The following is a 71,288-nucleotide window of genomic DNA, read 5'->3' on the forward strand; positions in this document are numbered from 1 at the left end:
TCTATTAAGTGTACTTTAAATACTTTTCTCTGCTAGAGATGACTTTTTAAGGGTTACACAAGGCTTGCTTTTGGCTAAGTATTCTTTGAAAGAATAGGAGATTTACTTAGGGAAGGACATGGCAAACAGTTTTAAAGGATGTTTTGAATGATAAGTCTATGTGAGCTATTATTACCTACTTTTCTTTGATCCTTCATTTCTTTTTTCTTCCTTCCTTCCTTTCTTTTCCAAAAGAAGTAAAAATGAGATAGATAAGAAGAAGTAGCAGGTGAATCACAGAAGAAAGAACTCTGGAAGTTGTAGGATAACAAATAAGGAGATGCTAGAAGAATGAAATGTAGGTCCATGAGGTGGTAAATGGTAAAATTCAATATTATTTTACAGAAGATGAAAGATTGACTAAAATGCTGTTTTCTACCGTTCTTGTTTCCTCAAAGAGAGTCCTCTGGAAAGACATCAGTAGGAACAAAGTTTGGTTTTTTATTTTTCCCTGGTACTTAGTGGCTCAGATGCGTCTACAATCCCTGCTCTCCCTTCCTTTGTGACCAGAGTGTCAGAGCTCCAGGCTTCCTCTTGCCCTAAACTCAATACCAGCACCTTCTCTTTAAATCACTATATGCTGCACCCTTTATCCCCTCTCAGTTTCCCATTTCTGTACTGAATAAGGTGCTATCTGGATTTAAAAGGAAAGCAATTAGGTTACACGGATTGATTCCAGACATATAAAGAGCTAGTAATCTACATCTGCCTTCATATACTTTAAAAATACCTTTTGCATTTTAAATAAATATTTTAACCATACTACGCATTCAGTTGGTGACAATTCTTTCACCAAGAGAAAGTATAAAAGAAATAAAATCATCAAGCACTGTGATTTGTAAAAACTTCTCAGGTACACAATGTTGGTTATGTAAACTCATAATTTGTTTTTTTTCTTTTTTTCAAATTTTTATTATCAAATTGATGTACAGAGAGGTTACAGTTTCATACGTTAGGCATTGGATACATTTCTTGTACTATTTGTTACCTCCTCCCTCATTCCCCCTTCCTCCCTCCCCCTTTCCTTTTCCCCCCATGAGTTGTTCAGTTCATTTACACCAAACAGTTTTGCAAGTATTGCTTTTGTAGTTGTTTGTATTTTTTACCCTATATACAACTGTTTACCAGTATACGTGGTTTCCAATATACTCAGACAATATAGAGAGATAGTGTAGGTACAACCACAGGAAGGGGATACAAGAGGATCATCAATAATAGAAGCTACAGTTACACATAGCACATTGAAAGTAGTTACAACAGTGATATAATAATCATTTCCATAACATGGAGTTCATTTCACTCAGCATCATCTTATGTGTTCATAAGGGTATAGCTATTGGTCGCTTGTGATTCTCTGTTGTGACTTGCCTAAACCTGTGCTAGTTATTCCCTCTAAGGGAGACCATAGAGTCCATGTTTCTTTGGGTCTGGCTCACTTCACTTAGTATAATTTTTTCCAAGTCCTTCCATTTCCTTACAAATGGTGCAATGTCATTCTTTCTGATAGAGGCATAAAATAAAATAAAAAGAAAGGTTGGACAAATGGGACTGCATCAAACTGCAGAGCTTCTGCAGTGCAAAGGACATAGTTCGCAAGATAAACAGAAAGCCCACAGATTGGGAAAAGTTCTTCACCGGCCATACAATGGACAAAGGCCTCATATCTAAAATATATGCAGAATTAAAAAAATTACATTCCTCCAAAACAAAGACTCAAAGAACCAATAGCACCCTCATCAAGTGGACTGAAGACTTAAAAAGAGACTTCTCTGAGGAGGAAATTAGAATGGCCAAGAGACAAATGAAAAAGTGCTCTACATCACTGGCCATAAAAGAAATGCAAATCAATACAACATTGAGATTCCATCTCACCCCAGTAAGAATTTCCTATATCAAGAAAACCAACAATAACAATCATTAGAAGGGATATGGCCAAAAGGGAACCCTTCTTCATTGTTGGTGGGAATGTAAACTGGTTCAGCCACTCTGTCAAGCGGTATGGAGATTCCTCAGAAGGCTAAACATAGAGCTCTCCTATGACCCAGCAGCCCCAAGACCATAAACAAAATTACACTAAAACCACCAGCACAACAATGTTCATCGCAGCACAATTTGTCATAGCTAAAATCTGGAACCAACCCAGATGCCCCTCAGTAGATAAATGGATCAGGAAAATGTGGTACATAAACTCATACTTTGTTTAATGGCAAGCATAGGTTCTAGGAAGTGAATCTTTGATCATTTCATCACTTTGTTACCATCACAGAGTGTGCTTACATAAAAGATAACAACTGTGACAACACTAGTTTTTATCATCTTATGGTATCCCTATCTTACATGTAGTACCTTATTGACTATAAAACATTTTTATCTAATGAGTTTCTGTACTTTGTTTCTAGCTCTTCTTTCTTCCTCTCTTCCTCTTTCTTTCTCTCTTTCTTTCTTTCCTTCTTTTTTTCTTTCTTTCTTTCTTTCTTTCTTTCTTTCTTTCTTTCTTTCTTTCTTTCTTTCTTTCTTTCTTTCTTTCTTTCTTTCTTTCTTTATTTAGCCTGTAGTATGCTTGTACTCAGGGTCTTGTGCTTATTTGATAACTAGAGCTGTACAAGATGAGTCATACTTCCAGTTCTGATTTGTATTGATTAATTGCAGGAGTCTCAAGTATTATTCTACTGGAGCTGGCTTTCAACTCTTATGCTCAGATCTCAGCCTCCTGAATAGCAAGGATTGCAGAAATGAGCTTACAACAATTACTTTTCCAACTCTTATTCTTGAATACTAGAATTTACTTGTTACTACCACTTAAATGGTGTCCATGATGATGTTCAGTTTTATGTATTAATTAATGTAATAATTTAGGCACATGATGCATGTTGGTTACTGACTTGAGGAAAGCTTTAATGCTTATTTGAAAGACAAATTATGAGTATAGTCTAGCCATGCTCTAGTTTCTTTCCAGAGGCAAACAATTGTGCCTGTTCATTAGAATAATGAGTGTTTGATTTTGGTTGAAAATTTTATTTTGTATGTACAAATTATCAATATCATCAGGAAGGCACATTAAAAATTCTGTTCAGCTACAAGGAAGAGAGGAAAAATTGATAGTGCAAACATTTCCAACCACTCTGGGAACAAAAAATACTCTCCTATTATTCTGAAATGTCAAATCTTTCCAGTGATAAGGTTCTTATTATCTTTTTTTTATAAAAGCATTTCTCAGGTAGTTCATCTCTGCTAATCTTATCTGTACATTTTCTCTGTGTTTTAGTCTTTGAATGTGTATTTCAGAAGATTGTGACTCCACACCTTTGGTTCTAGTCAGATTACATCAATCAAAACCCATTGTTCCTCCTCACTTTCCATAGTTACATAACACCTATTGATAGAAAAAAATGCCATAATTTTTCCTGTGAAAAGTATTGTATGCTGTTAAAAAAATGAGCATCAAAGCCTGTTATCTTCATTAATGATGAATTAAGGCGAGCAATATCTAGAGTAAATATATATATGTATGTATGTATATATATATATATCAAGCTGTTTGAAATGATAAGATGTTTTACTGTGTATTTGGCAGATTATTCACTTTGAAAAAATTGGCCCAATTTTCCTGTCACTTGCTTTAATTTTATTGTGGGAGTAGGAAGGTCATATATAGTATTAAATTTTAAAAAACCTGATATTGCTTTCTTAGAGGACAAGTTTTCTATAAAATAATTGTCATCTACAGCTAAAAGTAAGATTGTCTTTGTGTCCTTTTCCTTAAGAAATTGATGCATAACATGGTTAGATGCATGAATATACTGCTTCATTTATGGGTCCATACATAGCCAAATATTCCTATTTTTTGCTCGGAAATTAGAAAAATAGGAAATTTCTGACAAAGAATTTTCAGAGTTACATAGTTTGAGTTATCAGTGCAGATTGTAAAATTGGTGTGTCCTGAGTATAAAATCAATCTATCAATCTATCAATCTATGAAGAATTCTAAGTGGTTTCTTTAATCTGTTTTCCTCCAAGGGGAAAAAAGTAGAATTCTTTCTCCAGGTGTTCTATGCTAGAAGATTAACATAAATATGTTATATGTAGCCTCTATCAAATGAATGACATTGCCCCATTCGTAAGGAAATGGAAGCACTTGGAAAAAATCATAGTAAGTGAAGTGACCCAGACCCAAAGAAACATAAACCCTATGTTGTCCCTCATAGGGAATAGCTAGTACATGAATAGGCTAGTCATGGTAGAGGACCAAAATACCCCCATAGCTACACCCATATGATCACATAAGAAGATGCCAAGTGAAATGAATTCCATGTTATGGAAACAAGAGTTATACCACTGTTGTAATTATTCTCAACGTGCCATGTGAACTCGTACTACTTTTTTTCCCCCTTTTTCCTTGTCTGTTTGTTTGACAGGGTGGTGTGTTTAGTTTTGTTTCTCTTGTATTCCCTTCCTATGGCTGTACCCTTGCTACCACTGTATTACATAGGAGTACCCTGGATACTGTTTATACGGGTAACAGAACTGGGGAAGGGAGAGGGAATACCAAAATCGAGAGACAAAGAACAAAAAGACAAACCATTCAAAAAGCAACACTTAGAAACCATCTGGTATAAACTAACTGCACAACTCTTGGGGGGGAGAGGGGTGGGGGAAATGAGGGAGGAGGCAACAAGTAGAACGAGAAATGTACTCACTGCCTTTCATATGAATCTGTAACCCTTCCGTATCATACTTCGGCAATAAAGAAAAAAATTAAAAAATATGTTATATGTAGAGATAGATATTTCTAAAGACACAGAATGACATGAATACTACAAAACTAAGTGTTTGAAAATGGAAATGGGATTTAGAGAACTTATACTGTATAAAATACAAGTACTTTATTTTAAAGAAAAAAGTTATCTGTTTAATTTTACTTTAAAATGTTATTGGTATATAATTCACACAGCATGTGACTAATAAATTTAAAGTTGACAGGTCAGTGTGTTTGAGTATATTCATGATTTTCAACCATCATAACAATCTTTGTGTTTATTTCCCCTGAAAGAAATCTTGTATTTAAAAGAAGTCAAGTGGTATAACTATGGATAATTATCCTAGAACCAAGTGTGGATGTCACTCTCCATTCTATTTCCACATTTCTTGTATTTGGAAACATAACATAAGACATGTATCTTTCGTAATTGGCTTCTTCATTGTCATAACCTTCGCAAGGTTCTCTGTGTTTTCCATATACTGTTCCCTTTTTTTAATTCTTAAATAATACTCCATTGACTATACCATGTTTTATTTATTCATTCATCTGTTAATGAGAATTTTATTATTTCAATATCTGGTCTCATGAATAATGTGTCTATAAATACTTATGCAAATGTTTTGTGTGTACATATGTTCATTCTGTCTGGGGGATATATAAATAGGAATTTCCCAGATATGTATTTCTTGAGGAAATGCCAGTCTATTATCTATGCTATCTACATCATTTTATTTTGTTCCTAATACAACATGTCTAGGTTTTTTTGTGCCTATATGTGATTACTATTCAAATAAGTAGAACATTTAGTAAATCATATTGCCCTTCTTGGTTGGATATGCACATCCAATTGGCTGAAGGCCTTAGGATGACATCCCATTTGAAGTCACATAAATGGTAAAAAACAAACAAACAAACAAAAATAAACAACCCCCAAATACCTTTAGGTTATAAAATGGAAGCTCTAAATAAGCATTCAACATTAGGATTCAATATTACATGACATCCTACTGGTTTGCTCTGTAGATTTCACATATGTCATATTCACAATCATATGAACCATTTCCTTAAAATACGAGTGTGTGTGTGTGTGTGTGTGTGTGTGTGTGTGTGTGTGTGTGTGGCTTTGTTCTGGAGTCTTATTTGATATAGCTCATGATCATGTATCTATTTCATGCAGAAATTTGGCCCTACTCTTAGAGTATATGCAATACTTACACTGTGGAAAAATTGCTAATATTTTCATCTAATATCACTTTTTCCCCAAAATGTTCTGTTGCAGTATAACCCTCTGTATTCATGCATAAAAGTAAAACAAGAATATTTAACAGATGGAGGATAACTCCCAAGGGTTTTTATCTCTTTCTTCCTCCCATAAACATTAGTCATATATTGATATCTATATCTATCTATCTATATATCAATTAACTTTTTGGAATATGTGGGAGAAATTAGACATACATTACTGAAGTAATATGTTTAATATGTTAAGTAATTACTATATATGTCTATTTTATGCTTTGAAAGCATCAACATTTCATATGGATTACCCAGAGTTGGCAATCAGGATTGGAAAGTAAAGAGAAATATAGAAAAAAAATGGCTATCCATAGAAGTCAAGAGCTTCCCCACTAACAATATTGCAACTGAAAAACATACATATAATTTGTTCTGGTACATATCCCCATCAAATTTTAGGATTTGAATTTCTTATATCCATGTAAATTTGAATGTAACTAACGAAACATTTTGTGAACTTTATATTTTGGAAACAGGAATCTCTGTAAACCATGTTGACTTTCCTCATTGATGTAAACATCTTAGTGGACAGAGAAGATATTGTTTCCTTTAAAATGCTTAAAGGCTGAAAGTATAGCTTGAGTGGTAGAGTTCTTCTCTATAAGAGTGAGGCCCTGAGTTCAAACTCTAGTACTACATGGGAGACAAAAACAACCCTCTTTACTACGTAGTAAAACATTAACATTACTTGGTATTAAACAGAAAGCAGTTCAATAGTAAGCCCTAAGACAGGGAGAATAAAGATGGCTTCATTATCTGCTTCTGCTGTCTTTTATTCTTTGATCTCTTCTGTTGTTAGAGAAAGAAGACAAACATGATAACTCCAACTTCTATTTAACACGTTATCTTGTAGAGTTCCTGTGCTCTCAGGCACATTTTCCATATGACAAAAGAATGGGTTATTATGGAAAAGTTTAAATTTTCTTAGTAAGTACAAAACTATAAATCTTACATGCAAGATTTAAAATTTGGGAAGCAGAATTGTTGCTACAATAGTTAGAAAAAAAATAGTAAATGTCATAGTCTGAATTGATGGGAAGCCTTAATGCAAGGTACAGACATGTTTGAGGCTGCTACAGTAAAGAGTAACAGGAAAAAAATAGAGGTTATTCAAGGTGGAAAGAATTGCATAAAAATGAAGACAGCCTAAGTAATAGTATATTTAATATAATATTTAGTAGTATAATGAAGAATAAATGAGTAGACCAGACTGACTATACTTAATACCATGTGTTAAGAATGTGTTAGAGCCCATATTACAGAAGGTCTTATGTTTTAGTATAAGGGATTTGTGTTTATACTATGGACACAGCTGTACAGAGCCTGAATTGAATCATATGAAGCCAAATTCTAGCTTACTTTTAACTATCTTTGCAGCTTTGATAAACTACCGTCATTGTCTAGGTGTAAGTGTCCTCAATAATAAAATACTCTAGGATTACTAGCATGTGCTACCAGCACCCTGCTCTGTTAATGTTTCTAAAAGAAGTTATTAGCATGTAAGAAATTGAGTTAGCTATCAGTTTCCAGTAGCTCATGCTTATATTCCTAGCTACTCATGTGAGACAAGGTGGGTCATAGTTTGAAGCCATCCTAGGGCATAAAATTCACAAAGACTCCATCTCTTAAGTAACCAGAAAGAAGCTGGGTTGAAGGAGTGTCCCATGTAGAGTGGTAGCTTTAAGCAGACAATGGATGGAGGACTCCAGTCCTATTGCCAGAAAAACAGAAGGGAAAACAAATGTACTGAGATATAAAGGCGAAACATAGTCCACTGCTGAAATCACTTCAAATGTAGAGGAAGAGACCTCAAAAATTCAAGTGGGAGATTATTTGTTGTTTGGGAATTATGTGATAAGAACCCTAACTAGAATGGTACCTATGGATATATAGACATAAATGGGATAAAACAGAAACACTTGGGGAGGGAGGGGTGGATTTCAGATGCTTGGTGAACCAGATGCAGAGAAGAAGGTAAAATAAACCAAGGTCAATCCTGGAGTGTGAGCTTGAATAATTCACAAAATGTTAAAAAAAATATTGAGCCAGAAGCCAGTAGCCAGTGGCTCACACATGTAATTCTAACTACTCAGGAGGCTGAGGTCTGAGGATTGCCAGCCCGAGCAGGAAAGTCCATGAGACTCATTTCCAATTATCCACCAGGAACATGGAAGTGACATTGTGGCTCAAGTGGTAGAGCGCTAGCCTTGAGCTGAAGACCTCTGGGACAGTAGGCCACTCATGGAATGTGATTGGGAATTGTAGATTTTAGACTCAGTTGTAGAGGGGCAGGGTGGGTGATAAGAAGAAAATAAACAATGCAAAACACCAAAGAAAGAGACAAGATCCAGGTTTAAAGGCATGTTTATATTTAAGCAGTAGAGTGAAGGTGAACTTTCAGAGTTGGGGATAAAGAACTGTGCTTTGAAACTGAAGAAATCACAACCAAACATGGCTTATTTAGATAAAAAACAGGTGTAAGTATTTATTGTAGCCAAAATATAGATGTAATGTTGGTGCCTTTGGTCAAAATAATTTGGGGAGAAAGAGAGGAGTAGACCATATGAAAATAGTAAGAGATACGAAGCTGGCCAGGGCAGATTAATATAGGTTATTTTCCACGTGCTGGTGGCTCACACCTATAATCAGGAGGCTCAGATCTGAGGATTGAAGCTTGAAGCCAGCTTGGGCTGGAAAGTCTGTTAGAATTATTTTCATTTAACCACTGAAAATCTGCAACTGGAGCCATTGCTCAAATGGTATGAAAGTAAAGAAGACTTTTTCAAAGACACATGTAAAGTGAGAGAAGTTACTTTTAGGCAGGAAAGCTTAAGTATTTCTAATTCCTAAATTTATGTCCTCAGGAATAGCAAAGCAGTGCAATAGACTCACATAGACAATGGCTTTCTTCTCCAGTAGAGAGCAGCACACACCATCATATGTAACCATTTACTCTACCATACATGGAGTGTGAAGAAAGATCTAGGAAGCTCCCCTACATAAAAAGTGATCACAAAGAACTCCTAATACTCATAATCCAGAAAAGATTTAGTGACATAAACAGACTGCAGTTTGGCTACTTATTGTATATTATTCTTTAGTAAATAGAGTTCTGCTATCCTGAGTATGCCATAAATTAAACCAAGCATAGGTTAATTTGAAAAATCAACTCTTTCATTGTAAAATACAATTCTTAAAAATCACAGTAACACAGTATGATGAATTTTGCATAATCAATATTAGAAAGTGATACATTAAAAGTTTTCTACCACCTAAACATTTGAAATATGGACAAGAGAGTAATATTTTCATTGTCTATGAAAAGAATGTGGTGTCATTGCCACAAGTAATTTTTAAATATTTAATAGACCCCTGAACTATGCCAGATATTGTTATGGCTATGACACACTTATGTTTCCTGTTTTGTAAATTTGCTTCCTATTATTGTTATTATATTAAATACACTGTTAATTTCTCTTAGTTTGATCAGCAATACTGAAACACAGAGGTATGTTTGTAATTTAGGGCATGGACTAGAAAATTGTAAATGAAAGAGGAAGCCAAACCATAACTTAAAACATCGTCTCAGTGGATCAGGAAAGAAAATGCACTTTCTTGGCATATCTTTAATCAAACTATGTATCTCTTAGCTCTTAGTCAGAGTTAAGTGTAGAATTTCTAAGGCCCATATAAAGACATCAAGCTGAATTTTCTTTTGGCAGTATTGCTTGAGAGTTGTTAGAATTTGAAGAAACACATTAAATTAACGTAAAATATTCATTATTTGAAAGATTTATTTATAGAATTTGATTTTCTCTCATATTTTTTTCTAGTTTATATCTGTCTAATTGTCTATAAAGTCATAAGCATTATTTTTGTTATTTGTTCAAAATGAAATGATTACTTTTCTTGTTATTATGCAAAGTACTTGATTGGAGATTTTTGGCATTGTCTGTTTACGTATCTGCTTCCAGCCAGCTAATGAATTCTGTGACCTTTGTTTGTTCTCATTAATAGCAATCACCTACTTCTCACATATTAGTAATTGGAAAGTTTGTTTCTCTTCTTGCTTCAATAATTATATTCAAATACTAATTTTTCAAGCTGATAATATTGTGCATATTCCATGATTCTCACATTTCTGTATGACTTATTGGGCTCCTCACCCCAATATCACCCTCCACATTGGCATGCACTCCATATATTCGGTCTCTATATTTTTGTTTCATTCCAGATGTTTTGTAATTGTTCTCATTTTTCTCTCTTACAAAAGAAACTATTAAGAGGAATCTTCTTCCTAAATCAGCTAGACAAACATATGGCAAATAAAAACCTCTTAGTAATGGGAACAGAATTTTCCTCCAAACTTATAGAAAGCAGAAAGCAGATTATATTGGGAAAATTGTGATCTATACACACGTTTCCTGAATGAAGACATGTTAGAAAGTTGACTAAATGTAGAGGGAGCATAAATAACTCTATAAACTTTATAACAAATAAGGATATATAATTATTTTGAATATGGAATGCATTTTAAGTTGATTGCATCATTTATTTCTGTGAAAACTTACTGTCACAAGACTGTAATTACGAATATAATTTTAAGTTTTTAACTTCCTGTAATCAATTCAAACAAAAGAAAAAGTATTTTAAATTTGTTTTTTAGGCTTACTATTATTGAATCAAAATTGAAAGGTATAATGTCTTATTTTTACACAGAATTCAAAAGGTAGTTTCTAATATTAGTAGAATTCTACCCATAAGTAATTGAAGAAAATACACACAATGTAAGCCAAGACCAAAAAGTCATATGAGAGTATACGGAGAGTTTATGGAACAATTGAATAAATAAGAAAGAAAATATATTCCCAGGAAGGGTTAAAAACATTTCTATCTTGGTGATTGTACACTGACTGTAAATGGAGAAGAAATTCCACATAAAATACTCTTTTGATATCATCCCATGCATATATATTCTTTAATTCCAAATCCCAATGTGTAATTCTCAACCTGAATAGGTTTAGCTGTGTAAGTACGTACCCACAAGGATTTCATAGACTAGGTAGGCCTCAAGGGCCTAAACCAATTTTTGTCGTTCTCCCCACTGAATAAGAAGTAACATTGGGTGCTTCTGTTTTACAGACTTTATTTCAAAAAGTAGCATGAAAGTAGGATATCCACAGCAGTGTCTCCCAAAAAAACAACTACAGAAGCATCTTTCAGGCACATCAGAGATTTATGTGTTTTCCAACTCTAAAACTATATACCACCCCTAAATGTACTAGTGTTTAATGTATACAAATAAAAATAAACAGTAACTTGAACACGAATAACTGACAGTTTCTGAAAGTTTCTATGGGTCGAGGGGTCAAGTATTTGTGGGATAACTTTTCTACTCAGTATCTAATCAGGCTGAATTCAATTTGTAAGCCAATGAAGTATTCTTATTTGAAACCTAAAGTTCTCCTTAAATTACTCATGGTTATTGAGATAATTCAGTTTCAACCAGTTATGTGACTGAAATCTCTTCTGACTCAAGTTTACCTCCACATCATTGCTTTTATCTTAGAAATGTTCTCACTTTATGCCCCAAAATATATGATAGTGTACTTAAGTGCTAGTGGCTCAATTTCTAGTACTAAACACTCTAGAGGCTGAGTTCTGAGAGCTCTAGTTAGATGCAAGCCCAGCAGGGAAATTCAGTGAGACTCTTATATCCAGTTAACTAGAAAAAAACCCTAGAAGTATAGAGCTGTGGCTCCAGTGATAAACTTGTCAGCCTTGAGCAAAAAGTCAAGTGAGATCAGGAGCCCCTAAATTCAAGATGTAGAAATGTAGAAATACATAAATGTAGAAATACATTAAAAATGTATTTCTATATGTGAGAGAACAGGGGACATTTTTTCACTTTTGTTCAAATTGATCACTCCTTCTATTTGAGTCCTGTTTACAATTTCAAAGATCTATGTCTCAAAGAAAAAACAAACTGTAAACGTTTCTATACTCATCTATAATCTTCCACCCTTTGTTCTTTCATGATGTTTACCTATATTACCATATATATGTCACATATACATTTCTATATATACACTACATATAATTAGCATGTACAGGGGAGTAAGGGTAATTTATCTCCTTTCTTCGTTAGAAGTATTAAAATTTTATTGAAAAACAACCTGGAAAAGGAAAGTAGTACACTTTAGTTTTTATGTGTGCTTCAGAATTTATTGTAAAAGCTCTCTTAAAAAACAAAAAAAACAACCCTACAACTTAAACTAGCAGGTCATTTTATAGTCAATCTCTGTTTTTCCGTAAGTAATGATCAGAAGGTTATTAAACATATTGAACAAATCTGCTTCCCCTAGCTTTGATTAAAATAGCAGGTCTTATCTTTTTATGGTGACATTATGGTGTGATTATAAAGCTTATATTATGGTATCTTTTTGACTTCTATCTAATATGAATTTCGGTTGAAATTTTGGTTTTCTTGCTAGGATTTTCAATCATTCTTACTAACTTTTACTTGCGGTTACTAAGTGGAAACTCTGTAAAACACGTGATGCTAAAATGAGTCACAGTCAAATTCTACTGGTAATCACTGTGAACAACAATGTTCAGATATTCTAATGAACCCTTTTGGTTCCCCCCCACACCCCCATACACACATTTTACTTCTATGAAAATCCACAAAGCAAGCAATATTCTTGTCTTTTAATTGAATAAACTCTGTTTAACAAAAGATTATTTGTTTGAGGTTAAATTGTATCTTGGTCTGTTTTCAGACATTGTGGCTGAACAACACAAACTGGATACTGTAGCCATATTTATTTCTTATCCCCCTGAAGACAAGATAGTCCATGGTGGAAGGTTCAGGATGACAAATGGCCTGGAACAAGTGCTTCACTTCATATCTATACATCTATTTGATTAAGCCTGTAGATTTTTGGATTGGACATCTACCCTTTTGCCCTCATTTAATATAAATTGACCCCCAAAGTCAGACTCCAAATGTCACAGCTCAATTTCTTCCACACTCTTAGAATCATTCAATTGGAATTATGTGTCAACATGATTTTTGGTGGTGGCATTCAAACCATTGCAAGTTGTTTACTAAATAAGTGGTAGAATTAATGTGGAGCTTTTGGTGATCATGTGCGTATCTGTGTAAAGATAAAAACTACTATAGGGATAGAGACTTCTTTCAACATGATTTAGACAGGGATAAGGCCACTGAAGCTTTCAAACAAGAACTAGGAAAGCTCATGGTGTATTTGTCAGAAAATGAAATCATAAAAGAAAGAAATCTTAAAAGGTTTTAATTATAGAATGTATTTGAAACACCAGTATTTCAAATGAATGCCACTTGATCTTTTTTCTCCAAAAACAAAAACAAAAACAAAACAAAACAAAACAAAACTGTACTCACTGACACTATTATTCTCTTATTTCTTTAATTCACGAATGTCATTTGGCTATCATCTTTTTGCTGATACTTTAGTAATAAAATTTAACCATTAGCTCCAGAATCTCCAGATCTCACTTTTGTAAAACTTTTTCCTTACTTAATGCTATTGGCTGCTTTTCTTGGAATTTGCAAAAATTTCCCCATGCCTTATCATTTCATACTTTGTTCTCTCCTGCTTTAAATCTCCCTCCCTCTGTCTCTCCCTCTAACCCTCTCTGGCTTCTCCCTCTCCTTCTCCCTTTCATCTCCCTCTCCCTTCCCTCTTTCCTTTCTCTCTCTTTCTTCTCCCTCTCTTTCCCTCCCCCCTCCTCCCCTAGTTCATCATTATTTCATACTCAGTACTCTCTGCTCAGAATCTGCCTCGCTCTCTCCTTCTTTTCCTTTCTCCCTTTCTACCTGTCCTCTGTTCTCCCTCCTCCTTTTCTCCTGGGTTGCAGGAATTGAACTCTGTTTGGGCGCTATTCCTGAACTTCTCTACTCAAGGTTAGTGCTCTACCACTTTGAGCCACACACTCTACTTCCTGTTCCTGGTGATTAATTTGAGTTTCAGAAACTTTCTTACCCAGGCTGGCTTCAAATCATGATTCTCAGTTCTCAGCCTCCTCAATGGCTAGCCTTACAGGCCTCAGTCACTAATGCCCAATTCAAGCTCTTTTTTTCTTCCTAATGTAGATACTCAGACAGTGTTCTCATCACCCCATTGCCAACATAATGTGTCCTTGATGATTCACAAATGACTATCACCAGTCCAGAAGGGTCTAAATTCCAGACCAGAATTTTCATCTGTCTATGCAGCTCAAACCAATTGCTAATGTTCAAAGTCACTGTCCAGTGCTCATTTTATCTCCGAGATGGTTCTCCTTTACCAAGTATCGAGTAGGCTGAAAATTCTTTATCCTGATAGCACTGAGTCTTCTACCATCATTTATGGCATGATGCTATGATAAATATGTGTTTGGTTGTTCTCTAGAATGCATTATACTTCTTCCCTGAATGGTCTAGCTTGAGTTACTCTTAGCTTTCTTTCCAGACTATCTTGAATGCTTTCCCCTCTTCTAGACAACTACTTTTTCTTTCTTTAGTCACACTTTTTCCACATCACAGCCAAAGTGGTCTTTATAAATTACAAATCTCAACATGCTAACTTATTACTACTTGCTTATAAAATAAGGTAAAAATATAAACACAGAGAATATATTTTAAAACATCCTTCATAGCCTGGTCATCAACCTCATAACATCCTCCTCCCCTTTCTTATTGAGCTCCAGTGGCCTTGGTTACAATTTCAATGGTTTTTCTTATCTTGGGGCTTTGAACATGTACTTTTCATGGCCTGGAATAGATTCCTGATTCCTTTAGTCTCATTATTGCCTTGTGATCCTCAGTCCAACTTCCACTGTATGAAATTCTGTTACTCCCTCTGACCACTTCTTACTCTCTATGTTTTTATGGAAATATTTTCATTGCTTTCATAGCACATATTATATTTTATACTTACTGTGACATTAATTTATGGTATAGACTAGGGGCTCATGAAGGTAGCACATGCATTTGGTCCAGCTCACCATTGATCCTAATCATTAGGCACAGTGCCTGTTGCAGAGTAGAAGAGTAACATACGCTGAGTAGAAGAATAATTTTATGACTTAAAGTGATTGGGGTTGAATGATACTCGTATCATTCAAATGATTTCACTAGAGATATATAGTTTACATTCCTTACACAATGGCCTGCACTGATTTGAAAAGAGACACTAATCCTACCCAATCATATTTTTCTCAAATAGACAACCTCATATATGCTAATTGTGTCATATTTAGACTGAAAAAATATAAGTAGAACTAAAATTTAATACAAATCAGGAAATAATTTAGAACACACACACACACACACACACACACACACACACACAATCGGCCTAAATTAAAATCAAGTTTATTTGTAATAGTCTTAAACAACTTGTCTTATTCCCCTGATTCATATCTGCATTTGAATTTCAACTGACTCTTATTTTACTATGGTAGAAAAGGTCTTAACTCTTGCATGATAAAGAAATTGTTACTTATGCCTTGAGGTAAGAGATAAATTGGTTATGTTTGAAAGTTGATCATGTGCTTGGATCTAATAATGTGATCATATATTTTGCTGCATGGTCTTTTGGGAAATCTCTAAATGCTAACATTTTCTATGTTAAAATCTGTGGGTTAAGTTGTCTGGAAAATAGCTAGTTTGGGGATACCACGTTAAAATTATTATAGCATCATGTGAATGAAAAATTAGAGCATCAAAGAAGCATTTTTTCCCAGATGAATAATAGAAGTGATAGGTCCATTCTTAGAGAACTAGAGACAACTTTGCCTTTTGTTCAGTACTACATCAGATTAATAATGTTCTAATGGTTTCAATTTTGGTACATGGAAGATTCCTGTTATGATAGGGCTTGGGTGTAAGTATTAAACCTTTGTGACGTAAGTCTATTTATCTTTGTGTTTCAGGATTTAAGATAGCCTCTTTATTTCTTGTTCACCTCACCATGGAGAGTCAGGAGAAAGTCAAGTCTGGAGAAAATTCAAGTGACTTCTTTTTACCCACTTATTTTAGTTTCTCTTTTCTTCTCCTTTTTATGTGTTTTGATGGAAAATGACTTCTTTTTATTGTAGGCAAACTCAACCCAGTTTTGGCTACAACCCTTACAATTGTAACTTTTTAGCTATCTCTGTGAACTGTCAATCTCTATACATACCCCAAACTGTGAACTGTCAATCTTTATACATACCCTACACTCTTGTAAGTACTGATCATTATTACCTTACTTATGCTGCTAATCTAAGAAACAACTGCTGTTGTTTTGCTCATTTTATACAAGTAGATTTTAAGGAGTTAAGGATGCCTTTCCCAAGTCTCATGGTTTATAAATGAGAGTCAAGAGGAATAGGCCAACGATACCCAGAAATACCATTTCCTGGCACCACTCTCCTCTATTTAAATCTCTCCACAGAAAGGAAGGGACTTTGTACTTCTTTTCCTTTGTTTGTCTAGAGGTAGAGTGGTTTTCCCTGGTAACTCACCATATCTCATTATATATTTAAATCCCTAGCGCAATTGATAAAATGGTAACTGTCTGCCTACATTGAACCTCTAAATATCATTATATTACAGTACAGCAATAATTTTTCATCATCATGATTATGAGATATCCAGTGCCTAATGTATGAAACTGTAACCTCTCTGTAATTCAGTTTAATAATTATATATATATATATATATATATATAAAAGAAAAGGATAATTTATATTGACATTATTCTGTGTCAGAAAACAATGGGACTATTTTTTTAGGGTTTAAGATAATGGGTTTTGGGCTGGGAATATGGCCTAGTGGCAAGAGTGCTTGCCTCCTACACATGAAGCTCTCGGTTCAATTCCCCAGCACCACATATATGGAAAACGGCCAGAAGGGGCGCTGTGGCTCAGGTGGCAGAGTGCTAGCCTTGAGCGGGAAGAAGCCAGGGACAGTGCTCAGGCCCTGAGTCCAAGGCCCAGGACTGGCCAAAAGAAAAAAAAAAAAAAAAAAAAAAAGATAATGGGTTTTAAAGGATCAAAGTTTGTTCTAGACTGAAACCTTCTTTTAAATTAGACTTCCTCCTCATATAGCCAGATGGCAAAAAATAATGTCCTTTGGGTTCTAGACAAGGCAACTTTATCATATTCTATCCACATAGGTGTATATCAAAACAAGTGTTTTTCCTTAGTTTCTTTGTTTATCAATTACCCTTTGTTGACTCAGTGAGAAAATATGGCCCTATATGATTAACTTGATGGAGAAATTTAAAACTCCAACATGTTTCCAAAACAGCTCTCACATTTTTCATCAGCTGACAGTTGGAGATTAATGCCATGAATAGTATGTGGGTATTTAATTTGCCATCCTCCTCAGTGCGGCCCACTGGTGAGGGGCTGTGAGCTAAGTTCTGTTCTTATCCTTCACCATGATAATCTAAGTAGACATCTGCAGGGCCTCTGTGGAGATAGATTTTGAAGACAGGCCTCCCATGGAATAAGAGATCAGTGTGAAAACAGAACATAATAGAAAGACATTCAAAGTGAACATATTGTTTTCAGCAGCTAGATATCCTATTGAATTTTACAACCTATTATATAACTGTCAGAAAATGGAATTGTGTATATGGCCATGAAAACATTGTGTGGGTTAATAGATCACAAATGGGCTGTAATCTGGTCTGGTCATAATGCAGGGAGACAATTTGCCTTTAAACTCCCTTTAAAGATAGAAATGATATTACTTGTGCTTGTGGAAGATAAACAAACCTGAGAGACACATTAAGTATAGGAGTTGTTTTTATTGAATTTCTTATTAAAGAAACCCTGTTAATTGTGTACAAACTTTACAACATAACAAGTATGAATTAAATTTATGAGTTTAAGAAGGACTAAGGGCAATAGTTTAAAAAACACACCATATATTCAGCAGGAGTGTTTTCAACATTTATGATGCATTAGAGAATGCCATTAATTATACTCCATAACTTAATATTTTTTCAGTTAGTAAACAAAATCTTTAAGGGATTGCTATATTGGAACAGTTTGTATGTTTAAGGATGTATGATAGGAGAAACTTAAAAAAAACACTAAATGATATCCTTAAGTTAAAAGAATATATGTGCATAGGAGTACACCCACAAACATATACACATATATATTTTTATGGTCAAATAAAAGAATTCTTATTCTTTTGAAAGCTAATTAAATATTTTCACTTTCAGCACAAAAGCATGGATACTCTATATTTTATAGAGAAATTTAGTATTATAGGACATAATTCATAGACTTTTTTTTATTCTATTGATTGTCTGGGTTAATGGTATTTATGTCAGTGGTAGGCTAGCTGCTGAGCAAGTGTAATTTGCTGGGTTCAATTTACAGCCTGCCTCGCCCATGCACATCTATGCTTAGATGGTGTATTGTTGATTTTGTGTATTCTCCATCAGGCTTTGAAAGATTTACCTGTTTTCATGAAACTATGGGCATTGAAGCAGGAAAGGCAGATGGTCAGAGAGCACCTGGGTGGGTGGGGAATGAAAACCTTGAAGCCAATGACCTCTAAGGAGAGAATTTCCAAACAAACAAAAACAAACTAAAACTTACAGGATGGGATAATCAGGTCATGAGCAAGGAAAAGTTGAGATGTTTTCCAGGGGATTTTGGTTTAAGAAAATTAAAGGTTCATCTCAGGAGGTGGAATGATACAAGATGGAGAAAATCTGTAGCACCTGAAAATTATTCTGCATCTTCATCATACATGTGGCTAATGATGTGAAGGGTTTAACTTAGTATTTGTGGACTCACTGTGGACAGACTCCCATATCCTAAGGGAAGTGGAACTCTTTCATTGCTACTAAGTTATTTTTCATTACTTGCATTTTATGTGAATGTGCTCTACAATATCCATATTTTTTAGTGGAATGATGTATTCAGATTTTTAGTTAAATAAGATCATTGTAGCATAGAAGACCTTTTGTTCTCTGGCATGTTGGATAGTGTTCCTTGCATGGTAAATTTCCTTAAAACAACAGGTAACATAGTCCAAGGACTCTTTAGTACACGAAGATACAAATAACCTCCATCAGTTTTGATGGTTTAATGACACTTAATATTTAACCCCATTTTTTCTCTTTGTCAAGAGAAAAACTCTCAACAATATACATCGAAAGAAAAAAGTCAATTATATAGGTATGCTTGGTCTTAGCATAATCTAAACACTTTAGAAAATATAAGAGGCAAGCAGATTTTTTTTTTCCCAGTCCTGGGCCTTGGACTCAGGGCCTGAGCACTGTCCCTGGCTCTCTCTCTCTCTCTCTCTCTCTCTCTCTCTCTCTCTCTCTCTCTCTATATATATATATATATATATATATATTATATATATATAAAATATATATATAAAATCAAACTGAATTACAGAGAGGTTACAGTTTCATACATTAGGCATTGGATACATTTCTTGTACTGTTTGTTACCTCGTCCCTCATCCCCCCTCCCCCCTCTCCTTTTCCCTCCCCCGCCCCATGAGTTGTTCAGTTCATTTACACCAAACAGTTTTGCAAGTATTGCTTTTGTAGTTGTTTGTCTTTTTTACCCTGTGTCTCTCGATTTTGGTATTTGTTTCCAATTTCCTAGTTCTAATACCAGTATACCCGGTTTCCAGTATACTCAGATAAGATACAGAGAAAGTGTAGGTGCAACCACAGGAATCTTCTTGTGTTCCTGGCTTCTTTTGCTCACAGCAGTACATCTGGCCGTTTTCTATATATGTGGTGCTGGGGAATTGAACCCATGGCTTCATGTATATGAGGCGAGCACTCTTGCCATTAGGCCATATTCCCAGCCCCACTTTAGAAAATATAAATATCCTTCAAACAAAACAACAGATTTGCTGTGCATTTCATATATTATCTCCCATCTAAAAATATTAATATTCATGGTGTCATTACTCCCATATGTAAATGAGGTTTTTTTTTTTTCCTTTTCTGTGACTATTATTTAGTGTGATGAAGGACACTGCTGTTTCTAATGAAAGTGTGCTGGCAGCACACATTAGAGATGGTGGAAAATACCATATTCCTCATTATTGGGTGCAGCATTGGTTGAACAATCTTGTAATAAGCAAAGTGATGCAGTGGTTTGTATTTTAGCAGAATGAAGCTTTACTTTGATTTAGCGAAAGGACATACATTAATAAGCAGTCAATTGATTATAACACTTAAAGCAAAAGCATAGTCAGATATCCAATGATGTCTTCTCCTTCTTGTAAGAACTAAGCTTAGTTCATAATAGATAAGTTGAAAAAAATGCAGATGAATGGAAAGACATGCTTTGTAAAATTAATGGTGACTCGGATTTGAACAAGTTTTAAATGGCGGGAAAACAAGAGCATAAGAAGAAGGTATTATATATAATACTACAAATTTGGAGCTGTTTTCAGTAGCCTTGTTAGTCATCAATTTGACTAAAACAGTGTGCAATATAATTATCAGAACTTCACATACACTACTGAGCTAGAAGTACAAAATGAACTGAGTCTTAATGTGACTTTCTTATCTGTTTCATTAAGGTGATTGGTAATTTAAATTTGTGTCTGCAACATTTGGATTGAAAAACACATGATGTAAGTGTGCCCCCATGTGGCTACAGAATAATTTGTAAGAGGATCGGAAAATTAATGGAAGAGACCTTCATTTGGTTATATTTTTAAGGTCAGAATTACTCCACCCAAAGCATAGAGCTGTCTTTTTCTTTTTAAATTAGTCTTCTGTACATAATTTATACTTGCATAACTTACAGATATCTTGTATCTGTAAGATATAAAATTGAGCTCTGATGGTGAAGTGGTAAGTAAATAGAAATCAAAAGCATTTTGTTCTTCATGTTTTTAGTGTCTGGTGAAGTTAGGCCTCATCTTTCTCTACAGGTATTTTAAAGGACATGTTGTGGTTAAACAGAATGATCTGACAGGGAAGAGAATGTAAACTTAGATAGGTCTATTGTTGAAGTAGCTTGTTTTCCCATTCAGTGTGATGTATGTGAAGACTGATTTGCTTACAGTGTGTGTGGATTGCTAGGATCTTAAATTACTTATAGTAAGTATTGGGAGTTGTCTAGAATGGAAATAACTTTTCCATAAAGCTTTTGTATAGAGCTCATAACTTTTATGATTTGTTGACATGGTAGTGTTATTGACCAATTAGTTATCAATTTATCATGTGTTTGTTCTTACTTCCTACTCATATTCACAATACATAAAATGCACTGGTACTAAAATAGTTATTTTTTTCTTTCATAGTCTGTTATTTCTAGCTCAGAATATTTGTGGTCATGAGTTGGAATGATATTCCATGCCACTGTGGGATAAGATGCAGAGAATCGGTACTCCACTGGTATAGTACATTATAAAACATGTTTTGGCATATTACTTATCAAACATATTCCCTCTCTATTATTAGGATGATGCAAAAGGATAAATTACTGGTGTGCAGGTTTAAGAGGAAATTTGATTTTAATGATTTTTAAATTAAACAAAAGCAACTGACAATATCTATAAGTCCAGGATATTTTCATTCTTAGTAAGAGTGGTAAACCCAATGGAAATGATTTAGATGACTCTATTTTATTTTTATAATAGTTTTTATAGTATTTTATGATAGTTTATGATCAAAAATAGGCCACTTACAGAAGTTTACTTCCAAGAAACTTACATACTGTTTCATTTACCCAAAGATATTCAATTTTAGACTAAAGGTCCCAGAATTCCATACCTTCTATCCCAAAGAAGTTACCTGGATACAGCAGGCAATATATGAATATTTTTGTGTGAAAATTCTAGACCTACTAATACTAGTTATCTCTCTAGAGAAGTGAATAGCTATTCAAACTAATCAAAACATGCCTTTTCTTTAATACCTTGAAATGCATACACAACGAAGTGTGGAAAAGGAAAGTACTGACTAGAAAAGCCCACAGTCCTTAAGATTCTCTTTGATTATTATATCTGTAACTGCATCAAACACAAACTTGACATTTTGGGTATCAGTAGCACAGGTCATGTGGGAATAAATTTCCTTATCTTCTTTTTTTAAATTCAGGTCTAGAAACTGGTTCTTGATGTAGTTCCCGGCATCTTCAAAAGTATTTGGCCCTTAAAAATAAACAACATGAAATAAATAAATATTAATTATATGCAGCAAGGAATACAAGTATAAATTATTTAGGAAATTATTTATGAAATTACTCCGAGTGTTGTTATTTGATGGGTTAAGCATTGTAAAATCATTGGTAAGTATTGATAGATAAACAGTGAGAATTTGTAGCATCTCCTTGGTGATGGATCTATGCCTTCCTCACTGGGGCTTTCTGAGGCCTAAAATGTAACCTCTGTATCAAAAAGTTCACAATTAAAATGCCAACTTGTTTCCACAACAGACTGAGTAATACAATCTAATGTTAACATGAAATGTTATGGGCTTGTGGGTCTATGGGCATACATGTGTTTTAATAGAATCTGCATGAGAGAAGTGGAACCTTAAGATATAGTTTAGGAGACATTAAAATGAATATGAAGCAAAATAAAAATGGGCACGTAGGTCTAGGCTTTAGGTCGGGCTGGCAAATAAAGCAACAATAAATCTAAAGATTTGATCAAATGGAAAGGAATGATATTGGTAAAGAAACAGGAGAATCAAGTTGGCTAGATTGTCAGACTATAGGTTAGGTTACCAAATAAACAGAAGAAATGAACTGAGATGGGAAAGTTGTAGAGGAGTTTTGGACTCCTGCTTTAGTGTAGCAATAATGTGATGAAAGCTAGGTAACAAGACACAAACTGGGTTAATTGGGGAAAAGGAAATATACATGATGGAGGATAAAAGTATAGTTAGCTAAAGATGACATATGATTGGCTTTCTAGCAGAATATACCTTGTAGGACTCATCAGAAGAAGAGCTATCATGTTTCCTAATAAGGTAAGTCTCCCTCACTCACTTTATTGTTACTAAGAGGAAAATTCTCTGAGGAATCATTGTCAAAACCACATACCATGGCAGGGGTGGGAACGTGGCTCAGTGGTAGAGCACCTACTTGCCTTATATGTGTGAGGCCCTTGGTTCAAGCCTACCCATTAAAAATAGTTTAATTAAAAATAAAAATAAAATGATACAACTTGGCTAAAACCCAAAAACTCCAATGCAATTAAATGTTCATAAGCGAGTACATTCATTGATTAGAACAGAGATACAGGTTTAGTTTGGAAGGAAGCTTGTTATTTCTTACAATGCTGTGCAGTCTTATCACAATGCAGCAGTTACACTACTAGGTATTTACTTAAAAACTGAGGTCCACAAGAACTCCTGCACATGGGTAGTCATCACAGTTTTTCATAATTGCCAAATATCGGAGGCAACCAATATGTTCTTCAATAGGTGAAAGGATAAACAAACTGTGGTTTGCACATGGAATGGACTGTTATTCAGAATAAAAGGAAATGAGCTTATCACATCCACAAAAAAAAAGACAAGGAAAATTTTAAAAAGGTATAATTCCAGCTATTTGATATGCAATGATTTGTAGGAATCACAGATAGGGAGGGTAGAAAGAGGTAGAATGTGTGCCAATTTGGGGACATGGGAATTGTTTTATAAAACTCCAAAAAGCACTCTAATTTGGAACTTAAATGTCCCCCATAAGCCTATGTGTTGCTCAGCCTAACTTGGCACTATTAAGAAATGATGGAAACTAAGAGAGAACAAGTAGGGGCTCCTCTGGTCACTGAGAATGTGCTCTTCAGGGGATTGTGAGCTCTTCCTCTCTTTCTAGTTTGCATCCTGGATGCACCCTCTGTCACATGCTCTTGCCATAGATCCAAAAACCACAGAACCAATGGCCACAAATTAAAACCTCTAAAAAAGCCAAAATAAATCCCTTTTCCCCTAAAAATGATTTTTTTCCTCAGGAATTTTATTAGTCACCAAAGGTCAGTTAATGTACTAGATTGATGACATTAATTTGGCAAAACACAATTCCACAGTGTAAAGTACCAGATTGTTATTTTAACTATAAATTTTAGTTAACAATATGTCAACGTAAGTCATAGGGAAGCTCTATGTCTTTTGTGGAACCTCCATCTTGCTTGCCAGAATGGTTGAACAAGTTTACATTTCTACCAGCAGTATGATAGGTTCCTTTTGGTCATATTCCTTCTAGCATTTGTAATTGTTAGATTTCTTGATAATGGCCATTCTAATTTGAGTGAGGTGGATCAGAACTCTGTATTTTTAACAATACAATGTTAAATTTTTAAAGTTTTTGTACTTATTAATAGTTTGAAATTTTAAAAAATTACATTGTAATTTTAAAAACAGAAAAGTAAAAATTGTTAATAGACACATGAAAAATGCTGACACAAGGATACAAACTAGGATACAGTAAAGCCACCAGCATAACCATGATCATTGCAGCACTATTCACCATAACCAACATATGGAATCAGACCAGGTGTCTATCAAAGGAAAAATGGATCAAGAAAATATTGTATACATATACAATTAAATTATACTTATCCATTAGAAAGAATTATATTGCACCATTTGTAAAGCAATGGAAAACAAGAAAAAAATAGGGTAAGTGAAATAAATCTGGCCAGGAAGACAAGGGTTGTTTGTTTCCCTTCATATGTGCAAGCTGGCATTAGTTTATAAACATATAAGTAAATATGTTAGGTGGTATCCAAGAGTACACAAATGTATTAACTGAAATAGGATAAATTCAAGGGAAAATTTAATGTATTTCTATTAAAAGACAAAGTGAAAGTTCTGCAAAACAAATGCCAAGAACTAGGTACTTGTAAGGGGTATGGTATGTTACAGGGTGGGGGAGTAGATAAAAAGCAAGGGAAAGAGTTGATTGGTATGGGTAAGTGAAAATGTTAAAAAGGTCACACTGATCAAGTGACAGTGTATACATAAACTGATTTGTTAAATGGAGCTCCTTTGTACTACTACTTGAAAATAGTAAAATACTATTTAAAAGTGCCTGAAAAAGCAATTGAAAAAATAATTCATTTCTCTCTAAACTCAAAATAGTTCTAAGAAATCAATGGTACTGTTTGGTAGATATGTAGATCCTCTTTATTTAGTTTGAAATAGTAAGTATAGAGTCATTTAGCAAACATGTAGAGCCTCAATAGTTTAAAATAGTAAGTATACAATCATGCTTTGATTTGTTATAAAAGAATAAACTTACAAGTAGTGTTATAAAATGCCATAGACCCTAGTTATGCATTAGCTAGCATAAATATCTGTTTCTTCCTAGCATAATATCTGCTTTTTTATGTAGCATAAATATCTCTGCCATTCTCTTAATATATTTGGGCTAACACATGTATTTGAAGGGTGAAACTGAAACGTTGCTTATTAATAATGTGTCATCCAAATATTTACAGACAGTTTCCTCTGAAGTTAAAACAACCCTTGGTGGAACTTGACCCTACTAGACATTCACTAATGACTGACACTGAAATTCTGGGAAACCAGAAAAAGAAATATGCCACTTTTTTCCCTCAATTCATTCAAGCTATCCATCTGAAAATCTTCAAATACTGAAGAGCCATTGAGATTTTATATAGCATGACAAGTTTTCGATAGGATGTACAAAATATACCTACTTAGGTAAAACCATAGAGAAGAACAACAAAAGAAAAAGGCATAATTTTACATAGTATGTTGAAAATAACAACAACAATGATAAACCACTTATTTCCATAACTTGGAGTTCATTTTGCTTAGCATCATCTTATATGATCATATGTATATAGATTTTTTTGTTTTGTTTTGTTTTTTTTTGGCCAGTCCTGGGGCTTGGACTCAGGGCCTGAGCACTGTCCCTGGCTTCTTTTTGCTCAAGGCTAGCACTCTGCCACTTGAGCCACAGCGCCACTTCTGGCCATTTTCTGTATATGTGGTGCTGGGGAATCGAACCCAGGGCCTCATGTATATGAGGCAAGCACTCTTGCCACTAGGCCATATCCCCAGCCCTGTATATAGCTTTTGAGCTATTGTAATCATCTGCTAGGACTATACTAGACATATAGTAATTATTACCAATGAGGAAAACCATATTGTCTGTGAGTCAGGCTTGCTTCAATTAGCATGTTTGTTTGTTTTTTTCTGAACGGTTTTACCCCTGATGTCACTGTAACTGATTTTGGTACCCTGGGTATTATGTATATGTTTATTGGAACTAGGGAAGGGAAGAGGAACATCAAAATGGAGAGAGAAACAGTAAAAGGTGAACCAATGCAATAGCAATACTTACAAGACAATATGTTGTAAACCAGCTGTACAACTAGGGGCGGGGGTTGGGGAGGAGAGAAGGCAGGAGAAAAATGAGGCGGGGAGATAGCAAGTTTGATAAGAAACATATTCACTGCTTTACATATGAAACTGTAACCCCTCTATACATCACTTTGACAATAATTTTTGTTAAGCATATACTTGGAATAAAATCTGCCTTTCTATTACAGTGTTGGTGATAATGGGTTTGCAGTGACATTTGATGTATTACACAGAAAAACAACTCTCATGTATCTAATATTTTCCAGTGTGTGCAGTAGGGTTTACTTTAAAGTAGATAGAATAGAGAAGGATCTTATTTGTAATATTCTTATTTGTTTGGGTTATATGCACAACTCAAATTGATCATATTTCATCCTCATAAATATTAACTTTTGGATCCAGATACACTTCATGGAACACCTGATGCTCCATAACTTAAAAACCTTACCAGTGTACTCCGGAAAGCAGATGCTGAGATGCACCTTGGCCACTTTTTCTTGGAAGAGATCTTTCTTATTAAGAAACAGCACAATGGAGGTACTTGCAAAATACTTGTGATTGCAGATACTGTTGAACAGGTGAAGACTTTCATGCATCCGGTTCTGTATGGTATGAAAGAGGAGAATGTGTATTGTCATTGTCTAGACAATGTGAGAATAAAACATTCTAAACTATGATCTAGAAATGATATCCATCTCAGTAAGTCTTTCAGTAAGGTGGGAAATGTGCTAATTCCATTAGACAGTATAGACCTTTGCCTGGTTTAACTTTCACACTTACCACTTCTTCGTCTTCTACTAGGACCATGTCATAGGCACTGAGTGCTGCACAGAATATAATGCATGTCACTCCTTCAAAGCAGTGAATCCATTTCTTTCTCTCAGATCTTTGTCCACCTACATCAAACATTCTTTAAAAGGAAACATCAAATGAATAATGAATCCTCTAAGATTTACATAAAGATTAACAGAGTTAGAAAGTGAATCCACAAATATATTTCATATGTATTCTTTTGATTTTTTTCATTCTTAAATCAACCCTATTCAATGACCTTCCAACTCAAACACTATAAAAAAAAGAAAGTACATTCCCCTCCTCTTTTTCACATAAAAATAGTAGTAGGAAAAATAGTTCCCACTCTAACTTTGCACAACTGGAAATGTTAAAAAGTTTTGAGTTTGACAACACATTAGCGTTAGGAGAGTTTGATGGAAGCTTATCTGTATTAATGGTTATTATGTGAAGATTGGGAGTTTCTCCTGTTGCAATACCATGATTCTTGCCTGATCTACCATCCTATGCTGATTTGTTTACTCAAATTATTACTGTTTCCCCATATGAACACATAAGATGATGCTAAGTGAAATGAACTCCACAATACAGAAACAAGTGGTATCTCATTGTAATTATTTTCAATATGCCATGTGAAAAAGTACTCTTTTTTTTTCTTCTCATATTCCCTTCCCTTGGTTTTACCCCTGCTATCACTGTATCTGATTATAGTACCCTGGATACTGTGTATACATGTATTAGAACTACGGAAGGGAAAGGGAATAACAAAATCAAGAGACAAAGGATAAAAAGACAAACCAATCCAAAAGCAATACTTACAAAATCATTTGGTGTAAACAACTATACAACTCATGGGGAGAGAGGGAGAGGGGAGGGGGAAGGTGGGGGGGAATGAGGGAAGAGGTAACAAGTTGCATATGAATGTACTCACTGCCTTACATATGAAACTGTAACCCCTCTATGCTTCACTTTGACAATAAATAAAAAAGTTATTACTGTTTGTACTCTGTATACTACACACATTGAAAGATCTTCCTAGAGCAGATGAAAACATGTAATCGCTATCTTCACAGAGCCTTACTGTGCAAAAAACAGATGGTTATAATATTATATAGAGAAATACTGTAACATACAAGCAAGCATCAACACTCAGGGGGATTGAAGCCTTGGGGATCACCAAAACTCACAAACAATATGTTGGTCTAGTCTTTTTAGTTAGGTGAAAGTCATCATTTTGGCAAAAGTAATCAATAAGTTTCTTTTTAGATTTATTATTAATACCTTCCCTTTTCTTTTATCAGATACTACACAGCCCAAATACAATCTTAAATCATTCATATTTTCCCAACTCTTCCTTCTCCAAACCAGTATTTCTGAGTGCAGCCGAAAAGCATCCTCTTTTCTCTTCCTAATGTTACAGATACAAAATACATTTTCAAGGCAGCTAGATTTTGTTTTAATGTTTTTAATTTAAAGTTTAAATGAATTTTATAAAGTTCTTATTATGCCATTTTCTGATGAGTTTCTTTCCTGGTAGACAAATCAGAGTGGTGATGACTCATAAGTTTGCTATTGTTCTGATTTCTCCCTACCTTGCCAAGCTCATTTTCTTTCTTTCTCTCTTTTCTTCCGTTCAGTTTACTCCCAAGGCAGTACTTTTAGTTCTTACTGCAAATATAATATCTTGCTATCTCAAGAATTTTGCACAAACCATCTTCTTTTCTAGGGCCAGAAATTTCTTTCTTCTTATATGACTGCTTCTTTGTTGACTTTCAACCCTTTGTATCAATAATTCTCTACAGAAATTATATTATAAAATACTTTGACTTAAATCTGGTGAACACTTCTCCAGCTTTTACCTAGCCACGGTAGTGGTGGCCTAGAGATCTTGTTCTTTTCTTTGTGGATAGTATTTGTTTCAATGAATCTTTTTCTTTCAGAGATCTCTTAGTCTCAATAATTTTGGTTTCACAGCAACATGAAGAATTATGTTGGTTTGTAGTAAAGTGAGATAATTTGATCATAATATTGGACATAATGTCTAATTGTTTAATAGTTACATTTAAATTGGTTACTTTAAATGTAAATTTTAAATAGCAGTTTCAGATTGTAAGCTAGATGAAAGGGGCAATAATTGAAATTCATTTTATGTGAAAAATAGTTCACAATTTTAATTTGTACCAACCAGTCAGAATTTTTTCCTGAGGAGTTCTGTTTCATTCTTTTAATAATGATAGTATAGACCTCTGGATTCCAGATTAATATCCTCCTGATTATAGTTCTTTGTGCCACAGTGGAAAATAATACTCTATCCACTTTACAGGTGAAGAAACTGAGCCTTTGAGAAGCTAAGTGGTTTGAATATTCACAATGAGTAAGACATGCAGTTCATACAATATGACCTCTAGCCCTGTTTTCTAGCAGCATCTCTGTGGTATCCAGTAAAAAATATCTTAATGAGTTAAGCTTTCTTTCTAGAACAAAGATGACTCAATCTTTACTAAGACTGACAAAATGACTTCTGCAACTCTATCTTAGCATGAATGGTTATAAATTCCCTCATTTATGACTACCCTGATAAGTAAAATTTTGTTTTGCACAGAGTGACATAAGAGACAAAGGTCCAGGGAACACAGTAAATGCTGCTAATGCCATTTGTTATTAGTGAGCTTAAATGCCCACTGGCAAATGAGACCAAGGGCCAGACATTTGTTTTCCTATTGATGCTCCTAGACATCATGTTATCTCTAAGAAAAGTTAGATAAAGTAATTTATTTTTCATGTATATGTATAATACGCAATTTATGTAATTAATTTTTCATATAAAACTGACATTGGAAAGATGTTAATCATGTACATATGCAGATATGTACATATATGTGCATAGATATACATGTATTTGTATTTGGATATGTATATGTATATCTATTTCTCTATATATCTCTACATAGCTTTCCAGTTTCAGTTTTTTTTTTCTCAATTTGAATTTGGGCCTACTTTATGTAAATTACTAAGACGTATTAAAAAAATTTAGATTTCAAGAATGGATCATTTATTTCTATATTTGATTATAGAAGTACTCTTATAAAGTCATTATTATCATTATGTGAAAAATACAATTAAAATCTGAAGAGGATATACATTTGGTGCCTGAATTGTTATAGTGATCAAATATAAAGGATAATTACTGACAACACAGGAAATCTCTGAATCTTCTCAGTCCTCTAAATAAAGCTTTGAGATTGTTGAATGGAACTCACTGACCATGTTTTGGGAAAGTTTTTGTTTTATTTAGCTATTTGGGGGGAAGAAGGGTAGTAAAATTTACACGTCTGTTATGTAAACTAATGAACTTTAATTTTGAAATGGAAAAGTTAGTTTTAATGACAGAATATGATATAGCTAAAAAAAATCAAGCCAGGATTTTAAGGAACAGCTGAAAATTGACTATGAGCTAATTTACCCACAATATTAATACAGGACAAGCTATTGGTTATAGGAGTTTATGGATGACAAGATACTTGTGTTTGTAGTACTATAAACAGTTGGAAAGGTGTTGAGCTTCTATGGGTCTTTATGGCAATTTGAGAGTAGATTTCTTCCACTTTCTACTAGAAGAGATTATTATGAAATAATCTGTTCTTATACTGCTGTACAATTGTTACCTAATCCAGGATAGCTAAAAATCAACAGTGATTTTGCATCTGGCTTCTGTCAAATATCTTTGCTTAACCTATGTGTGACTATCTGAAAAGCCACCATTTCTAAAATTTTTGACTATGAATTTGACCACATAGAAAAAGAAGATTTAATCTGAATAGGGATTTCCTTCATACTGTTCTTTTGATGAGAGTTATTCAAGATGTTAAGCTCCATCAGTGTTGGAATAAGTTCTTAAGGTGACTACAAAGGAGAGTACCAACTGGTTACACCTACACTGCACAGTCACAATGCCTAATTAAATCATTTGCTTGTGCCCAGTTAGAAAAACACTAGAGAACAGATACTTAGAGAAACTAACAATACGAATAGAGGTCTATCTAAATCCCTTAAAAGCTTACGATTTTGAAATGAATGATAAAGACTTATAACCACAAAGGATAGAGTGTCTTTAAATCATAATTGTTAATACTGTTTTAACCTTACCTACTCTATACTGACCATTTGTATGCATACATTTGTAATTAAATAGCCACTGAACTATTCTATTATATAACATAATTCAGAAAATTATTAAAATAAGTTTGTCATTAATAAGATACATATTATATCAAATATTCTGTTGGTAACATCAATTGTGACCAAACCTAGAATAAATATGTTGTGTATAGGAATTATTATTCTAAAAAAATCTGAAAGAGAATAACATCTAATCTGAGAGATAGCTACTAGGTAGAACTAATCAGCCTTTTCCTAAGCACAAATGAATGTAGTGAAGATAGTTTATTTTTATATTTAAAGAATACTATCATTTGTTTCATATTACAGATATGCTGCTCAAACATTCTTGAAACCAGTCATGCCAAATTTAGAAAATTGGAAGCTCTTTGTGGTAGTAGGTGCCAAGCTTTGTTTTTTTGGCTCTTAAATACTTTAAAGTACTTCCATTTCTGTCTTTTAATATGGAATATTTAAGGAAAAAGTTACTTTGACAACTTCTTGTATACATATTTCTGAATTATTTGTTTGGAGGAATTGTTCTATAACAAAAAGAAGACTTTGATTTTCATTGCACTTTCCACTTACACAATACTTTAAACATTTCTAAAAATAATTTATAATTTTGACAGGTGGAGCTATGTTTGATAAGAACTTTATAATTTGTTTTATCAGTTTGACAGTTGGAGTTTTAGTTTGATAAGTATCCTGAGGTAATTTTCATTCAATTAAATGATACGCTACAGATGATATACTATATCAGTAGAGAAGATTTTTCACTTTGGTATTCCTATTTAAAATTCTAGTATTCTGTAATTTAGTATGTAAATTAAGTCTCCAGTTTTAAATAGTCATAGGATGATTTGTACTATATGAATGCAAATCAATGCTAATGTAATATATTTTAAGATATTGGAAACTGCTGCTGAAATGAAGCTTGTTAGGTATATTAATTTTGTTCTTCATATTTTGAGGTATAACGTTTTCTACTACCAAAGTCTATACACATTTGCACAATTATTTAGCACCTAAAAGAAAGATGTCTCAACTGTGAGAATTTACTAGATGATGATTAACTTTAAAAATGGTTCACAATGATTGTAATCATACCTTAAGAAAAAAGATACTTAAACTTATTTTTATTTTGTGTTGAATACTGTTATTTTACATTTTCTTCTCCTCTCACTGACCAACAACTTCGGAAGAAATACTTGCTCTCCAGTAAAATAATGACTTCTCTCAATACTATCCGCTAACCCAACAGTAATACATAGTGTAAAGAATGTGGGTTGGGAAGACTGAAAGATGAACACATTCACCCTAGGCCTAGCAGTGCTTTGTAAGAACAGAGCAAATCTTCCATTTCATTTTCACCTCCATTTCTTCCACCTTTATCTTACATGATATGGCTATACCAAGCTTATCATGATTCATGAAGGTCTATAACATAAAGTGCTTGGCATAGTTATTCCTTCAGCAAAAATTGATTACACAAATGTTTTCGTCTTAGTAATTGCTGAGTAGGGACTTAAGAGAGACACGTCTCCTGGCCTCCCTGATTCAGCATATATGTGGAAGAAACAGAAACAAAAAGAGGAAACGAATAAATCAGTAAACAATTTCATATATTAGCATGTTACAATGAAGGGTTAGTATGTTGTATAAATGATAGAATGGACATTGTTCTGAACAGCACAGCTAGTTGTGTTGTTCCCAACTTTGCATTTAATGCTAGACATTAGTAAGTTGAAACCATCAGTGGTGGGGTATATACACACCATACAAATCATCAAGCCCCCATGCTGTTCTCTCACTCTATTGCCCCAGAAAGCAAGCTAAACATTTGCCACTGCACAGTTGCCAGGTATAGTAAAAGAGATATGCTGGAATGGCAAACAGTATATAAGACTAAAAGAAGAGACAACGGATTTGATATCTCCATGATAAGAAGTAGGCAGTTTTTGTAAGACAGGACACGTTAGACAAAGAGGACAGCAGGAAGCTAGAAGTTAGAGAGATTTAATTCCAAGTAATCATTCCTGAGCAGGTACTCAGTTGCTCAGTGATATGGGCAGTGAACAGGATCAGAGGCTGTCAGATATCCCATAGGTGATGTTGTCAAAGTTGATTTGCAATCCAGATAATCAGGAATTCAGAAAATTCCTCTTTTGCTTGTGAGATAAGTTACATGAAGTAATATCACACACTTCTGGGACTTCACTTGATAAAATCTTTATGGCAAATGTGCTAGGTAAGTGTTCTTTACCCCTGGCTATTTATTGTAGGGTGTAGGATTAGAATTTTGTACTGACTAGCCTCAAGACCCACAGTTACTTCTATTTCTCTCAGAAACATGGAGAGCGGTAAAAGGAGTAAGATTGTAAAGGGAATGTGTCAAAAATGCATTGTTGAGGTTATGATAGAAAGAGGGTGAAGCAATGGGACCTGGGTTCTCAAATGAAATTTCAACAGATGAGCAAAGTTTAACAATCTGAAGAAATTTGTTGACAAAGAGATCAGTGGGACCAAGAGAGAAAGCTGATTTCAGTATCTTCCTTTTCTGCCCCTGTTTTTTCTTTGGCTCATCATCCCGAAAATTATTGCTGGGCCTGAAATTTACTGTAAATTTTAAATAGTCAACTTTCAGATTCATTGAAGATAATCCTGTCTATATAATTAGATGTTACAGCTAACTAGTTTCCATAAACATTTCAAAAGCTTTTATCCCAATTTAAAAAATTGTGATACCAAATACTATTCATTCACTTTACTTCATGACTGGCTATAAGTGATTGGTATCAGCTTTTCTCCAATTTTTCTTTTCTTTAAAATTATTGTGTGCATGAAGTACTATATTAATTTTATTTTTCTCAATGTTTTACTCCCTAAATTGTAAGATAGTACAAAGCATACTTTAAACATTCCACCTCAAATTCCATAGAAAAAAATGTTAAGCTTAACTGTAAATAAATTTTGACCTCCCTCATGAAAATAATGGCAATATACTCTGACACTATATTGTGAGTTTCTATTTTTTGATTTAGTCAGAGTGATTTTTGCAGTACAATTTCTAGGAAGAGTTTGATAATGTAATAGCAATAAAATAATAGTTCATTTTCATGTGCAAAGCCTACTTATATAATAGGCTAGTAAATAGCATAACATCCAAATAATTCTCTGTAATTATTTTCATTTTATACCAAGGAGATAGTTTTAGTAGAAATATTTCCAGCCAATGAGTGGGAAGATGCAATGGATAAAGGCTTCCTGTCACCTGTGGCTTTAAATGTTATTTAAATATATTTTCTTATGAAAAAATCTAAAAGACAATTTTTGTCCATTTTATGAAGAGAAGAGAGTCTCACTCCCATCTGGTCATGAGAGAATCGCTGTAGCTTGAGAGGAAGGATGAAGCTCAGCATGAGACCTGGCACAAGTAGTTGAGGGACAGTAGAAGAAAAGAAGCTTCAAGAGTCAGAAAGCATCACTGCACTTGACCCTGATATCAAACTTCTCAGAGACATTGAGCCCAATGCACATTCTCTCAACCCTTCAGAGATGTATTTGTTCATACCTGAAGTTCAGGTCTTTGAAGGAGAATTGAGTTTCAATGATCCCTGTTGTTTTCACTCGAGAATGTAGAACATCTTGCTCATTTGGCACATACTCAGGAGCTGTTATTCTATCTAAATCATTAAGGTAGCTAATAAAAGGTGAAAATAGAAATAGAATTATTAGCACATACATATACTTCATATCACTGTGGAAGACACACTAGGAATCAACATAAGTGAATTTTTAGCTGAGTCTGTTAAAAATAATAAACTTCCGTGTTCTGCCTATCAGATTACAAGGCGGGCTTATGCAGAGCTTCAGGTTTTCAGTGTGGCACAAGCTAGCACCTGGGGCCTCTGCTCAATGAAGTCAGCTCCTCACTGGTCAGCCTGTACTTTATGAAGTATATGTGCTAATTCTGCAGTTGGAAGATGTAGGGGGGAATGAAAGCAAATTTCTTTTTCATGGTCTTTTAAACATGCTTATACATGTTTAGCTGCCTTGTAATACTTGTGACAGAGTAGATTTGCCTCAAAATTATGTTGTTTGTATTTGGGTCCTTTATTCTTTCATGCTTTCAATTTATTAGTACTAAGTGAGGAATAAACTCAGGCTCTCAGGCTTGCTGCCCAGGTGTTCAGTCACTTGAACAATGCCTCTAGCACCTCTTTGCTTTTAGTTAATTTTCAGATAGAGGTTTGGATTTTTGTTCAGTCTGCTATGTCTCGCACTTGGAGCATTGATACCATGATACCCTGCCAAAAGTCACTTAGGATTTTTCAAGTTATTGGTCTTAGTATCATTATTTGAAGATTGCTTGTTATTTTCTTGCAAGAGATGCCTAGGTTAGAATTCACCTTGTTAATATAATTGCCCTAATGAAAGCCAAAAGGCTTAGTAATGAAAGTACATGTGTCTCTCATGGTGGTCTACATTCAAGCTAATTCATGAAATTGCTGACCTATATATCTGGTTCAATACTTTTGGGGAACAAGAAGCTGAACATGTATTTGCCCCTAGTGACCACTCCCTTCACTTCCACTAGCACAATGAGTGTTCTTAATCCTTCCTGGGAGACATGCTAAACATTCCTACTCTTATTAAGCTCAATGCTATCTTTTTTCTCCTCTGCAGGTAGGGGTGATGCTGGGCAGGAATAAGTTTGATTAAGTTTTGTAGTTTGTGTACACGTTAGAATTAGAAGATGAAACTACTCTGAGATTTTTCATCCTTGAAACTAGATAAGTCTATATATTGAAACTAAGTGCTTTGTTGTTCTTTTTATGGTTTTTTTTTTAATACACTGAGGTGTTTAGCACTAAGGACATTATCAAAATAGCTGTTTCTGTGAAATTTTTGCATACATTTAATAATAGCACAATGATGTTTTTTGTTTAGTGTTGATGGTACTAGGGTTTAAGTTTAAGATTTTGTGTTTACCCAGAAAGTTCTCCATAATTTGAGCACAGTAATATTTTTATGACTGATTTAATCTACTACTCAAACCAAGATTATAGATAGGCTTAAAGAAAGGGGAAATAATTAACTCTGCACTTCATTCAGATAGAACTTGAGAGGCAGAGTTCCATTGATTATGAGAATTTGTTCTGAAGTTGGATTTATTTAAGGGTAAGATTGAAAAATTACTTGGTTAATATGTATGGAAATATAACAATGAAATCCTTCACTATATAACAAATATAAGCTAACAGAAGTGTGTTGATATAAATATGTCAACAATATATTGTTAGCTTTAACCAGTGTTTAAAACCTACTTTCTATTTGGATAAGTAAAAGTCTGTGTAAATGTCCTATTGAGGAAGTCTCCATGTGTGATAGTTAATTATTGGTTAATCACTTCAGGCTGGGTAAACCTTAATAAACAAATCTACCAAAACAGAAATTTATCCTAATGATAGTTAAAGTCATTATTTGGTAAATATATATATATATATATATGTATATATGTATATAGGTGCCTTTATGTTTGCATGTGTAAATGATTTTAAACAAAGCAGAGACACAGAAGACTGACAATTTGCATTTAGAATATGTATTTTAATAAACAAATATGAGATTTGGGTGTGCAAGCTTGTACCCAAAACCAATACCAAATAGGCCCTTAGTATATTTGGCCCAAATCCCTACAGAAAACTTAATTCTTCTTTCACCATGTAAATATCCTATTTTTTTTTTCCTGGTGAAGTCCATGTTAATTTCTCAAGCCTGTGGGATTACATAGCACACAGTCACTAAAAATGCAATCCTAACTGAAATCTGTTTCTTGCTTACCACTGTGAGGTCTCTCTTTTATGGAGGAACTGATGGGAATATCATATTGCAAGCCCCTAGTTTTCTTTTCTTAACTTTTACTCTAATTATGTTCTTCTCTTTGTTAGTCTCAACAAAGAGAATCTCTAGATTTGAGATCTAATATCTTATTTGCACACAGACACACAGTCGCACAAGTGTGCACACACACACAAAGCGGAGAAATGGTAGCAACCTTGATCTACTTGGAGTCTATGAAATACATATGCAGCCTACTAATCTGATTATATATTGAACGTGATGATATACTAAAGTTTAAGATGAGAATCAAATACTGTATTTGCATTTTGGAAGAAAGCAATGGCTATTCTTTAAATTTTTTAGCCACCTTTTATTTCACTTGCTCTTAAGAACTTTTGAGAATAGAATAAAAGACTTCACATTTCTAGTTTTTGGCTTATACATGAAGTGTTTCTGAGGCATAGGGAGAAAATACCTTTCCTGTTTTCCCTGCTGTATATTTTAAGTAGTGATATAAAAAACTGTTACAATATAACAACATTCATAAAACCAAAGCAAATCAATTTAGTTCAATCATATCTAACTTGAATAAAACAACAAATGTTCTTAATTAGATTCATACTTAAGAAGAAAGACATATTTTAAGTAAGTAATCAAAGGAATCACTTAGGAAAGTGTGATTAAATTTCATTTAATTCACTGAGTTATGTGAGTGGCAAATAAGTTCCCAATTAGCATTTTGCTACTGAAGCACAATTAATTTGGTAAGCACAATAAATGATAACATAATTAGTGGAATTAGTGGTACATTTTTCCAATATACTAAAAATAATGATTCTAAGGGGAAATAGTGATTAATCTATACCATGTGCTCCTAACTAAATACATTAATTATATTTTACCATCCCTGTGCCTCTCTCTCTCTCTTCCTTTCTCCCTCTCATTGTAAAACTTTACTAAGGCATGTGTTGTGGGATATACTATATCTACACAGAGTAGCCTCAAACACATCATGATTTCTTTACCAATGAGTAACATTTGCAAGTAGTGTTTTACTATACTGCAGAGACTTGTACTATTAAAGCCTGGCAGGTACTGAGACACTGAAGAAAGTAGCTATCAAATTTATGTAATTTCCAAATGTCACTAGACCTCTGTCTCATCAGAGAACTGCACACATTATCCTTCAATGCAATGTACCTTTTGAAAATTGGAGTCTAATGATGAGTCACTAGAAACTGTTCCACTCATAAAAGTTATATAGTTGTTTCTTTTTCACCACAATCACATTGTCTACCACACTTAAATCTGGTGTTTTCTTTCACTTTTGTATTGCTTCAATATTATGTTTTGAATGATGTGCTGGCTAAAGTTCCTCTAAAGGGATATTTAATGCATTTTATACATTTTGTATGCACAGAGAGAAATGGAAAATGGATTATTAGATAACTTGTGCACACATTCTTGCAAATATATAATGGTGGAATATGTTAAAACTACCTGTTAAAAGGGAATTGTGACAATAATAAGGAAATTATGGCAGGTGCACCTGTAATTCTTGCTACTCAGGTGGCTGAGATATATGGATTGCAATTTGAAGCCAGCTTGGGCACAAAGTCTGTGAAACTCTTATCTCCAATAAACTACTCATAAAAGCTGGAAATGAAGCTCAAGTGGCTCACATGGGAGAGTGCTTGCCTTGAGCAAAAAAAGTTCAGGAACATCTCCCAGGCTCAGAGTTCAATCCCCAGAACCAGCATAAAAAAACAAATAAGTAAATTATAAGCAGTAGAGAATCTTCTAAATTTGTTTTGTCTAATGGATTCTTACTAGGTAATGTTAGCTGTGGAAATTTTATCATCATCCTTGAGACACTAAAAGTATTCCATAACATTCAAATGTTGAAGAAACTAATAAATTATTTTCTTCTAGAATTTTGTACTTCCTTTATAAATCTAGTGTGCTAAAGAATGCATCGCTAATAATGATATCCTAGAGAATAATTTTAATAACAATATAGATGTTGATTAAAATAGCCCAAAACCTCATTGTGCATCTCTGTATGATGTGGATATTCATTAACTCCTTTTCATTAAGAAAAAAAATCAATTCTCTTTTTCCTCAGACATATAATTTTAGGATAATTTAAATAACGTCACCATATTTTTCCTACTTGTCATTTATGTCACTTTTTCCTTTTTATTTCTCTTCAAGTACTTCTTAATTTTCTATAATTAAAAATCAAGGTGATTTACTTTCCTAACTTGTGTTTAAAATACACAGTATGCAGAATCACAAAATTGTAAAACGTCTCTACTGAAATTCCTGTGCAAATGGATTCATTCACTTACTAAGCAGCTGAGTCATTGAGCTGGTATTCAGATGCCCTTTCAAAGCAGGCCTGGATTCCTGGATCTTTCCACAGTCGTTTTATTACTTCAGCCAGTTGTGGCGTCATGTCACCATCTTCCAGTGTACTTGCCATGGCTAAAAGGTGTTGTTGGTCTTCCTAGAATGATGTTTCGGTGAGAACAAAAATAATTTTAATACAATATTTTAGTTTGGTGTTTTTATTAAAAACCTCACTCGTTTTGGCTAATAATGCCACTTGTAAATGTTTCCAAAATATATTAAAATGGATACAACTAAAGTTCCTTGGAGAAGCTCACTGATGCCTGGAAAAATTCTTTAAAGAAGCTAAGAGCAGGCATTTGTGGCTTTTACCTTTAATTCTAGCTGCCCAGAAGTCTGAAATCTGAGGATTGCTGTTTGAAGCCAGCCAGGGCAGGAAAGTCCATGAGATTCTTTATCTCCAATAACCTAATCAGAGAAGTCTGGAAGTGACACTGCAGGTCAAGTGGTACAGTGCTAGCCTTGAGCAAAGGTGAGCTCAGGATCAATGCCTGGTCCTAATTTCAAGCCTCAGGACTGGAAAAAAAAAAAAAAAAAGAAAGAAAGGAAGGAAAGAAGGAAGGAAGGAAGAAAGGAAGGAAGGAAGGAAGGAAGGAAGAAAATAAGGAAAAGAAATAAGGATATTTTAATAAGTGAGATGGCCTTTTAAAGATGACATCGAAGAAGGTAACAGTACTTTGGTATTGTCCACTGTGGGCTCAAAGGTGAAAATACTGGATAATAATGAAACTAATATCAACTGGCATTTTCATTTTTTTCATTTTTGTTATAGCCATATATTTTTTAAAGAAAACAGAAAGTCTAGGTAAGAATAACAGTGAAAGATGGAAATATAGTTGCCTTATAATATTACATTTAGAAATACATATAAAGACTATTTGAGGGCTGGGAATGTGGCTTTGCAGTAGAGTGCTTGCCTAGAGTGCATGAAGCCCTGGGTTTGATTCCTCAGCACAATGTAAACAGAAAAGGCCAGAAGTGGTGCTATGGCTCAAGTGATAGAGTGCTAGCCTTGAGCACAAAGAAGCCAGGGATAGTGCTCAGGCCCTGAGTTCAAGCTCCAGGACTGGCCAAAAAAAAAAAGAAAAAGAAAAAGAAAAAATGACTATTTGATCAGATACAGTGATAGCAGGAGGTAAAACCACAGGAAGGGAATATGAAAAAAAAAAGAAAGGTATGATTTCACATGGCATGTTGAAAATAATTACAACTGATCATAGTACCCTGGATACTGTATATACATGTAGTGGAATTAGCAAAGGGAAAGGGAATACTAAAATCCAGAGACAAAGGATACAAAATATGAGAATATCTAGCTGTTAATTGCTGGCCTATAAAGTAAAACAATAGGCAGTTTTGTCAACCATTTGAGAAACAAAAAGAAAAAAATAGAAAAAAAAATTATTATATCAAATTCTGCTTGAATGACCTTAGAAGTATCAAGGGAGAAAGAAGTTTACTGAGTAAATAAACTATTTGCAAAATTTATAGTAGTGTTCTATTTGTTTGAACTAACAATCAAAATTCCTATGACATAAGTATTTTAAAAGATAGGAATTTGAGGGGCTGGGGATATGGCCTAGTGGCAAGAGTGCCTGCCTCATATACATGAGGCCCTGGCTTCGATTCCCCAGCACCACATATACAGAAAATGGCCAGAAGTGGCGCTGTGGCTCAAGTGCCTTGAACAAAAAGAAGCCAGGGACAGTGCTCAGGCCCTGAGTCCAAGCCCCAGGACTGGCCCCAAAAAAAAAAAATAAAAATAGGAATTTGAGTGTCAAAGTAATTAAATTGATTGTAATAATACTTTAGGCAAACACAGGATTTGAGACTCAATCCTGTCAGACATCAAAGATTATATTCATCTGCTTAATAACCTTTCTGGGTAGATATTGCCACAACAGTTTAGAAGCATGTAATAACTCACATATTCCTTTCAACAATGAAATGATAGAAACTGTAACTTCTCCATTAGCATGTGTGGGATCTAAACCTTCCATAAGTTAATTTGCTAAATCAATAAATACAACAAGATGAGGAAGAGTTGACTCAGATACATTTTGAATGATGTCAAGAATTTCAGAATGAAGTATATTCTGTGAGAATCTGCTGCTGTTTTAATAGATTTGATTATTATCTAAAATTGACTCTAGGTTTATTCATTCATTTTATCCAGTTTCTCTGTGTTAAAAAGTGAGAGCTCCATTCTATTGCTAAATAATGAAAAATCATAGTTCAATCTTTCCTTTGCAATGTTTTAGTGTTGAAAGCAAACTGATCAGATGAACATTGACCCATGACTTAGTGTCTCAAACCTAGACTTGACCCTATTTTCTTGCATCAACCCAGGATAAAATTATACAATCCTTCTTTTGTATTAGCTAGATATGACAAAGAACTGAAAATCTGGTGAAATATGATCTAGTCACTTTTGCAGGCAGAGACCTATTTTGCTCCTTCCACTTTGAGAATGCCTTTTAGGACAAATGACACAAGGAAACAGCTGCTCACACAACTTTCTCCCTGAGGGAACCAGTTACGTGTCTTCTCGGAATCTTTAAAAATCAAACTGCCATGTACTTTCCTTTCTCATAAAATATACTATTTTATAGCAAAACAAACTATTTTCACCGGTATCATAACAGAAGTTTTACCTTAAGTGTTTCAAGGATGATAAAGCTCTCCTTGAACATCCTTCAATATGCTCCTATCTGGTTGATTTCTAGCTCTCCAGGCCATAGACTCTTCAAATGACTGCCTGGATAGACTGAATCGGTAGAGGTTTTTCTATCGAGGCCATACATTATAATCATGTGGGGTTCTAATTGCAATAAATCAATACCAGAATCCCACGCCAAAGAAAATATCTCAGAATCTCCAAGTGCCAGACCTCAAAAAGTGTATTGTTGCTGTTTGTTTGTTTGTTTTGAAAGGAAAGTGTAGCTTCTAGTTAACTCAAATTAGCAGTCAAGAATTCCCATGACCAAGATGTGAGGATGGCCGGGCTTTGTCACCCCATGGTTCACCAGGCATGAGTAGGTTGATCTGGCTAACTCAGTGGGTATCACCTTCCTCTCTCACCAAACACATGCATTCTGAAACTTTTTCCATTCTATGAAAGATGACCACTGTTCCAACAGAGGAAGCTCATTCTTTAGTCAAAGGTATAGGAATACCTGCACTTCAGTGCTAGATCCTCCAAACAAGCTCTCAGGAATCTCTGATGATAGAGCTGTCATTTTTTTATGGTTGGCTTATCAATACTATTAGAATTTTTAAATTATCTATAATGCCAAACCGTGCCCTGATTTGTGGTGCATATTATTAAACGTACGTTGATATGTATTATTAAGTCTGGCTCATAGTTTTCATACTAGTTACGCAGGGGTCTGAGATTGGGTGGCTCAAGTTTTGAGACCAGCCTAGGCAAGAGTTCACAGATACAGTCTCAACAAATGGCTGGTCTCAGTGGTGCATGCCTGACATCCAAGCTATGCAGGAGGTTAAAATTGGGAGGGTGGATGTTCCCAGTCAATCCAGAAATTAAGGTCATTGGAACTCCATCCCAATAGGAGAAGGTGAGCATACACCCTGGTAGAAAGTAAGACTTTATCTCAAAAATAACCAATATATGAAATATCTGGAGGTATGAATCAGTGGTAAAGCACCTAAGATAAAGCAATAGGCCCTGAGTTAATATATACATACACACATACAGATATACACATACTCATACATATGTATATTTATACACATACAAGTATACATATATGTATATATGTACATAGATATGTGCAGCACTAGTCTTAATTCTGTGATTCCATATCCTTCTGTGTTTTCCTGTTGTTATTCCATCTACTCCGAAATTTCAATGTCTACCAAGTAACTAAAAGTTGTTGGATTTTTCTTTCTTAACCACTCTTATCTCAGCTCTCTTTTCCACATTATCCTTCTTTTCTCAGTCTAAGCACTTAACTATTCCATTCTATCCTCCTCCTTCAAGTAAACCATAGGCCATTGTGTACCAGTGTGACCATACCACCTAGTTTAGTTCTCCAGACAAAATGGTACTATCAGGCTTCAAATGCACATTTGAATTTGCTTATTTATGTAAATATCTGATGGAATTTACACACACACACACACACACACACATACACACACGCACATACACACACATCCAAAACCAAGACAATTATTCTCTATCCTATTTTAGCATTTCTTTCTTTAAATAAAGATATACAGAGCTTCTGGGCTGGAAATATGGCCTAGTGGTAAAAGTGCTCGCCTCATATACATGAAGCCCTGGGTTCGATTCCTCAGCACCACATATATAGAAAAAGCCGGAAGTGGCACTGTGGCTCAAGTGGTAGAGTGCTAGCCTTGAGCAAAAAGAAGCCAGGGACAGTGCTCAGGCCCTGAGTTCAAGACCCAGGACTGGCAAAAAAACAAACAAACCAAAGATATACAGAGCTTCACATTCAACTGTACTATCATACTGAAGAAACAGGTACTTTTTCTAGATTTTTCCAACATCAGAATTTTGTTCTCTGAGCAAAATGAGTCCCATTTTTTTTAATCTTTTTTTTTTTTTTTTTGGCCAGTCCTGAACCTGAGCACCATCCCTGGCCACTAGGCCATATTCCCAGCCCCATGAGTACCATTTTAATAATGGCTCAGTGCTGAGTCCCAACAATTATTTTTACATTTGCTTTCTCCTTTAATAATTCTTCTAATTTATTGGAAAAACCATTAACATTTGTCTATGAAGAAACTAAAACAGAGAGAGATTAAGTAGCTTGTCCAAATAACTAATACCGTTTGTTAAATTTTCTATATGGTTTCCTTGAATGTCAATCCATGTGATGATACATTTTTTTTCTTTGAGACAGAGTCCTACAATATGATTTAGCTGGCCTCAAATGAGCACTTTCTTGTTGTAACATGGCCTTTGTAATTTTCAATGACCATTACTAATCTTGCTGTTATTATTAAACATTTTTTCCACGAAATTAATTAGAATTGAACTGAAAAAATAAATGTAGAGATATTTCAGATTGGATTTTATTCAATAAACCCTTTTGACTTTTGCAACTATAAACAATATTTTTATTGAAGTATCAGTTTTGATCTAAAGCAAAATTTTAATAAGTTTACTGTGCATAGTAAGAAATGATGCTTCTTTAAACAAATTGGGAAATCTTATGCTGGATAGAGCCTATGCTTGAAAATTGTCATTTTATGGTCTTAAATTTTGGATATAGATTTGAATGAAAGCACAGATTTCTCAAGCCACATCATATGACTTATAATTGTCATTATTTGAATACTTACTGGACTTCTGGGAGTCACATAATCAATCCCAAGGGTAGACATGGCTTTCACAATGGCTAGAATGGATTGCAACGTGTTGCTGTAGACTACTGCTTTGAACTCCATGCATTCTTGCTTACTGTAACCATTCTTATGAATGATCCTGGAATTTAATGAGTTGAGCAATAATACAAATGTACATTAATGATAAATTATGTAAATAAATTTACTTCACAGAGCTATTGAAAATGAAGTTATATCTTTGTATTTTTATTATTATTGTCCTTTCATAAAATATTTTCTTTCTGGAATATACAGGATAAATATAAAAAAATGTATATTTAGGATTTGTTCTAAATGAAACACTTTTTTTTTTTTTTTTTTTTTGGCCAGTCCTGGGCCTTGGACTCAGGGCCTGAGCACTGTCCCTGGCTTCTTCCCGCTCAAGGCTAGCACTCTGCCACGTGAGCCACAGCGCCGCTTCTGGCCGTTTTTTCTGTATATGTGGTGCTGGGGAATCGAACCTAGGGCCTCGTGTATCCGAGGCAGGCACTCTTGCCACTAGGCTATATCCCCAGCCCCTAAATGAAACACTTTTAAAATGCATAAATTATAAACATTTTACTTAGAATAGTACTATTGTTTCAAGAAATATTTTCTTAGATTTCCAGAACATAGACAAATACTAATGTCTAAAACTTGATGTTGTGTTTACAACGTGCTACCTAAAGGAAATGAAATCATTTAGTAGAACATTCATGTCTTTTCCTATCACTAATGGCACACTGGAAAATAGGAGTGCTGGCTTTCTATTTCCAGCATTAACAAAGGCATTTTTTTTTTTTAATGCAGGTAATCGCTCTCTGTTAAATCCCTTGTCATTTCTCTTTGTGTGTACGTGCCCTTGAGTTCTCAGAGCTGAAGTGCCTAGACATTTTATTTGGCTGAACCTCCTCTTCCTTCCACTCATTCAGCCAGAAGCCAAAATTTTAATAGTTGACAAATAATAGCTTAAAATATAGTTACCTATTTAAAGCTGAAATCTTTCCTATGGCTAATTGTTTTTTTTTCTCACTATTGAATAATAAGTTCTTGTTCCTTTCTGAAGTTTTGTTGTTTTAAGAAGTTTTGAATAAACATTTTGATAACACATTTGTAAATATTTTTGTTGAATGTATATGGATGGAAGCTTTCACATTGGGGATATACACAAGGTATATTTTAATATATTTATAGAAAATAAATCCCTCAAATAAAAGGATTAAAATTGAAAGGAATACTGCTGCCTGTATTATTGTTTAGTTATTTATTTACATTTGATTACCAACAAATGCTGCATTTCTACTTTAAGCAGGGTCATTCTTCTGTAATCTTCAACAGCTAAATAATTTCAATAAGACAAGTAAGTCAGACTATAAAGAAAGACTGTAGAAAATGTATTGAAATGATTTGGTAGCTAGATCAGAAATAAAGTCATTCAATAAATCTTAGTCTTTTGTCAGGAATTGGAATTGAAAAATTATTTTAACTATTAATACAAAATGATAATTCTGAATAAATTTTAGATTTTCTTAGTGGAACAAGTTTGGATAACTCTCCTTTGATGAAAACACTGAGAAAACAGCCTTCACAAAGAAAAATGATAAATTGAGAATTAAAAACACCCCCTTGAAGTGGGACTTTAAGACAGATGAAGAAGCGCCATAGTTTTTCCAGCCACTACATAAATTAATTACTATGAGAAAGATATCTCCAGCTACAAGCTAGTTCTTAGATTTGTTCAAATTAAAAGAGCTTTTACTGGGTATTTTCACACTGAAATATGTGCTAACGAGAATGAATTAATTGTACAAGTCTCTTCTCCTACCAATACATATGAATTTTCATTTATTTGCTTCTACCTACCTAAAACCATTTTACTCAAATATGTCATTCTCATTTAGTGTACTTTTATGTTTGTTCCTTCCTTATTTTTAACAAAAATTACATTACCTCTCATCTGTTATGTTTGCTAAACAATAAGAGTATTTGCATAAACACTCTGATAACTATAGCTCTGTCTTTCGTGTCTCTCACAAAGCATTTAAGAATGGCAAAATACATGGACACAAATCACATATTCAACATTTGACATAGTTCTGAACCTACTTCATTTGTTTAACAATAGTGCTTTTTCCAGATTCTCCTGCTCCTGAAACAAAAGAAGAGACAATATTAAATTTCTATACAGAGTAATGTAACCTGCCTATCCCTTTCTCAGCATATCTTTAACATATACCTCTCCTAGTATCCCATCTACGGTGGGGAGTATATACCAGCAAAGATATTATACTATTACATTTGAACATAGTTTTAAATGTTTTTGTCTCCTGTTTTTGTGACCCTATAAAATATTTTACAATTTCCATAGGTTCTAAGTCAATGATTCTTCCTAAATATTCCATTATATGTCTTGAGAAAAGAGCAAAACAAAAGAAAGACCAATTGGACAATAACCTTTTATTTCCAAAGTCTATTGTAATTGAGATACCGTTTCTTGAGCATCTTGACACCCAGCTATACTTGCATCTATTCATACAAAAGAGTGCTCTTGTTAACATTAAGCAAACCAGGAGTATTCTTCCAGGAGTAAAAGGTGGTATGAGGATGGCTTAAAATCGGTTACTTATTTGCAGGTGTAGGATGGGAAGAGGGGAAAGGAAACTGAGAAGATGGCATTGTAGGTTCTGGTGGTGGTAAGTGATAAATAATGCTGGATAGAAATCTGGTAATTTACATGGACCAGCAATTGTAGGTGGTAATATACAATGTAAGGCTTAGTTTGATTTATGCCACTTAATTCTATCCAGTGTTTCCTCACTTTGAATTATAACAACATCTGTAGATAAATTTTCTTGTATTTTATATTTACAATATTTTGTTTAGTTTGACATCACCTCTGCAAAAATCACATAGAAGAATTCCACATACACATGCTTTTTCAAAGTTTGAGCATGACATAATCAGTGTTGTTTTTTCAAGTTATCTAAGTAAATACCTTTTGTCTCTTAATTTTCTTGTCTATAAAAAACTTGGAATAGTTATGTTACAAGATTATTATAGGATGATAATGATATAATAAACATTTTATAATGTACAGGCAGTGTGAAATAAAACATTAAGCAATGATTTCTGAAGCTCCAATGATATAATATCCTGGCAGAGTTACTAAAAAAGAATAACTTGAGATCCTGCTATAATTATCATCCATATTTTCAGCAAATAATTGGGTAACAATTTAGAAAAAGAACATGGACTCATACTACTTTGTAACACAAATTCAAAATCGCCAAGAAACAATATATATGTATATATGTGTGCATATATATGTATCCTAAAACTAGAAAATGTTCTAGAGAAATTCATAACTGTGAAAACTTAATAATTTTGAATTTGATAAATTTGTGTTTAATGAATGATAAAAATATGCACCAACAAAAATTTAAATATTGACAAGTTAGACTCAATCAAAGCAAAAATAAAGGTACATCACTGTGTAGCATGAATCATTCTCAGTATTATATCAGAGGAAGGGGAAGACTCTAGTAGTGTAAGTTTAATGGGGGTCAGGAAGGTTCACAAGGATGCTTACAAGTGTAAGTATGCATATAGAAGGATACTGAAAATGACGGTCTGAAAAACTGGTGAAACTTTTACTTATTACTGTGGCTCACTAATGGTTTATCTCTTCTAAAGCTCATGTGAAATTTAATCCTTAAGATGAGTGATTAAGAGGTGGAACCAGATGGGATATTTAAGAGATGATTAGAACTCTGTCCCTATAAACATATTAAGCCATTCATATTCAAGTGGTTATAGGAGTATGTTGAGAGAGAGTCTATTATCAAAGCTAGTGTGGCTGCTTTTCTACATGAGATGTATCACTTGCTGGGTGATGCCCTGTGCCGCCTTGAGAATTTTAGCAACATGAAAGCCATCACTTTATGAAAACCCTTGATCTTGGAGCAGTATCAAAAGTCAAATCTTTCTTTCTTTGCAACTTTCTTAGTCTTGCTTCAGTATTATTAGCATAAGAACATAGACCCAGGTACTTATCTATGAATCGTAGATCTAAAGAGCATAAAGGAAAGAAGGTAAAAATTCAGACATCTTGAAATTTGTAATTTCTGGTTTCATAGCAGTCACTAGAAAAAGTGAAGTCTAGCAGCATAACTAGGGTTCTAAAATTTTTAGAAAATGTTGCAAATATATCCAAATTACCATAGCATTCTAGAATTAATATGAAATCATATCATTTAGGATGTATCCTTGGGCTAAAACATTTATTAATACAAGTATAATACTGAAATTCAGGAACTTGAGGCATGATATAAACTGTCAACAAGCAGATTTTTCAGTTCTATTAATTTCAGTGGCACAAGGGGAAGCAAAGGGTGTGTTATGTGATAAGTGAGTCCCAAAATTGGTCATTGGCCATCTCCTAAGTCTTATTGTACCTGCTTACTTGGGACAGATTTTCATATTGTAGAACTAGGGCAGTGTTCAGATTTTTCAGTAAACTTTCAAATTAAGAAAGCCTAATAAACATAGGTGTACATTTTACAAGCATGGCAAGTCATTTACTTTGATTTACCAAAATGGGCATGACTTTTAGGACAAGCAAAGTAGTAGCTTTTGATAATCCCAATTTTTCTATTCTAAAAATATTTTTATTATCTTTAAATAGTTTTACAAAGAAGTTGTCATTTTAGCAAATCAATTTATGATAATTTTTGATCAATGTCACTTCTTTCAAAATTCTTACCCATTTCTCTTTTAACCACCCCTTTCCTCATTCTTTTTTTATCTGTTGTTGAAGATATCTTAAAAATTAATTCTTTATTGCCTAAGTAATGTACAGAGGAGTTACAGTTTCATATGCAAGGCAGTGAGTACATTTCTAGTCAAACTTGTGATCTTCTCCCTCATTTTTCTCCCACCTTCTCCCTTCCCCAATCCCCCTGCCCCTGCAAGTTATACAGTTAGATTATAGCATATTGTCTTGTAAGTACTGCTGTCATATTGGTTCGCCTTTTACTCTTTGTCTCTCCATTTGGTTGTTCCCCCTCCCTTCTTTAGCTCTGATAAACGTATATACAATATCCAGTGTACCAAAATCATTACAGTAACATCAAGGGTAAAACCATGGGTAAGAAAGAAAAAAGTAAAAGGCATAATTGTACATGGTACATTGAAAATAACAATAACAATGATAAATCACTTATTTCCATATCTTGGAGTTGATTTCACTTAGCATCATCTTATGTCTCCATAAGTACATAGCTATAGAGCCATAAAAGAAATGCAAATCAAAACAACATCGAGATTCCACCTCACCCCAGTAAGAATGTTCATGATTAAGAATACTAGTAACACTGTTGATGGGAATGTAAGCTTGTTCAACCACTCTGGAAGGCATTGTAGAGGTTCCTATAAAGGTTAAAAATAGAATTTCCCTATGACCAGCAACCATGCTTTGGGGCATTTACCCAAAAGATTAGAAGAAAGACCACATTAAAGCTACCAGCACAACTATGTTTATAACAGCACAATTTATATCCCTAAAATATTGAGACAACCCAGCTTCCCCTCAGTAGATGATTAGATAAAAAAATGTGGTACATATACACAATGGAATTCTATCCTTCTATCAGAAGGAATGACATTGCCTCACTCATAAGGAAATGGAAAAACTTGGGAAAAAAATCATGCTAAGTGAAGTGGGCCATACCCAAAGAAACCTACTGTATGGTTGGTAATAATTAGATAATCCCAAATTTTAATGTTTTAGGTCAAATTTTAATGAAATGTGTGGATGTACAAACCTCCTTCAAGGACTTCTTATTAATTAATTTAATTTTAATCTTTTTCTAGTATTGGGGATTGAACACTGTTCCTTAAAATATGGCAGGCAAATTCTCTACCTAACTTGAGGAGTACCCTACCCCATTCATTTTATATTCAGATTCTGAGAGAGGGTCTTGATAAGATTGTCCGGACAGGTATCTATCTCATGATCTTCCTGACTCTACTTCTCAAATGATCTTCATTTGTCTCCTATTATTTACCTTTTATACCTTTATTAGCTTCTCTCATATTTTAAAAGTTTTTTCTTCCCTCTTACATCACTGTAAGACAAATCACACAAGGACTAGAAGAACTTTGGCCTATTATTCTATGTAGTGAATCCAAATCACTTAAAACAGTGCCTGACTCAGAGAACCTCAATGAAAGAAACAATCTTATAAAAAATCATAACTTCAAAAGTAAAATGCCTGTAGTTTCCACTGCCCATTGTGTTCCTCAAAATCATCTATGTCATTTTTTTCACCAGAATATCTCCTCATATTATACCACATTTCTTTAGCCTTGATGAAGATGCAGGCTACCCCTAAATTCCGTCCTATTTTCAACACATTTTGTAGTTCAGGACATACCTAAATGTATTTCATTAGGGCAGCTGTCTGAAACAGCTGCCTGCTATATATGACACTAAAGAAATTATAGCAGTGAAGCCATGGAACATAATGTTTCATTACTGGATGAAGATGGATTCCTTACCATACATTCATTCTTCCTCGTGGGTAAACCTCCATAAGTCTTTTTTAGTGACTTCATGCCTAATATACTTCATATGACAGAGCAGGAAATTGAGAACAAATTTGGTGAATGTAGAAAGCAACCAACATAATGTCCTAGAGTTTCTTCATCGAAGAAACCTCACACATACTTCTAACTGGGCAAAATCATTTCACTTGAAAGAGATGATTTGGGCTGGGAATATGGCCTAGTGGCAAGAGTGCTTGCTTTGTATACATGAAGCCCTGGGTTCGATTCCTCACCACCAAATACATAGAAAAAGGCCAGAAGTGGTGCTGTGGCTCAAGTTGCAGAGTGCTAGTCTTGAGTGAAAGAAGCTAGGGACAGTGCTCAGGCCCCTGTGTTCAAACCCAGGACTGGCAAAAAAAAAAAAAAAAAAAAAGATAATTTACCCAAGAATGAAATATCTAAAAAGTAAAAATACATTTGAATATCAATAAGTCACTCCAGAAAACAAATAACTGTATTACTTAGTGTGAGACACAGAGGTATTGTAAGAGTGGCAAAATAGAAATAAGGATTTTTCAGGACATTTGGTTTTTTTTGGATTAGAAAACTTGCTTTTAATTGATAGAGTAATTTGTATAGGTTAGAATGAAAAGTTATCTAATTAGGCAACATTTTGTGTGTGTGTGGAGAGAGAGAAAGAGACAGAGAGAGACAGAGAGAAAGAGAGGGAGAGACAGAGAGACAGAAAGACAGAGAGACCGAGAGCTTGTCCAGGAGACTTGGAATATAGTACCTTAATGCTGTCCCCGAGTTTTATTGCTCAAGGCGAGCACTCTACCCCTTGGTCCACTTCCAGCCTTTTTGGTACTTAATTAGAGATAAGAATCTCATTGAGTTCCTTGACCAGGCTGGCTTCAAACTGCAATCTTCACATCTCAGCCGCCTGAGTAAGTAGGATTACATGTATAAGTTACCAGCACTTGGCTTAGAAAACACTTAAAAAAACTCATTTGAAAGTTACAGAGTTATGGGAATATGATAAGAAAAGTGAAGAAAAAGAAAAGTGAATGGACACTATAGAAATGAAGTACTTTCAGGTGCATTAGCATAATTTTTTCTTCAACCATGGTGGAAACCACTGTAGAAAGTACAGGCTAAGTAAATAACATTTCATTTCTTTTTGTAAAATTGTTCTTAAATTCTATATTATTTATGATTTCTACAAAGAGGTAAAAGTTAGACCTTTATTATTTAAGTCAAGTGTTTACATTTTAATAATGTATGTTTGTAACTGTTTTCTAGAATATGGACAAGGGTTCAACTTGGTAGTAGGGTCTATGTCTAGCATGCACAGGGTACTAGGTTTCATTTTCATGATCATAAGAAAAAAACCTCAGAACTGTCTGAATATGTGTATCATAAATATCAACAAAGGACTACTGTCAGTCTGATAAAAAATAAAACCATATATGAATTTCATCTTATATCTCTCCATTATAGACAAGCCTAACATTCAGAGAATTCAAGTGACTTTTAGTATATGTCAGAGAGTTGAACTACATTAGGAAAGGTCTTCAATCATTCCAGGTACCACAGAAATAAGTTTCAAAAGTCCCTGAAGATACAAATTTCTACAGTTCCCCTTACCTAAGATGACATGACATTTGCTCATATTCTATGCACATTCTCCCTCTATTTCAAGTCTAGATTACCTAATAAAATAAATGTTATATAAATAATTGTTATAACATATTGTTTTGGTTATTATAATAAGAAAATCTCTATATATATTTAGTAAATGTCTGGCTTTTTCCAAACATTTTCAGTCTTTGATATGTTGGATGCACATAAAGTGAGCCCAAGAATACTAAAAGACACCTGCATTGTTACATGCCTTGGATTTTTTCTAGTGATTCCTATGACTGGTGAATATAACATTAAACAGCAATTCCTTCTAATTTAGATGACAATTCATGATTTACCTAAGGTAAGCAGAGTAATCAAAGGCCTTTAGAAAGTAGAAAGTAGCTAGGAGCTTTTCATGAAACTAGTATTAAGATCTAATGTTTTTCTTCAAAATGTGCTTGGACCATCCTTGTGCTATGTAACTTCAGTGTTCTATGTGAAAATCTTGTAAAATCAAATACATAATTAGCATGAAAACACTAAAGAAAAGCCAATCTATGTAAACTCTCTTTCATTATTTAACTCTCCATTGCAAAGTTATTTTGGAAGTGAACTACTCAATCCCATTCTCAGATTGATTGTGGGTCTGAGTTCACAGGCGCTCTTCCATTCTTAGAGGATGAGATCATGTTCCAAAGCCAAAGATAGACAAAGTAACAGCATGTTCATATGTGCTGAGGCTGCCCTGAAATGATCTTTTGCTTCTAAACTGTGGACATCCCTAACTTTTTCTGGGTCAAAGGGTATACAGAGGGATTTTTTAAAACAAGATTTGCATCTTTCTTTGACGTCAATGCTTCAAATGCTTAAGTAATTGCATATGTATTTAGCTCAACTTTAAAACAAACCGTTTTGTTATTAGTAAAAAGAACTTATGGATTTTGTTCCACACTTTTATTCAAAAATTTAAAGCTACATACTGTACACAACTATTCTTGAGCCTAAAACACACGGGTGAGATCTTGACTTTTTATAAGCCATTTTTGTCATAAAATCATGTAACATTACAGCAAGAAGACCCTTAGACATTATCCATCTCTGTGAATACTTTATTTCAACATCTGTGAAAATGAGTCCTATGCTCATCCCAAAGGATTACGATACTCATCAAAAGTTCTATGTCTATCTTTGAAGAAAGAAACCTGTCTCTCATATTATTATTGTGTCATGTTAGGTTTTTTGTTCTAGGAATACACTAATGATATCAATTTTAAAATTCATTCAACACTTGTTTTATAAGTTATTTAGTAAACATGTTTTAAATTAATATGAAAGATATCGTTGCAAAGAAACATTGGCATTGCAGTGTCAGCTTGGTCAGACTGGCTAAAACAGAGATTTAGAGTCATTTTTGAGACTAATTTTGTTCCATCAAATTCTGTGTCTCTTGCACAAGGCAGCTATTCAGATAGTCTAGACTTAGAATGAGAAGCATGGAAGAGGCACTATCAGGTTTTTGGAATTAAGTAAGCATGAGCTTGTATTAATTTCCAGCTGCATGTCTTTTTTTATCAGATTTAATTTCTGTGAGAATCAGTTTCCTCTATTTTAATTTGAGTTATTAATACTTACATTTACGGTCTCTTCATGATTACATTACAGGTATAAATGACCTAGAAAATATTGTTACATATTGCAAGCTTTCATCATTTTCTCCTACTTGAATAATGTGCTCTCATTTTGGTAGAGAGACTTTTCAAGTATACTGTCTTCCATTCCTTTAATAGTTTTCTGTGGAACATGATTTTGAGACATTTTATCCTCTGAATCACATCCCATGTGCCTGAGAGCCAGTGTTCTTCTGAGATACCAGTAATGTAGCCAAAAAATTTACTAACAGTGCTGACAGTAGAATAGCACAGGAATGCCTAGACCTTGTTTTAAAACAGAATATTTTTATATTATAGAGCACAATGAATTTACCTGTTTTCTTTTCCTTCATTGCTTTGTCACATATCAAGCCTGTAGTTTTGAAAGTTTTCCCTTCATTCGATTTTAAATTTTAGCTCTTGTCCTGGGAATGTGACTTAGTGGTGGAGTGCTTTCCTTACATGCATGAAACCCTGGGTTTGATTCCTCAGAACTACATAAACAGAAAAGTCTGGAAGTGGTGCTGTGGCTCAAGTGGTAGAGTGTTGGTGTTGAGCAAAAAAAAAAAAAAAAAAAGAAGCCCAAGCCTCAGGCCTAGCCAAAAAAAAAAAAAAAAAAACCAAGCCAAAAACCCAAAAATAGCTCTTACCCAAGAGCTTCTTTAAGAAATCTCATGAATATATTTGATTATTTGAGACTTGATATTAATATTCCATTGTACTCATTTAAAAGATAGGTTTTGAAAGCAGTATTTACTTAAACCTTTGTAGGTTTAAAATTTATCCAAGAGAGTTTAAGAGGAATAAACAAACAGTTATTATTTCCTTTGTGGCCCAAGAAAATATGCAAATGTTCTGCTACTTGAGATTATGTAGCACTCAGATATTGTTCTATTCTCATATCTTTTCAACCAAATCTTACTGGAATTAAAAAGGCGTGAATTGTCAACCTTCCCCCAAATCCCTGAAACCACTAAAGAGGAAAAGGCAGTGGGCAGGAAGCTGTCTTAGCTTACAGTCTATTCTCTTAAAAGGAAACCATTCATCATTATAAGTCGTTCATTATCTATGGCCAACAACGCTAAAGTTCATCATTAGGAGTAATAATGACTGTAGACTTTTGTACATAATGTTTATCTGGGTAATAGGATCCTCTCTAGTTTCATACAAATGAAGAATTTATTTTTTGTCAATTGCTATTAAATATGATTTTTCTTTTTAATATAATAAATAACATTAATTGTTTTTCTAATAATATTTTGAAATTATTCTTAAAATAATCTCTTATATAAGTCCACTCCACTCTTGTTGCATTTTATATATTCCTAGAATCATTAATTATCATTTACTTTAGCACTGTTGGTGCAAAAACACTAACTTGTTTTTTTTTTTTTTTGTTTTTTTTTTGCCAGTCCTGGGGCTTGGACTCAGGGCCTGAGCACTGTCCCTGGCTTCTTTTTTGCTCAAGGCTAGCACTCTGCCACTTGAGCCACAGCGCCACTTCTGGCCATTTTCTATATATGTGGTGCTGGGGAATCGAACCCAGGGCCTCATATGTATGAGGCAGGCACTCTTGCCACTAGGCCATATCCCCAGCCCCACTAACTTGTTTTTATCTTGGGAAAATTTTGTTGTCAAGTAATGAACTGAGAATTTCTAAAATTTTTTATGTAATGATAAAATTTTCTGATTATGGTCTACTAAATAGAATTTATTTGTGAGGATTTATGAATAAATTTGTATATAAATTCATACCTTGTCTAGTGCCAGAAAATGACTAAAAATGGAATGTTATCTTTTAAGTTTAAAAATTATATATGTGTGAGACAATACCAAATTCTGAGTAAATTTTATTTTAATAATTACAACTGAATTTTTCTAATTTGTAAATAATTATAATTCTCATACTTCAATACTAAAAGTTATTCAAGATTTGTAAAAAAAATGCATTTGATAAGTAGGACCATTTGAAAAATCTAAAAATATTATTTAACTATAATAATTACATTGAAAGAAGACATTCTTCAATCTCTAGACTTCATCCAGATTTATGTTTCTAAGAGCTAAAATGATTGAAAGAATGCTTTAAGAAAATAAAGCTTGACTGACACTATTGAAACCAATAGTATCATATTTACAATCTGGTACAAAACAAAATTATAACCAATGGATTTGAGAATGGAAAAGAACACTTAAGATAAACTTTGTACAGTTATGCTGAAAATAACTGGCTAAAAACTATTACAATATCATAACTGAATAGAAGAGTGAATGCTAACTACATAGGAAATATTTAAAAGAGTACTGTAGTATAAACAAAATGTATTTTTATTTGGTATACTTCTAATGCTTCAAATCTAGCTCAGGTGAAGGAATTTTGTAAAAACACCAAAGAACATACTACAATGAAATAAATAATTTTGAACTGGAATTTGAATTAATAATAATAATGAAAGGAGACAGGAAAATGCAAATGCATCTCATATTGATTCCACAATTCAATCATAGGTATTTCTAATGAATCAAAATACAGCTTAATTAAACATACATAAATAAAATCTTAAGATCTAAAGGGAAGACTACAAAGGAGAAAACTTTATTCAGTAGATTTTCTTTCCTAATAAAATGTACTCTTTCTGGAATATCTTATGGTATCTAATAAAATACATTCTTTTCAGGTTATGTTTATAATGCCATACTTTTAACACTGACACTGTGGTCTTGATATCAGGGATCAAACTAGCTAAGATTTTATGAATCATCATCAATATTTCCTAGAATCTGTTCTTTTATAAAAACAAATTTGACATTTGCATCATAATTTTACTGTAGGTCTGAAAAGTATAATATAAAGGTAATCTGTTTGAAAGTTCATTCATTAATTGTAAAGCACATATTTGATAGCCTTTCACTTTTAGCAAATATTGTTTCTTTTTTTTTTAAATTAAATTTTGTTGACAAGGTGTTGTGCAAAAGGGGTACAGTTACGTAATAGGGCAGTGAGTACATTTCTTGTGATATCTTATACAAATATTGTTTCTAATGAGATGAAAATGTCTACCTACTTTATAGTACATGATAAATTTGGGAAGTTATTCTGATGTGTTTTAACATTTAGAATATCACCAGAAAATGTGGTCAACCAAAAGAATGAATTCTCTCGTGTTTCCTGCATTTTGTAAATAGAGGGCTAGGTTCAAGATTAATCAATCATTGTTAAGTTTAAGCTAAATAAGCTCATGTGACATATGTTACCTAGACCACATTAGCTAATGATGACATCATTTCAATTTTGAGACAAAACAAATCTTTTATCTGAAGATATCTGATAGTGAGGTAGTGGAAGATTATAGTTTAGAACATTTTATGTCACTTTTATGAGGCCAAGATAAATATAGCATTTATGGTAAGGCAATTTCAGCATAAATAAAAGTAAGTAAAAAGCAGAGTTGTTGCAAGATTAGGTTGCTTTAGTTTAAAATCGGAAAGAATCTAGAAATCCAGAAATAAATCTTCAGTCAAATGCTTGGAATACAATTGAGATAGGAAAAATGAAGAGAATTTTATTCATTTTGTATAAATGAAAATTGACTAAACGCTTCAGTGCACATGCTATTGGAACCAAACAAATATATTACATGGTTACCGGAGTATTATGTACAATTGTAATTATCTTAGGAAACTTAATCATTAGTAATAACAACAATTTTTTCTTATCTCTGATACAAACATTACAAACATTATGTGCATGTACATTTGTGTGTGTGTGTGTGCACACATACACTCACGAAATAATGATTTTCTAAATTTTTACTAGTGTACATTTCTTCAATCCTTGTACTTTTTGGATTTGATTTTCAGTTATATATTTTCAGTCATAATTTTAGTGAGCTTTTTTCCTTCATAATTGAATCTTCAGTTGATTTAAGAGATCCATCTCAAGAGTCACTGCTTTCAGCCTATTTTTTAAAAAATTTATTTGTCTATCACTAAATTATAGTAATAGTGCTTTCAATTTTTGGCTTTCTATTTATAATAATAAAAATTTATTAAAATATAGATTTTGTAAATTTTTTTAAAAAATTAGAAGATACATTTCAGTCTGTGAATTGGAAAAAAACATGTGTTATAAAATAGGAATTACCTCAGTATTCGTTAGTGAGAGAAGTAACCTCAACAATATTCAATAGTTTTAATTAGCATTAATATAACTTAAAGTATTTTATCTTTCCCTAAATAATTTGAGAGTAATTCATTTAAATTTCATGTGTAAAGAGTAAATCGACTTTGTAACCAAGCCACTCAATATATTTCTTCTCATACAAAACAATAGATATCTTTATAACTTGTAAGTAAAATGTTTTTTACAAGATTATTGCTACTTGGAAATTATTAGGGTGCAATCAAATAATAAATATATGAGTTTTATTTTTCATAATATTAAATCACATTATTGACATAGATAAGTTGAAACCACTAATAAATATTATCTCTTAAGAAAATATGTAATAAAATACTAAACAGAAAAAAATACTTATAGAGTGCAATACATTCTACTTATTTCCAAATTTATCTATGTAATAAATTCCCCCATGTGATAATATGCTTGAAATTAATGTCTAAGGAAAGTATGTCAGAAATGAAGAAAATCAGGTTTTGAAAGTGAAATGTTACCTAATAGCAGCAACTTTACGGTTCTTGCATCTCTCTCAGCATCTTCTTGAAGCTTTTTCTCCAGTTCTCTAGACCTTTTGGCTGATTCCTTGCCCTCTGAACTAATTCTTCCTCCCATTTTGTGGTGATAGACACCAGCCAGTTTATTTGGTCAACCTTCCTCAAACACAGGGCACAGCTTTGATTTGGAAGTGGGATTGAAGAGCAATACTTGCTAAGGTAGTCAACAGCCCATTCCCCCACACTCCAAGATTCTGCTTTGACTAATGCAATCCATTTTGGTCTGACACCTGATCAAGGGGTAAAGCCATGACTCCCCGGTGGAAGCAGAAGGAAGTTCATTATGCTTTCAAATTAAATGGTCACTTCTGGAACAGCTTCCAAACCATGCTTACCTGACTTAAAGAATATCATAAAAAGTGCAGAATGCTGTCCAAATTTATTCACTAAAGATGTTTGATCTGCAGTGAGCAATACTAGGGGAATGTTTTGCACTGATAGATAACCTTTATTATTGGGACTGGAAGTTGTTGATAATAATCAACAATGGATGCAACCTTGTCTTCATTTATGTGGCTCTTTTAAGTTCTTCATAATCACTCCTATGTCACAATCTCAGTATTTCTACTATCCACATTTGAAGTATTATCTGTTCATAGATTGCACACGCATATTGGGAATCTCTTATTATGTTACCAAACTAAAAGAAAAAATCTTAAACAATGGAAGGGAATACGTTTGGTTCCTTTATTTACACATGTTTTAGAGCTAAAAACTAGAATTTAAGGCACAGTTTTCTGAAATTATTGATTTTAGTCTCCTAAGATCCATTTCTATAAAATAGTCTTTTATAGCCTGTGAGAAAGTCAATCCATCAACACTAATTGGTGGAGAGAGTGATTTGTGTTCAATTTAGGCAGCACTTTAACTCTTTAAGGCCATTAAGTGACAGATGCTGAGTGGGAGATATTTTTACTGATTTGGCACCTAGAGAATAAAACCCAAATCTTCTCTGGAGCACTACGTTATTTTGGTTTATCCTGAACAGTGAAAATAGCAAATGTAGTTAAATATGTTCTATACTATTCAACTATTCTAGTAATGCCATGTAATTCTTGAAAATCTGCAGGCTTTAGGCAAAGATGATGTTGCACCATTTTAAAAATTCATATAGAGCATAAAAACACTTAGGTTGTCAATCAATGTTTTCATTGCAAGCAGAGTTGTTTGCCCATGGAAGCAAAGTTTATATTTCAATATACATTCTGGGATTCATGAGAATGTTTAACCAGAAAATGCCATACTATAGTTAGTCCATCAGACAGTTGGTGATATTCTTTGTGGAAACTTGAACAAAGTTGGAGAACAGGTGCCATTTTGAATATTCTTACAGCAAGGAAATAGGCTGCCAGATTATACACACATTTCTGCTCTGTTTACTTTTATACATTAAACAGGTTGTGCTGAAGATACATAAGCATAGTCAAAACATACTGGACTTTATCCCTCCAAAGCTGTATTATGACTATGAAGGTTCAGAAAGGTACATATGCAAAGTTTTGTGCAAATCATGCAGTATTGCCTTTACAATGCAAAGAGCTTGTCTCAAAGGAATGAGATTTGTACTGAACGTATTATTTATGCTCACTAATGAGATCAGAGTTCAGTTTGAAAGCAATACTTGGCATGCTGAGTCATTCTTGCCCATTACTTCCACGTAGAAATTGAATGTACATTGCACTCTGAACATTTAGGATCCTTGTTTATTCTACAGCAGTAGTATGCTGGTAGGATGAATTATGTAATATACAGTTGACTATATGCATCGCCCTAGCTTTTGTGGTAAGAATATAGTTTGGTTTTGAGAGAATGTATGTTTTCTGAGGCTTTCTATTTGGATTACAAAAACTAACCAACCTTTTGCAGGAATGGAATTGTGCAAATCTGCACTGCATGAAAGGAGGAGCCTCTACTTTACTATGTTATCAAGAATTTTATCACTAGCTTTGTAAGTGTTACATTATTTTTTTCACAAGCAATTAAACTATTCCTGACAGGGAATTCCAGGTGTGTCTGTCTTATGGGGAAGGAGGCTGCAGAGAGCTGAGGTAACAGTTTTTTGTGCTTCTCCTCCGGGACCCCGGGGTGAAGCACCACTAATGAATCAAGGTTGTTAATAGAGCTAGTTTATGCTGTTCCACTTAGGAATGTAGTTTCTTTATTGCCAAAAAAAAAAAAAAGGTAAAAATCGGGGCTGGGAATCTGGCCCAGTGGAAGAGCACCTGCCTGGCGACCGCAAGGCCCCGAGTTCCGTCCCCAGCTCTGGGGGGGGGGGGGGAAACACCCACAAAAAAGATAAAAATCAAGATTGAAATTTCACTAGAGTAGAATAATTCTTACTAATGTGAATGTCTTCCCTAGTATTAGGTACATATTTAGCATAGAAAATGTTTAAATTGATAGAGGAATGAATGAAACTCCTTCCATTCTTGTTTTCAGTGAAAGTGTAGTTTAAATTTGTCTTCAGGGTTCATTGTCATGGCTGGCTTATTTTTGCACACTAAAAGTTTTAGAAAGACTTTTAAAAAATTGATGTATAATTCCAATTTTATTCTCAAACAGGCTCACTATGTCCAATTTCAACTATCACTCCAATATTCACACTTCTTTCCCCCGGCCTTAAAAATAATAGCATCCTATTCCCTTTCAATTTTTAAACTGTGATACTTAGAGAGGGAAAATTGATAGAGGATGCTAACAGAGGAAGGATAGTAAATTATATGATAAAACAGAAATTGAGTTTGACCTTGAGAACAAGAACCATAAAACTACCCAAAACATCTTCACATTGAGAACATTGGTTAGGGGAAAGAGCAAGAAGGAAATGCACACACAGCCTATGCACACAATAAATAAGAGTGTTGGAGTTCTCTGGTAGTTTAGCCAAATCATAAAAAGAGATTTTTGTTTGCATCTCAGCATCCAAGAAAATGGTGATATATTTGATATTAGCCTTAAAGGAAGATGCAAACCATATCCATTAATCACTAAAGTCAATTTAAGTACTTCAAACATGGAAAGTATACATTATATTCCTATTATTATTTTAGGATATAGTTTCTAGGAATCTTTGGATTTAGATTTTTAATATAGAATAATCTCTGTTTAAACATTTTTAGTTTAGCATACAATCCAAGATGATCTGCTTTTAGTACTAGCCAGATTATAACTCATTTTCAGAAATGTCTTTTTGTCAAGATTAATTATGTGAGCCTCTACTGACATCAATATAGCTCTCCCTTAGGGAGAATACATGTGAGTGACTTCAGTGGTTCATCCTCTTCTGGGAAGAATCAAAGCAGGCTGCTGTCTGTATTATTCTTCATTTTGTTGCTGTATCTTATAAGAGGTGTTGATTTCAGGCATTGATTCCCTGGGTGGTTTTATCCTGGCTGCCTTAGCAATGACCTTTATACTTGTAGATTCCCATGAAACTTGAGGCAGAGCATCCCTTCCTTTGCTAATGGTACTCAAATGTGCACTCTGGGAGCTCAGAGTGCAGCACTCCTCTGGAGAATGTATACCTTTGTGGGTTTCCATGTAGCAATCTTTTGACCTTAAGGGATTAGAGCAAAACTTGCTGTGTCAAGTTAGTACTTCAAATGGCAAAAAAAGTTCAATGGTGGACAAAAATTAGCCTTCATGTCTCAAGTAGGTAATATAGATATGGCGTTGGAGTTGATGTCTACCTATTGTGCGAAGGATTATTGAAATTATAGTCACCACTATTTTGCACTACTTTTCTTTGTATCTCAGATGTAAATATAAGATTTTTAACACATATTTCTTTAATGTATTTGTATCTCTAACTCCTTTCATCTTTTTCCTTAGTAATTTAAGCTGGGCTTTTTTTCACTTTTCTATGTTGGCATTCCACTTTAATTTTCCATTTCGTTCATGCTAATTTCCCCTTCATTTAGAAAATCTTCCTTTTTCACAAAAGGCATTTTTTTCTCTCTCTCTCTCTCCCTTCTTTCTTTTCCTTCTTTCTCTCTCTCCTTTCTTCCTTTCTTTTTTTCTTCCTTTCTTTTTTCCTTCCTTCCTTCTTTCCTTCCTTCCTTTCTTTCTTTCTTTCTTTCTTTCTTTCTTTCTTTCTTTCTTTCTTTCTTTCTTTCTTTCTTTCTTTCTTTTTGCTTTCTTTCTCTCTCTTTCTTCTCCCTTCTGTCTTTCCTTCTTCTTTCCTTTTCTTCCTCTTCTTTTTTCTCTCTCTCCCTTCATTTCTTTTTTTTTCTTCCTCCCTTACTTTCTTAAACAAACCCACATATGTATTTTTCCCCCTTACATTTCACTTCATCTACCATGTGTTGGGTACTTTCCTTCTCAAATATCTAAGGGGCATATGTTGCCTTCGCTTTTCCTTCCTCATTAACTAGTTAGTATATATTCCCATTGACTGTGCCCTCCTGTCCTTCCCTCCATTCACAGCATTTTAAACTAACAGTGCCTAGAAGCAAATGTTCATGGAAACAATTAGTGAACAGCTGATGGTCCCCCTGGTACTTGAGAGTGCTTCATTCCATCTCAGATACACAAGATTCTTTATCCTAAATACCTGCATGTATTGCATGTTGACTCTAGAACTGCAATAATTTATTTAACATTTAACCTTCAGGTATATTCCAGGGATAAAATATTCAATAATAGACTATTAGATATATTTCCCAACAGAGCTTAAACTCTATGTTTTGTGTAGAGGAGATTGGGAAGTTCACACATAAAATAAGCAAGAAAAAAACCTGGAAAATATATAGATGAAAACAAGTGCTAGCAAAGCACCAAGGAATGAAGATAAGGAACATATTAGGTGTTACAAATATATCGGATGACAATCTTATACAACTTGCCTAATTAATATCTTCCTGTAAAGGCAATTGAATTAGGTTAGATTCTCTAGCAATTGACTTTAATATGAAAAACACATGCTTACCATTATTTGGAAATATCTTTTGGATAGATTGCTCTAAGTGACTGAGATGATAGTGACAGAGGGGGAAACTGTATTGCAATGCAATTGCAGATATAGGGCTCAGTCAATCCTGTTGGGAGATGCAAAGCTGAGACCCTCCTTTGGGTTCATACTGATCTAAGACAAGACCATTATATCTCTTCCAAAAATAACCCATTGAAAATGTAGTTTCCTTAGGGAGAAGGCAACATTTTTAGTGAGATGGATCCATTGTTCTGAGTGAAAGTAATATCTGAACAAAGACTAAGATTTTATATGTCATTTAGGGAATATTTTCTGTCTCTTGAAGCTAGGAATCTTGCAAATCACCCAAACTTTAATTGTAGTCCATGCCCTTGTACCAGTCTCAGTCATACAGAAGACCCTATCAGTAGTGCTTGATTTTTAATTAGTACAAAGAATGCTTTATAGCTACTTCATAAAGTCTGATTTATTTTTCAGCTTTATGCACTACACATCCTAACACAATAAATTCTGTGAGTTAATTTGTTGCTCTCTCTACCACTTGTTATGGGATAATACTATATGCTGGCTTCTGATGGCCAGTCCAGAAGATTATTAGTACCATAGTTCACGCGGTTCAGTCCTGTGACAAAGGAAAGGATTTTGAGGTAACACTTTTATTTACTTAACTTTGTGCTTCATCTGCCTTCGATCTAACATCCTTAGAATATATCTAGAAAAATGACTGAAATTGGTTTGGGGAGAGAGGAAGGATGATAAAGGAGAATAATTAAAAGGATGAGACTGTTCAAGGTACATTGAATGTATATAGGGGACATGTCAGAAAGAATCCCTTTTGTACAACTAATTGTTGCTGATAAAAATGTTAACTTGTTAAGTACAACTATTTTGCCTGTGATTAGATGGAAGAGAGGAGAAATGAGGCTAAATGAAATAATATTCTATCACTCTTAATCCATGAAAATTCTAGTAAAACTGTTGGAAAAATGAATCTATCTGTAGCTTTATCTGTATTATATAATCCTTCTTTGGATTCTGTAAGTACACATTGACTAGATTTTGTAGCTCTTTTGGTACATAGTATTTTCTCCATTCCTTGCCAGGAATACTTTGATTATGGTTTTTCAGTAGAAGGAAGTGAAAATCTTCAGTAAGGTGCTCGTCATTGTGTATGTCAAATTACTTTGATTTGTTTTCATGCAAGGGAGAATTCTGGCCTTTAAAAAGGGAACATGGCATCACTTCCAAAGGTCTAGAAGATCCAGGAAAATTTTAAGATTCAAAGTCGGGATGCAGATTGCAGTTTTGCATATCTGTAATCTCAGCTGCTTGCAAAGAAAGAGTTTAGAGGTTTATAGTTCAAAGCCAGCCTAGACAAAAGTTACCTCAATGTGCCATCTCAAAACCAGCTGCTACCCTGTCCTTTTGATATCAGCCACTACCCTCCGCTGTGGCCTAGCTGATGTCTGCTAGGTATTGTCAATGTGCAGACAAAAAGGTATTACTCTAGAATGCTTCATTTATAGTAAACTGAGTGTGAAAATGTTAGGAACATGGTCTCTGTGGGTGGATTTTGTTACGGTGTTCCCAAGAGCCATGGGTTTTCAAGCCCCAGGTTATCTACATGGTGTGTATTATTAACCTTTTCAACTCTAGAATAATTTTTGTGAGCAGAAGACTGTGAAGGCACTGTGGCACCCATGGGTGCACTGATTGATTCTGTCAGTATTGTGATTCTCTATAAGAGTTTTGTTTGTTTGTTTGTTTGTTTTGCCAGTCCTGGGGCTTGGACTCAGGGCCTGAGCACTGTCCCTGGCTTCTTTTTGCTCAAGGCTAGCACTCTGCCACTTGAGCCACAGCGCCACTTCTGGCCATTTTCTGTATATGTGGTGCTGGGGAATCGAACCCAGGGCCTCATGTATATGAGGCAGACACTCTTGCCACTAGGCCATATCCCCAGCCCTCTACAAGAGTTTTTTAAACAGCAGCATTCACAACGCTTTGGACTTTTTCAAAAGTATATGAACCCTGGTTGCCACTGATAGGAAAGAGAAATATTTGTGTTTTGTTTATATGAAAACACAAATGCAATAGTGCAGTTTTTTAAGTCTAGATATTAGGGTTTCTTTTGTGGCAGAAAAATGGACTGATAACAAACCACTCAGTCCCACTAGAATTTTATGCATTGAGACTAACATGCAAATAATGACATAAACAGTGCCAATATTCATGGTAGGATGAAAAATACTTAACATTTGATTTTATTTATTCTACTCCGCAGTTTTAAAGGCCCACTATTTTTCTTCTCTCTTGTTAACATTTTCCAAGTTGTCGTTGAATTCTTTAATAGTATCATTTATTTAAGGTGAAAATTAATTGTGTTTGCATGTAAGATATGTGACTTACACATTAAAATTATTTTTCCTAGAACAAATGGAAGTAACTTTGTCTTACAGAGATATTTTTCAGGCTTCCTGGATATCTTAGATGTAACTGTCAGTGTTGTACTGGTCAGTATGTGGAAACATACTGTTCTGTCCTGGTCCTTAACTGTTTATTTGAAAGTGAACTTAACATTGACGAGGAGTTTATTAAAAACTATATTGTATTTCTTTTGATGTTAAAAAGAGTTGTACATATATAAAACTGGTTTGTTGAAACATGCTTCATATCCAGAAATAAAGATGAGAATGACGTTTTGAAAAAAAAAAAAAAAGTTACCTCAAAAGCCATCCATGTGTGGTGGTTGCTGTTTATAGTTCCTAGAGCTTTCTGTAAGCAGAGGTAGGAAGGTTACAGTTAGAGGCTGGTCACTGAAAAAAAGTTGTGGGACCGTCTCTGAAAAACAAACTTAAAAAGGCAAAAGGATTGGGGGTGCTATTAATGAGACACCATTTCTGAAGCAAGCACAAATTCTGAGTTCAATGTTTTAAAATGTGTTTCAGCCCAACCATCCCTAATCTGTCTCAGGGTTCCAGTCTTTCCCAGGAAAAGCTGTGAATTTGACATTATTGTTGTGTTGCCAAGTCTGAAAATTCTGTCTACTCTGGAATTCACTCTGTTAACCTGTGCCTATCTTCTCATCATTGGTTCTACTCCCATCTCTCTTGTAGGAAAGACAAATATTTGAAGAAAGACAAAACTAAGCAGAAGAAATAGTAGGATGAAAATCTGTAAGTCAGGCACTTGTTCAGTGTGTTGGGAGGAATGGAAGAGAGTCAGTGTGTTTGTGAAGTAAAGTAGAAAAGAACAGAAAGGCTGAGGGCATGGGTATGGGTGATCAGACTGTTGAGAGCACTTACAACAGTTCAACACTGGCTTTTCTTTTGCAAGGCTGAAAGACATTAAGTTTTTATTTTAATTTAATTTATTTTATTTTTTGCCAGTCCTGGGCCTTGGACTCAGGGCCTGAGCACTGTCCCTGGCTTCTTTTTGCTCTGCCACTTGAGCCACAGTGCCACTCCTGGCTTTTTTTATATATGTGGTGCTGAGGAATCAAACCCAGGGCTTCATGTATATGAGGCAAGCACTCTTGCCACTAGGCCATATTCCCAGCCTGACAATAAGGTTTTTGAACAATGGCATAAACTGATATGACAAATATGCAAACAATGGTATTGGGGACAACATGCTGAAAATATATGAATGAGATCTAGGGCAGAAGAAAGAAGAAAATATGGAACCATTTGCAATAGTCCATGTGAAGGCAATGTGACTTATTAAAAATATAAAAGTAAAAAACATATACACGGTAATGGTAAAAAGTGATAATAAATAGCAAATAAAATATTTTAATGATAAGAGAATTAAAGACATACTTTACAGACAAAACTTGCAGCATTTGTTGAAGGATCTGATGTGGTATTTAATATGAGACTTGGTAAATAAAATATTTTAATGATAAGAGAATTAAAGACATACTTTACAGACAAAACTTGCAGCATTTGTTGAAGGATCTGATGTGGTATTTAATATGAGACTTGGTAATTTTAAGAATGAAAGTGCCTTTAAGTAAGTAAGAAGTGCCATTAGTAAGCTGGAAGAACAAGAATTTCTACTTTTATCTCCTCACAGAAACATTAGTTGGAGCAATTATCCTGAATGAAAAGTTACCTTCACAAGAGCTTAAGTGTCCAAGAGAGAGGTTTAGAAGACCTTGATATGGCAAAGAAGTGGGGAAAAGCTGTGGGCTTTCTTTCTTTCTTTCTTTCTTTCTTTCTTTCTTTCTTTCTTTCTTTCTTTCTTTCTTTCTTTCTTTCTTTCTTTCTTTCTTTCTTTCTTTCTTTCTTTCTTTCTTTCTTTATTTTGCATCAACCACTTTATCCTTCCCCTAACCCGAGTCCACACAGTGTGGAGAGGCAGCTTCTGCATGGAAGCAGAAAGAAGCATCAGACTTCACTTAGAACCCCAAATTAAAACTAGCATCAGACAGACAAACAGCACCAAGACTTGGGGCTGGTTCCTATGGAATGAGGGCTGGGCCACCACAGGTCTGCGCACTGCAACCCCAGCATCTGATTACCTCCTGCACTGGGCTGGCCCCAGTGGTCTTAAGAATTCAGGATCATCTCCACACTTGGATAGCTCCAGTAGTTCTAGTAACCTCCTCATTATCAGGTAAGCACCTGAGCACCCCTCTGCACCTGAGCAAATTAACATCCTTCCCTGTGTGTCTAATTAAAGTTCTCAGACATAGGCTCTAAGACTGTGAATTGCTGAGCTGGCTGAGACTCTATTCTCCAAGTCTTACATTCCAGCAGAACCAGGGACCAACCTCAACCCATTTCACACTGGGGCTAGGTGGTATTTACAATCTGTGCTCCAGGCCAGCCTTACTGAACTAGAAGCCACACCCATGTACTCAAGGTCTGAAGCACCACCATTCCAGCTTTCCTAAAGATCCTAATATCAAGCCATCTCCATTTTCCTACATGGCATACACAGAATCTCCCAGTAAGCTCATGGATAATGAAGAGCTTCCTTAGACAAAGCCAGTCTACCAAGATGGAAACAAGCCCTATATCTAAAAAATAAAATAAAAGTCACAGTCCTAAGACTAGTGAGGAAAACAACATCACAAAAGAAGCACATAAGTCACCAATATAGGGCCTTAAATAGTGCTTTATAAAATACCTAAAATTACATGTAATTGGAAAACATTGTATTAAGAGGATTCTGAGGAGAAAAATCAATGGCTTAATGTTAAATATCCAAAGTTTTAAGTAATCTTCAGGAAGCCAAATTAAATATTCAAATAGGCCATCCTCTATATGAGAAGGAATGAATGGTAATATGACCATACTATGGAGCCATAAATATAAATAAATAAATAAAAACAATATTTATGCCCTTTGGTTTATAATGCATCCTAGCTGCTCATGAGATACAGATTGGGAGGATCACATTTCAAGGCTAGCATGGACAAAATTATTGAGATTATATCTCAACAAAATGCTGGGCAAGGAAGTGTGCAGTTGCCATACCCTCTTAACTGGGAAAAATAACCCATTTTGCCTGAAAAATAAAGCAAAAAGGCGTGTGGAAATCTAAGGATTTACATCCATCAACCTAAAAGTTGATCATATTTTAAGTGAGAAGTGAGCAGATAAATTGACTGGGAAATATAGCCAATATGATACCAATTGATATAAACAAATAAAAAAATTCCCTCCATGTAAATATGATTGCTTGTATATGTATAGTGCAAATGTAGTAGTCAGCTTTCTATTGCTATGGCAAAATACCTGGGGAGAGAAAAAGCTTAAGGAAGGAAATGTTTGTTTTGGTTTTGTTTCAGAAAGTTTTGTCTATGGTCATTTGGCTCTATTTCTCTGGGCATATAAATGGGAAGACCACTGTAGCAGGAGCACACATGGATTAAAGCTATTTGCTTTCTGCTAGAGAGAGAGGAGTAAGAGAAGGGAGAGGAAAAGGCCAGGGTTCACTAGAGTAGGCTTGCCTTTAGTGACATACTTACTCTAATTAGGCAGAACCTTCTGAAGTTCCAACCACCTGACAATCATTCTACCAGCTAGAGACCAGCCCTCAACACAAGGAAACAATATAAACAATAATATAGAGAAAAACTAAAGGCAAATGTACATCAGATAAATATTGGTTGCCAGGGCCAAGTGAGTTGAAGAGAGAGGGAAACTAGGGGAATATGTGTATATAGTAATATTTTTAACTAAAATGATTAAAATGATTGGTATCTGCACATACCAATTTGATGTTTTATTTAATTTTACTTATTTTGGATTTAAATTTACATGACCACAAATAAGTAGTGGTTTTTAGTTATCTCATGTTAGTCTGTAGGGAGTACTTAATCTGCAAAATCTTTTGCTCTTTCCTCATTGCAAACACCTACTATTAGTTCTGCTGTAAGACTTGTGACTTCCCTTTAACAGAGACATTGTAGGCCTTCTCTGATGACTCACAAATACATGAACTCTAATCTGTTTTACCCTTTCTCCTCACAAAGTCACAAAAGTATTTTTCCCCTGATACGGGGCCTACTTTTTGGTGTTTTCATTATCTACATACCTTTGGCTCAGCAATCAGTGGTGGCTCCTTGAAGATGGTAAGAAGAGAAATTATTCTGTTTTTATGCCTTCATTGTTCTTACCCTTCATTGTGTTGGCTAAAGAACAACTTGGAATCACTACTGAATCTCCTTTTCTCCAATAGATTCTCAAATGACATATCCACCCATTTAACCTTACTTCATATCTATTGAAACTTCGAACTATATAATGATATATAGGATGATTCTCCATAAG

At 34.2% G+C, this 71,288-nt stretch overlaps 1 protein-coding gene across 1 annotated transcript; it reads right to left on the reverse strand.

Annotated features, from left to right (window-relative positions):
• Positions 1–21,799: 21,799 nt before the first annotated feature.
• Positions 21,800–59,733, reverse strand: Gnat3 (G protein subunit alpha transducin 3). The gene is made up of 8 exons (XM_048337878.1): positions 59,517–59,733; positions 47,128–47,170; positions 45,001–45,142; positions 39,606–39,763; positions 34,982–35,110; positions 27,238–27,367; positions 26,906–27,059; positions 21,800–22,268 (listed from the first exon to the last, which is right to left on the reverse strand). Exons 1-8 carry the CDS (start codon positions 59,632–59,634, stop codon positions 22,078–22,080), a joined length of 1,065 nt encoding a protein of 354 aa, XP_048193835.1. The 5' UTR covers positions 59,635–59,733; the 3' UTR covers positions 21,800–22,077.
• Between the last annotated feature and the right edge of the window lie 11,555 nt (positions 59,734–71,288).

The sequence above is a fragment of the Perognathus longimembris genome, chromosome 2 (genome assembly GCF_023159225.1).
Source record: "Perognathus longimembris pacificus isolate PPM17 chromosome 2, ASM2315922v1, whole genome shotgun sequence".
Taxonomy (NCBI): Eukaryota; Metazoa; Chordata; class Mammalia; order Rodentia; family Heteromyidae; genus Perognathus; species Perognathus longimembris.

Bases quoted from the DNA above. Each gene is read 5' to 3' on its own strand.
- Gnat3 (XM_048337878.1), bottom strand. From the start codon at position 59,634: ATGGGAGGAAGAATTAGTTCAGAGGGCAAGGAATCAGCCAAAAGGTCT. The intron at 47,171-59,516 runs GTAACATTTCAC...CTTTTGTTTCAG, and splicing joins CGTAAAGTTGCTGCTATTAG to GAGCAGGAGAATCTGGAAAA. The intron at 27,060-27,237 runs GTAAGTGTGAAA...CATACCATACAG, and splicing joins TAGTAGAAGACGAAGAAGTG to AACCGGATGCATGAAAGTCT.